The sequence below is a fragment of the Schistosoma haematobium genome, chromosome 1 (assembly GCF_000699445.3).
Source record: "Schistosoma haematobium chromosome 1, whole genome shotgun sequence".
Taxonomy (NCBI): domain Eukaryota; kingdom Metazoa; phylum Platyhelminthes; class Trematoda; order Strigeidida; family Schistosomatidae; genus Schistosoma; species Schistosoma haematobium.
In genome coordinates this window covers 59,452,029-59,524,117 of record NC_067196.1, presented here as the reverse complement: position 1 = coordinate 59,524,117, position 72,089 = coordinate 59,452,029, and the positions used below count along the sequence as shown (strand labels likewise).

The 72,089-nt window shown below is 30.9% G+C and overlaps 1 protein-coding gene across 1 annotated transcript; it reads right to left on the bottom strand.

Moving 5' to 3' along the window:
- Nucleotides 1-29,826: 29,826 nt before the first annotated feature.
- MS3_00010178 (uncharacterized protein) lies at nt 29,827-58,509 on the bottom strand (the record flags this gene model as incomplete). The annotated part of the gene is made up of 8 exons (XM_051218536.1): nt 29,827-31,673; nt 33,405-33,497; nt 35,966-36,122; nt 38,542-39,011; nt 39,533-39,947; nt 51,155-51,272; nt 57,463-58,180; nt 58,473-58,509. The coding sequence occupies 8 exons, from the start codon at nt 58,507-58,509 to the stop codon at nt 30,475-30,477; spliced, it is 3,207 nt and encodes a 1,068-aa protein (XP_051074660.1). The 3' UTR covers nt 29,827-30,474.
- Between the last annotated feature and the right edge of the window lie 13,580 nt (nt 58,510-72,089).

The window sequence follows — 72,089 nt, the reverse complement described above, 5'->3', positions numbered from 1 at the left end:
CAAGTACTTTTTAGCATGATGTATAATCTAAAATACCTATATTCGAAATATTTAGATCTTATTATTCTTCATAATATTTAATTAAATCAGAGACCAACTACGGTCAACTTAATGGCGTTCAGTAAATTTTCAGTAAAATAGCGTCATTTTTTAACCTATTTCAGATAAGTCATTCAAGTTATTCAGAGATTATTGTACCTTTGAATAAGTCAGTCACTATGTAAGGCGATTTGACCAGTCATAAACTATCTACTGATGTTGATGTCACTATATTTAATCAAATAAATTTAAAATCCATTAGATATACCTCTAGACTATATATACGTTTTGTTTAGTTCCATGTATTATTCAAAATAATCTTATTCATTGTTTCCATTTGTTAAAGAAACTTTGCATCACTGAGGTTATTGATAAATTCAACTCTAACATCATAGATTCAATGTAAAATGTTTATAAAGCATAAATAATTACAAATAGATTTTTGTTATATCCCAGTGAGTAGAAAAAAAGTATTTCTGACGTCTCGTGACTTAATGTAAGCCACTTCTTCATAAGTGGATAAATATATGTAGTGTCGGTGGCCATGTTAAGCTCACATAGCTTATTCTGGCTTCCGGACAAGCCAATTTATTCATTCTACTTGAGTCACATTTTGTATGTGCACTTCTTAATCTATTTATCACATGTTTGTAACTTATTTTAGTCGGACTATATATATCGATTAACGCTTGATTAAATTGAATTGGCTCACATGCCTTGACCACTGGGTGTCATTTCGCTTCGTTCTCTCCTGTTCTATTCGTCCCTCTGATTGTCTGTTCAGATCAGAAATTGTACAAAATGTACGTATTCAAAAATCCATTCTCGTATTTGACTTATTTAATTCCGTTATTCACTAACACGATTTAAGTCAATGATTATATACGAGGATTGACGATATGTATATTTCAATAACAATCATTCACACGATCCAAATGAAGTTGGATATGAGGTCACTATAGTAGTGAGTCGACAACATCGTTCGATCTAATTGACGCTAAAATAACAGGCCACTATATATCAGGTACGCCATCTATTCTGCAATATGTAATTAGCTTCATATTCATTATTTGACTTCATTTACTAATCCAGTAAAACATAATGAAAAGTTGTTCCCTTAAACTAAATTTACATTTCAAACAATGTAACTAATCAAAATTTGAAACTCAAGTTGTTTGCATAAAAAAAAATAATTTATTAAATTCCTCTTTTTATAATGTTCTTCTATTTATTGACTTTTATTTTGAAGTTTTATTGTTATTTTTGTCAGTAATTATAAAAGTTAATTTGTACTCATATTTCTTGATAATCAATCATATCACATTTCTTCTAATTTGACCTGACGACAATGACAGTTAATCTGTCCTCCTTAAAGTGCAGAAATGTAAACTATTCAAAAATTATCATTATAAATTTTTCATATTTTATAAATCACTTTATTTCAGTGGATAATTATTTATTTGAAAATTATGTATTCAAGTTTCATATGATAATTCATTAAGTAGTGACCAGTGGAATTCAACCGGGTCAGTTGTTAGATAATAACTCACTGATGACAATCGTGGGTGTGTCGCTCAATTTCGTGAATTAGTTGAAGTTAGACATTAACACCGTTGGATGTCAGTCAGCTCAGTTTTCTAGTGGTTAAGCGCTTGCGCGCGTGACTGATAGGTCCCCACGAGGCCGAGATCGTGAATGCACACTGCTGAAAAGTCCCATAATAGGAGGAGACGGCCGTCCAGTGCTTCTAGGTTTTCCATAGTGGTCTAGCTTCAATCAACTCATGATCTCAACTATTGTCAATAAATTTTAATGAACAAATTTATTCATTGACGTACAATTTACTAAACACATATATATATATATATATATATATATCATTCTATGAATTAGTCATTGCATTATTCATGAGGGCGTTTTCATTATTAACACATTTCATGAAATAAAAACAAAGAATCAAAATATACATGCATTGAAGGCACTTAATGTCTTCCTGAAGTATAATACAAATTTCACAGAAATGAAAATATACATATTTTAGGAAAAAAATAGTTTGACTTTTTTATCATTCTTGCGAAAGATTGTGATTTATGTAATGAAGTAGTTTTCAAATGTTGTTAGGACATAATCTAATTAATTATACTTCTTATAGATGTCAATGCCAAGGTCGGACTTGATAGTTTCAAATAAATTGAGCATATATATATATAGAATTGTAGACTCGTTGAAAATGATTTGATATTTCTAAGAGTAATCTATTGAAATTCATTTCAGAATTCATTAGCTTGAGCTAATAACCACAGGTTATATAAGTGAGTTTTTAAGATTTATTTGACTATAGAAAAAAACTACCGTATATCTGAAAAATTGTAATTTCTTCTGATTTTTCCGGAATTTTCGTCTTCATAATTAAGTTCAGTCGTGACTTTGATATTATCTAGAATTAACAAAGTACACTCCAGAATGTTGTTGAAAAAATCCGAGGCTTTCTTCTGAGTTCCTTGAGTCATTTGACATATACAATCTAATATTTCATTTTAATTTACGTATTTATAATGATATTTTTTTAACAAAAGATGATATTATCCGGAAAATGGATCATTTTCTCTCCAAGGAACCCAACTGCGAACCAACACAGCCAATATTGTTCAGCTAGACTTCATTGGTTTATATTTTAAAATAAAGTCTGTTCTATGATAACATGGTTCTCATTTGATTTCATCTCCAATAAATACATATCTAACTCGCTAACATAATTTAAATGTACAACGACAATTTACACTAATAATACTTTAATTTTTTTCACTGTTGTTACTTCATATCTAAGTCTTCTTATCACTTTGATTTAAATGTATAAAACCGTGAATCCAGACGCATTATTTATCTTGGAATTATTACGTTGATTTTGCCTAATAATAGGATTGGAATTGGTGACGGTTTCGATTCCCCTGTACGCTTTTAGACTTCAAAGTAGTATACAACGTCTATTTTTATTGCTACCTTAATCAGTACGAATCAAACTTGGGTGTATCATGTTTTAAGTTGAAAATTTAGTTTCAGTTTTTTAATGTCTTAAAATTCCTATCGATAGTTTATGTATGACGGTATCGATAAAAGTACTTTTGACGAAAACAATATTATCATTTAATGACCATACATTTAACAAATATAGATGTTAGCTAAGAGAGAACTCACATGAAATAAGAAAATTTTATGATTACTGTTTATCTACTTGGTTATAGCTTGAAGGAAAGATTTACACAACTACTAATTAATGGTGTTAAACTAACAAATTTGAGTAAACGTTTAGAGCAGATTAAAAGACAGAGCTTCACTTGAAGTAAATGATATCCTGATGAGTAACTGTAATTACGACTATTGTTAAACTATATTTCTTGTAGTTATCATAAACTAATAAATGATTTGTTGCTTTTATTATGTATAGATGATTTATAAGTATTACCTAGTGATAAAAATATCTCTTTAGGTGATAACATTTATTTAACAGAAAAGGGGTTTTTGTGGATATTATAGTAATTTAATGGTTGAATTCATGAGTCGATTGAAACTAGACCACCACAAACAATCTGGAAGCATTGGATGGCCGTTTAATACTAGTATCGGACTCCTCAGCAGTGTGCATTCACGACCCCGCTCATCTAAATTCAAACCCAGAATCTATCGGTTCACGCACGAACACTTAACCACTAGCCCACTGAGCCGGCATCCAATGGTGTTAATGCCTAACTTCAACTGATCAACGAACTCGCACCACCGTCCACCATTGTCTTCAGTGAGCTACTATCTCACAATAGAATCTCGCGGGGCGGGATCATGGGTGCGCACTGCTGGGGAGTCTCATACTAGGATGAAATGGCCGTCCAGTACTTCTAGCTTTTCCATGAATTCAACCATTAAAGAATTTATCTATCTTTCAAAAAATTGACATAAGCCAAATTGCGATACTTTCATTACAAAAAGCTATTATCAATTTTTTAAACAGTACAACCGTTGGAAAGCATCAAATAATGTTGAAATCCAATATTTAATGGAAGATTACAACTCAATGTATCTTTGCTACTGTGATGGATCCATGTCAACAAAGATCTCAAATTATACATTGCTAACGTCACCCAGACTACTATCACATAATGTCAACTTCGACCCATAAACTGGAATTTAGCTATCACTTTTAACCTACATTAATGGCAGCCAGTGATGTGCGTCTCGGAATGTGTATCCCACATCAATCACATACAATTCAAAAAGTTATTAACCAACCCACCATCGTTATTCTGCATTATACGCCGAATCATGAAATTATTGGTTTAGTGACCCCACTATACGTTAACATAACTTAAAAGACTTTCTTACTAGAATACTATCAAACTGCTAATGACTTTTAACCTCAACAAAATTTTTTGCACCTATGAGGTGAATTTCTATGAATTATAATAACCCAACAACAGGCAAAAATGCAGCTTGTATTTACTCTGGACGGTGTCATTTGATAAAAGTCAAACTACTATTTTGTATGTTACTAAATGTACCTTAAACAAATAAACTTAAAATAAAGGAACTGGTCACTGTGCTCAATTACTCTACCTTTTACTATTTAACCAAATTATGATGTACTGTAGTTGGATAAAAAGACAACTCACAAATTCCTATATTAACGCCTAAGGAGTCAAAAACACATATTTTTAAAGAATATTTATTAGAATAACCGTCATATACACTACACAAGTTGATGTGTTAGGATTCAGTTGGAAGATTAGTCCTTCTAAAGTCAAATGGAGAGTGAAAAATTTAAAGTCCTGGTAATCTATGTACCGTAGCCTGTTCCGAAAAAAATCCATGTCAACTCTATTTCTCATGCGTATGGCCAGGATTACGAATCCTAGTAAAAGCATTTCAGATGTTTGAATAATGTGACCTATAGCTAAATGTCAAGCCAATCATACCCACAGATAATTAAAATAATTATATTTTACACTATATGAATAGTCTGTGTTGTTTTTTCATGGACACAAATTATACAAATAAATAGTACCTTCCTATATTGAATAATAACTTCGTTACTTAGCGTAATCTTAAAGATAAGAACTATCCTCTGATTATAATGATTCAACAATGATCTATTCTAATGATTAAAAATTTTATTCTCAATCTCCTGGAAAAATTATTGTTAAATGATCAGACGATGGTCCCATTTTCCTCTAAAATAATTATCAGGCGATTTAAGTTTTAATTTATTACTGTTATATAATAGTCATTTTAATCACGATCACATCTCTCAATTAGGGTATTACTGTTTTTTTTTATATCTATGAATATCTATTAATCAAGTTTGTATTAATAACAGAAATTAAACCTCAATAATATCTGACCAGGAATACTAGTTTCATATATATATATACCAGGAATAAAATTTGGGAAAAGCTTATCTAGCTTCCGATTCAGAAATATAAAATTCAAGCCTACGCATAGCCATTATAATGTTCATATAACTAACTGGTAAAGTATCAATAATAAAGATAAATTTTTAGCATAATGAAACTAATTTATCCTCTAATTACAGTCATTTATCACTGTATAAATAACAACAAATGAATGTATGAACATTAGACTGTCATTCGAATATAATAATATTTCTAAAAAGTGGATCAAATACTTACATATGTACATATATAAAAGTAATAATACATTGTGAAGTTTTGTAATAATAATAGCAATTATTATCATCATTATATCATGTTCACGTTGTAGATTGCTTAAAGTAGATTTCAGTCATAAAAATTGCAATTTTTCATCATGTATGTAATAATTGAAATCAATGAATTAAATGTATTCATAATTTCCTGAGAGAAATTGAAATATTCAACATTTATCAGGCTTATGCGTTCTCATTTTTCTAGAGTACTGTTTGGCTTCTTCTGATTTGGGATGAAAATTACTGATATTGTAATGTAAGCATTGTACTACTAAAAAGTAATGACGTAGATTCAAATTATATATACTAGAAGTAGTGTCCGAAAACAGTACTCATCATTCTCCATTTATTAAATCTTAGAAGTATTATGGATTGTGACAGACTAAGTGTTATGGCTCATCCTGAAAAACCCTAGAAATTTGAACATATTTGCTGCTCGGCATTATGTTTTCCATAATTTTTGGTTATTTATCTTCAATAATATAGCATGTAATATAATGAAACTATCAAAAAATGATATAAAATAATGAGAAATATTTAAGTTAGTATTATATATTGAAAGGATTTTAATGATCAATGAAAGTAAAGAAAATCAATAGTAGGTAAACACTCATGGACTATCTAAGTATTCAAGGGTTTTAATGGACCATCAACAAGAGAATTTAAAAACGTTAAGTACGTTAGTGTTGATTTTGGAAATGAAAAGTCAGATTTTGAAGAAGTAGTTCCTCTAATTGAATCACCTGTGCACAAATGAAAAGTGATATATCTGTATAAAGAAGTAGTAACGTCATATTCAGTTCGTGCTCATCTTTCAAATACTTCAAATCTGACCTAAATATTCATTAGTTCATTCAACAATATTGTGAAAGTCAGGAAATAACAACAATCATTGGTAGAATTGAATACATCACCCATATACGATCCATATGATATAATCTTTCATTCCAATAGACCCACCTATCTGATGATAAACCTCTGTTCGTATATTCATTGTCAGAAATTGATTGCTCATTGTCCTGATTAAAACCACAACTTTCTATGTTCTCTAGTTTCAGAATGTAGGTTAATGTTAATCACTAATATTAGATTATGTTTTTGGTACATAGTGATTAGAGTGACGTTAGATACCATGATGTTTTATGTTTTCTCAAAAAATAGAATAGTACCAAATCCTTTAGAAGAATTTTAAGGAGGATAGAATGTTTAACTTAGTAAAAAATTTCTATGCTTTTTACATTTGGAACTAATATCAAATATTTCATAGTATTTAATCATTCTTTAGTTTACTTTAAAAATGTTATTTAAACATCATATCTGTACAAAGCACCTGGTTACATAGATATGAATACAAAACCAATTATTTGTATATATATATTTTTAAAAAATAATGCAATAGTAGACTTTTGTGGGGCCCCTAATTTTGTCGTCATTTAGATCGAACAATGTTGTCGAAAGGGCTCTCCACTTTAGTGGCCCGAATTCTGACTACAAGTAGATCATATGAATGTTTTATCGAAATACATATATCACCTATTCTCGTATATAATCATCGACTAAAATCGCGTTAGGCAATAACGGATTTAGATAAGTCAAATAGCGAGAATGGACTTTTGAATACATATATTTTGTATATAAAGCGAATCGAATAGAGAGAAGAGAAAGGACGGAGAGTGGAGATGGCTGATAAGCCAACTCCCATTCAACCAAGCGTTAATCAATATACTTATAGTTACACAAAAGTAAGTTACAAACATGTGATGACCAATGGAATAAGAAATGTACACACACCTACGCGCTTATATAAAAGCAGTCAAGATTGATAAGCGAATAAATAACAAGGTCAGAATGTGACTCAAGTAGAATGAATAGAATGGGCTGTCCGAAACTTAGAATAAAGTATATGGGCTTAACAATAATAACCGACACTACTAGACAATCAATTAGTTCATATTGTTCATCTTCGAATGAACTGTGAAATCATTTATGTAGAACAATTTCTTTTCTTTTTTCGAAAATAAAAAAAAATTTCTGAAAATAATATTTAAATTTTCATGACATAAAAGTTTATCAGTTAAACAAGAAAAATGATTCACAATTGATTGATCACTGGGTGGTGATCATTGTCATGCTTGTCTAGTCCTTATTAGTGCAGATCGAATCCTACCGATCATGTTGCAATGTGGCCACCAGTCTAGGTGACTCGACACTGCGGGCACTATGTATTGAGATTTAGATGGTGGTTGGAGGTAGTCAAGAGGAAACCCTGACTGTTGACTACCTCCAACCACCATCTAAATCTCAAGAAAAATGATTATTTATTTCAATTTTAAGATGAATTTAGAAAAAAATATTAAATTTTATATTGAGCAAAATTTGTATTTATTTTTTTTTGTTTTTTATAAAATTAAAGTTTATTTCTTTACTTAGTAAAACTCTTGTTATTAACAGTTACATTAATAAAAACAAGATGGATAGTGGTTAGCAATGGAATCTCGGACGCGTGTTTCGTCCCATTTGGGATTTGTCAGTTGAATGTACCACTGCTAACCATTATTTATCATTGCTTAGGAAGTTTGTAACTTAAGGCTATATTGAGACAATCCGCACAGGATGCCAACATAAGATTGATCAATTGCAGTCCTAAATAACAATGGGAAGATACAAGTGAAACAACATCAAATGAAGTTACATTATTGATTATTACTCTAAATAAAAATACTTACATCATTAATAATGAATGAATGGATGGGTAGAAATAATAACAATGACGATGATATTTAATAATATTTTTTGTTTGTCGATAACTTTATCAAATGTTCATTAAGAGATAACTTATTGAAATGTTAAAAGTTCCATAAAATATTGACATTATTTCAATTATATCATTAAAATGAATCAGCTGATTAACTACCGAATAGAAAATTCAGTAAGACTATAATTTATGGACGACCTTTGATCAACGTCAGACTGATCTTGAAAGTATCCTCCTAATAACTGGAACCAAATGAGGGTTATAAACCAGTGTGAGGAATTAAAATTATGATTTACAGTTGATGATTAAGGTTAGAAATTATATTTACGGTTTTTATCACGAACTGACATCAGCTATGATGCCAAAACTCGATTTATCCGAATACATGAGTGAATTTTGCGCTAAAATCCTAGACCTGTTATCTCATACATGACTGGTTCGTTTATAAATTATAGTCTCGCTGAAAATTCCTTTAAATACTATAAAATTTTATTTGATTAAAATTTTAGTCATAATTAAAATGTCAATATAGAATATGTTCAATTTGAGAAGTATACAATTAGATTTGGATGAAAAGTTATGAGAAATTGGTCACCAAGTATAGTGAAGAAAGTTAATTGTAAATTTCACTTAAAATAATCTAAATGTTTTAAATTTCACTCATTTCAATATTTTGCTTAATAGTATATTGTTAATTTTATCAGGACCATTTTGAAATAAGGAATTTTGAATTTCTAGAGGTAATTTAAGTGTCGTTTCATTTTAGTTTATAACAAGTAATGTAGTGAATGAGAACACAGGTGAGGACAACCGAATTATAATTAGCACAAAATTACAGAGTTACTTGGTAAAATAGAAAAACCATACTATAATACTTAATTTGCAAAATGTTCAATAATTGTCTCGGAATTCATTGTTCTTGCATTTCCATACTAAATGCTTTCTATTCCCGCTCTTTCTATCTTTCTTGATCTTCCCCATCTTCTGCTGCCAGACATTGCATTCCTGACTCGCGTCATATACTACTTATATTAATATAAGTAGCACGCACCACAGTAATTGAACTCACTTGTTTAAATTCACTTTACAAGTAACTTCTTATTAATTACACTATCCTAGATGTCTTTTCTATGTTGACATGTTTGTTGAAATTGGTACAAATTAATGAATCATTATGTGCCGTGAATGTTTTAAGAAAAAAGGAATTAGCTAAAGTGTCATGAGTATAACCAAGTATTTTAAAGGTATACATATTGTGACTGAATATCATCTTCGCTATAAACTGATTGATTGATAAAAAAGTTTCCTTTTTCAGTGAATGCACAGACAGAGGACCTACCAAGATTTATAACTATAATACTTAAAATGAACCTTTTTCTACACTTGTTTTAACAATAATAGAATATGTAACGAAATCCTAGAAGTGATTCAACTTTTGTTCAAGTTATTTCAAAAATTCTTCATCTATCAAATGAGTACGATCAAATAGATTTCTGTTCTTAAATGTTGGTTTTTAAAAGAATATTTTTCATTATCACATTGTAACGTCTAATAAAATTAAGAATGATAAAATATCTATCCGTGGAAACTAAAGTAAATTAACAATACTTAGCATGGATAAATATTTTATGGTTTAATCCACTTTAAATAATAAACAAATGAAATAAACAAAATTAACTTTAAAAAAAAATTAAAATATGGAAAGAAGGAAGGGAGGAAGGAAGGGAAGAAAGAGAACTCAAAATGTCTTTTTTAATTTTATTGGTTTTTTTTGCCTGAGAAAGAAATTAGTTCTTTCCTTATCATTTTGTAATAAAATCAATAAACCATATGAGAATTATTGGTAGGATTAGTAACATTTATATTTTAAAAAAGTACTTAATTTAGTTAGATGTCCTTGAGAAATGAAAAACTCTATTGAATAATATAAACAGTTAAATAATAAACAAACAAAATTATTGAAAACATGCAAGAACTCGCCTAAAACTAAAACTAAATTATAATTTGTTAGAAGTTAAGACATGAAAAAAATTAATGTACAGTTATATAACATCTTGTGTATATTTTCTCTATGTGGTTAGTTTAATAAACATACGGTAACTTTGGAGATAAAGCTGATTGATTATATTTCAGTACAAATAAATCACATAATATCTGATGAAATCAATTATTCACTGAACCATAACCAAATTGTAATAAAAGGTTAAGTAATAATTAAATTTCAAACGTAAGCTTATTATAACTTTTTTATATTCGAATTACAAATCCAAATATATTTGTGCATATACTTGAAACTTTACTAGAAAAGAAAAATTCTTGTAAATTCATTGATGACAACCAATAATTACGTCTAAACATACCGATTATTTTATTTGGTTTACCCTATATACTTTATTATTGCTAGCTTACATTAAAAATTCAGTTGAATAAGTGGACTAAAACTTCATACCAAGAGAAAACGAAAACGCTTCAAAAATACAAAGATATTAGATAAAAACACTAAAACCATTTCAGAACCAAAGAGTTTTTTTTCAAGAAGTCGATCTTGGATCAACAAACAGAAATTTAATTTGGCTTTCAATGAGAAAACACACAACCTAAAACGATATATTTAAAATAATACAATTTTTATGGTAAACATCGCATCGTATGAAATATGCTGCTGAAGTGTCTTGAACAGAATTTCCCATAAAGTAAAAATATCGATGAATTGTTGACACGGTAATAAAATCTCTTTCATTCATAAGTAAAAAATTGAAAAAATTTAAATAAATGTCCTTTCACAGTAGTTACTAGTATTCTTTAATTTACTTTGTATGTAAATTGATTACGAGTTCACTAATAACATCTCACCTCTAGTTTAATTCAATTCATTATACTAATGATAACATTGTGTATATATGCTACTGAGATATAATATTCTATTTCCTGTCATGGAACAATTTAATTTTTTCTGACAAGAATTTCCTAATGCTTTTTTTGCGAAATTAAATACGTGTCAATCACAAGCATGAAAATCTATGAATAATTTTATTCGACATTTATTAACACAAAAAAAAACTGACCCAAAATTGAATTCTCAGTTCATACCTCAAACAAACATTATTTATTGAAGTGTAGTTTTATAAGGTTGATAAATAATCATTATTATTGGAAATAAACATTGACTAACTGACATGTAATGATGTCTAAAATTGGTGTACTAAATCAAAAGGATTATGACAATATTCAGTTTGTTAGCTAATGAATTGTTCTTGAAATAAAAATAACCTATTTCCAAGTAGTTTTCAGCATTAAGTGACAAGTCACATCTCCCACAGTTACCAATTAATGAATACCAATTATTTATTATTAATAGTAACTACTGTTTCTATGATTTAAAACTAATTCATCTGTAAACAACATTTAAAAGCGTTATTTATTTCAGAAAAATATCTTAAATCAATATATTAATCAGTGGGCATTATTTGAAGCTTAAATCAGTCGCTCACCAAAGTCGATCTGTAAATTCGTTTATTCTATCTTGTCTGAAATTCTAAATGTGTACTCAATATGAGTTGAGAACTGGAAACCAAAATCTATTCAAACGCATCCTAGTTTTCAATGAATCTCTAATTGTTCCTTTTTCTGCGAAAGTCTTTAAAGCTTTCCATCGGAACATACGTTTGATTATTAGTTACTCACTTCAAGACAAAACTCAACTAATTTATTTATTCAGAAATAATGATTGATACTGTCCTACTATTAAATTGAATTATCTTAACTAGTTTCATTATTTTCACAAGTTCCTGTTATATTAATCCTGGCCAACTTGTAGAATACACACATATCAAAAATACTGATAACCTTATTAAATATTTCGCTAGTTCGTTTTTTAGTATCGGAAGGGGTTTTGTGGAGATTGTATTAATTTCAATAGTTGAGATCATGAGTCAATTGAAGCTAGACCACTATGGAAAGCCTGTAGAGAAAATGTTAAATAATAATGGAATTATGTTTTCATGATCAAATCAACTCAGTATGATATTTTTAAAAGAACAAATAAACTTTTATTCAACCAATGAGAAAAAGGTTGTCTGAGTGAACAAAACAAAAATTCTACGGCTGATTAATTTCTTATTGAAAAAAACTACTTTGAAAATACAAAATTTCATTAAAATGATAAAAATGTGTTTTTCTTAGTGAATATTTATATCGTTTGAAGATTTTCGAGAGTCGGGGTCATGGATGCGCACTGCTGAGGAGTCCCACAATAGAACGAAACGGCCGTCCAGTGATTCCAGATTTTTCATGCAATTGGTTCCCTTTATGAATTTAAATAGAGCAAGAACAAACATTGATGCAGAATAGTATGAATTCATATTATTTCGAGGTTTCTCGTCAGCTGCTTACAAACCAAAATTGTGATAGAATTTTTACATGGAGATAGTGTGAAACAATTGACATAAATGAGTGTAAATAACGTGATTACAATAATAACTATATATATATGCTAGAAACAGGTCAGAAGTCAAAAGAGGGGGGTTAATCCAGGGTGGGTGGTGTAATAATTTAGTGAAGTTCATAAATTGTGTGATAATTGTAGAGATTAATGGAATTAAATAATGATAAGGTAGATTGCGTAATAATAATTAAATAGGGTTTGGAAAGTTAAGATGATTTAAGAGGATCAGGTGACGGAAATGTGTGAATAAAATTTATTTTAAGAATCAGGTAATAGGGGGGAGTATAAATTATCTTAGAATAAGTAAATGAATAAAATAGCCAAAACACAAAACAAACAGAAACAAAAAGATTACCAGGGTAGTGATAAGTTTATTAAAGTCTCTTTTTGGATGCATAAGTCTGGTTTCAGTTTCTTAATTGCAATGGCTTCAGCAAAGCGGAGAGTGGTAGTAGTTCTTTGTCTATTGATTATTTTAAACGCGCGCATAATATCGACGGTATGCCCGGTGTCAAGTAGATGCCGAGCTATTGCACTGTTAAAAGCTTTAGTCCCTCTCAGCGTCAAGTTCTTCGGAATATGCTCAGAAATGCGAACCTGTACTCTTCTCTCAGTTCTTCCAATGTATGTGCTACGGCACGTACATGTGAATTGGTAAATGCAGTTGGAGCAACTGAGGGGAGAGGACTTGTCGATTTTCGTTTGTTTCAGTGAGCAATATGTTTTCCATAACGTAGTCAGTTTGGCTGCCGGGTAGGTCACTTTTAAAGCGGAATTAATTCTATGATTGATAATTCCGGCGACTTCATCTCCTTTGAAGCGTAAGGATAGGAAGCAGGTTTTCTTTTCAACTGTATCATGCTTAACCGGAGGGTTTGTATTAGCATATCTCCATGTAAAAATTCTATCACAATTTTGGTTTGTAAGCAGCTGACGAGAAACCTCGAAATAATATGAATTCATACTATTCTGCATCAATGTTTGTTCTTGCTCTATTTAGATTCCAGATTTTACTGAAGATTTTCAGCGATTATTTAATTTAAAACTTAAAGTTACTTCTAATTCATCAAGTATGTTGAATATTGGTCAAATAATTCTCAATAGAACTGTTTCTTTTAAATATTACATTAATGTAATATGATTCCAGAATTTATACTATATTATAATCAGAAATATAGTAATCCTATGAATAAAATTGATAACAATGATAACAGGTGAATCTAATAGTATAGTTTTAAGACAGATTGAAAAGAGCCATCGAGAAAACCTATTATGTTACTCAATTGGTTTTGATTGACAAGTTCAAGATCATGATTCCAAATAGACCTAGACGATGCCCAAATGATTACGTCACATCCCATTCTATTTACCAATTTACATGTTTGTGTGGACACATACATAGGGAAGAGTAATCGAATAATGCAATCAAGGGTCTCTGAACAAGTGCCTAGAGGGCTTCAAAACCAATTAATGTCAAATGATCCGACCAACGCGGAAGGTGTAAAACCATGTTCATCGATAGCGAAACATATGATTGAAACGGGGCACAAAATTGACATTATTACGGCTTTTAAAACGTTGTATGGTAATTGTCAAAGACAAATTCTCAAGTTTATTAAAGTCTTGCCTATTCGTAAATTTAAATCCCCCTTATGTGTACAAAAACAATTTGTCGTAACCTTGAATTTACCCTGGTAATCCCTATGTCATTCTATGGCCTAAGATAACGCGAAAATTTCTTATTGTCTTTATCCGATGCAAAATTGTTTATCTCCCTTTTGTTACTTTTTACTTGAACTTTCATTTAATTGACCTTCATTAATTTTTATATGAAATGCCCTGATAAGTATATGTATATAAATATTTTTCAGAGCAACTCCATCTTCTCATTGTTCTACCAAGATAAGATTAATATTTGAAAAAAAAGATTTGTGTTCTATTCTGTCTTTACTCTTGTCAATTTCTAATATTCTCATTCAAATGTGTAATTAATTTTCTGCTGAGGAGTCCCATACTAGGACGAAACGGCCGTCCAGTGCTTCCAGGTTCTCCATGGTGGTCTAGCTTCAATCGACTTGTGACTTCAACCAGTGAAATAAATTAGGATTTATTATTTTCTTGTAGTTTAATGAAGAAAAACAAAAAAATGCTTTTATGAAATAAAATCGAACGTGGCTAATTTTGTATACAAAATGTGATTATTTATCAATAAAATTGAACATTGACTTTAAAAAATGACGTTATAAATGAAAGAATTAAAGAACTATGCAACTTATAAGAGTTTCAAAAGTTTTTTATCCCAGTCACAAGTTAGTTTTATTATCTTTTCCATTTACATGTTGGGATAAAAGAAAAATTCATTTAATATAACCAAGAATTCAATGTTTACCAAAAGAGTATAGAAAAACTGTATGTTAAAATAAATTAACAGTAATTAGATTCATAAGTCAATTGAAGGTAAACCACTATAGAAAACTTGGAAGCACTGAACGGCCAATTTATCCTCGTATGGGACTCCTAAACAGTGCATATCTATGATTCAGCTCTGCGAGATTCGAACACAGGACCTATCAGGGTAGTTTCAATTGACTCATAGATTCAATCATTAAATGACTACAATCTCCACAAAACCTCTCTGATTAAAATTAACATTAATAAATGACTCATTAATAATATATCAAAATCAATCGGTATTTCATTCTAAAAATTTCAGTAATCTTTGAGCTTTGTACATTAGAAAATTACCATTTAAAATAAAAAACTGTTTCTGTTATCAAAACATGTATTTCATTTTATTTTCAGACTCAAGTATAATTAAGCATTACAAGCTGTGACCTGTGTGCCCTGTTAATGTATAACGTGATGATGTCGCCAATTAGAGAACAGTGAATTATCGACCGGACCAATGACGCATAAAAACCCGTACGAGTAGTCTAGAGTCCTTATCGGTTCTAATTCCCGCCTAGCTCAGCCAGTTAAGTCCAGAACACCAATCTCAGCCTCCACAATATGAATCATTTATTTCAAACATACTGAGTTTCTATACCAACCAAACAGACCACATCGTACCATAAAATAGGAAACAACATTTGTACAAGATTTATCCAAATGCGGCTGTGAATAAGGAAGATAGTAATTGATAAGCAGGGCATAACTTAAGAATGGTAAATCGTATAATAACAGTCCATAGGTCAAAATAAAGCTTATGATAAGAGAAACACGAATATGAATAATTTAGTTATTTAACCATTATGCAATAAAAATATACGCATAGTATTGGTTCATAAATGGATCCCGAAAGTTACCATACATTATTCAAATCGAGATAATAACATTGAGTAAAATGTTTGTATTTTGTATATTAGTTATTTTAATGAATTAATTTAACTAATTTCACTTATTCAATTATTGTCTATTCATTGGCAATCAATTACTAATGAATAAATATATATTATTCAAGTATTTTTGTATGTTTTAACTATTACAACCAATATCTGATTGGTTAATGTAAATCAGTTATCTTTATTTATTATGACTATTATCAATGAATGATAATAATATAGGAGAGGTGAATTCGTAACTATTGGATTTTATATATTATAGTAGGAGAACAAACAAGATGTCTAAAGTGAATCTTGAATAAATGATTAACAATTTTGTCTTGATTAAATGAATGTGACATGTTTTTTCGAAATATTTCTGTGATTTATGTTTGTTATAGGTAATTGAATTACAAATATTTTCCATAGAATTGAGTACATTTATACCTTTTTTTAGTGAGGGTGTTAGGTATCAGTAGTTTTTTACACATTACATAAGATGGTTTTTTTTATTAATAACTAGGGTTTTTTTGGATTTTTTAAAATCAGTGAAATTTTATTCTATCATGAATTGAATAGAAAAAATAGTGTTCGAACGACAGTAAGTTTTCCATTTTAATATAACAGCTATTTTTATTACGTAATCGAAATATGTAATGAAAAGTTAAATATACAAGAAATTTTCGAGTCTTTTAATAGTTCTCATCCATCACTTAAGCTTGAAGTGAAAGAAGAATGCAAATTAAAACTTAATATTTTATTCATTAAAAGATATGATGGTTCAATACAAATGTCTACGTATAAAAAGTCTATGTAGAATAGACCATTGGTACAATTTTGATTTCAACTTTGTTAAGTAAATATATGATATAACCACTTAGCATATCAAAGATTCTTTCTTTCAACAACCGGACGTATATTTGACTGTAAAATTCATATCTTATGATGAGGTCAAAGTGTACATCCTTTTTTTTTTACAGTAAATGGACTCGCATTCAAATTATCAAATCACATTATAAATGTTTGAATCAATTAAAGTATAATAAGTAATTTGATATTATATCTAAAAGTAATATTACTGATTTATCCAATGAAGTAGAACATATAGGTTTTTCTAGTTATGGATAACATTTTGAATCACTTAGGAACTTGAAATATAACATTTTGGTGAATAATTCATTTTCTTTTGTGTTTTAAAATTCAAATCAGTTAGGTTCATTCATAAATATCTCTTAAAATAATGCCCTGGTACGGTCGAGAGTGGGGAGAGCCAGCTCTCCCTCTCGAAATGCTCTCACATGGCCACGTGCATACAACCACTACCAGGGAAGACCTACTCACTGACTTCTCACGGCGTGGGTGTTGTTTATTAAATGAAGAAGACGAAATGCGAATGTCCGGTGCTTTAACAGGTTTGGTGGATATGGAGGATCCACCTAGGGGAGTTGGAACACCATGATTCCAAACCATTGGTGCACATGGGCTTCAGTATCCTGAAGGAACAAATGGCATATGAACCTATTGTTGGTCACCGGCTTCCATGGGACTGTATCTCCTGACGTTGCCCCACTGCCTTGTGGATTAGACTTTTAGTTTGAAGGCTCCGGGTGCGGTCCCTTAGGAAAACCACTTGCTTCGGTTTGGGCACTTGGGCGGTATCACAGTCTCCACACAAATTGAATGATGTATGCGGCGTATATCTTTTTGGTGCCTCCATGTATCAGTGTTTATGTGTTTAAATAAATAAATATTTTAAAGCTTATTCACGATTGCATACATGCTTATTTAGTTTTACATAAACATTCACTTAGTAACCATCGTACTATTAACTTAACTTGCAGTTCATATCAGTCAGTCAGTGACAACGTAGGACCAGGCACATATATGCATCTGTCCAAGTTGCCATACCTCATTAGCACAACGAGACGAACAACGGATTCGTAGAAGCAGTTAACTCAATGGTGTAATATATAAAGGAAAGATTTTATGTAGGCATATAGTACTAGAAGAAAGAATTAGTTCGTAGAAAGAAAAGTATAAAGCAATTTTAACCGTACAGTTTAAGGAAAGACAAAGAGTGTATACACCTACGCCATTGTGATCTATTCTGAGCTATATCACCAAGAATATCCAACCATTGATTACGATAATCACGCGGACCACAACCAAGTAGTCTGCATCTACTTTAGAATTATAATAAACCATAGTGAAGTCAGTTATTTCTTATCAATATTCTAGTTGTGAACAAGACACAAGTGGGGACAATCGAATGTATTTAACACAAAACTACAGGACTTGTTAATAAAATCTAACAATCATAAAGTAAATGTTTAATCTACAAAATGTCCATCGATTGTCTCAAAATGACTCAGACTTCATCGTTCTTGCATTTTCATACTAATTGAACTTTGTTTTCATTTTTTTCTGTTCGATCCTCTTATCTCTTTGCTGCCAGACCTTCTGTTCACGACTAACATCATATACTACTTATGTCAATATAAGTAGCACACACCACACTCGTCCCCCCTTTAAAGCAGTCGCCCTTGCGGTGGTTCATGCCCGCCATGCCACATTCTTCGTCTCTACAGTCTGTGCTACGCTCTCCGTCAAAATGTTGAGTCTGCGGCGCGCTGACCTTCATAGCTCCGTCGACCTGCTGGGGCAACAACATCCGACATCCACTCGGCGCCTGGGACGCTTAACACCCATGCTCCACCGGCCTGCTGAGTTATCTACATCCGATGCCCGCCCAGCAGCTGAACGTCCCACCGCTCCGTCGACAGCACCCGCTACAGCCAACACCTCCCGGCCAGAACACTCCACTCGACGCCACATCTCTGCACCAGACTGCTCCAACTAGCACCCCAGCTCCAGGCCCGCAACGGCGTTCTCAGAAAAGCACCCTTCTCCTCCTGGTTGGCAGCGACACTAAATGTAGTGAACAAGAACACCAGTGGGGACAAAATAATTAATAACAGTTCCATTGAATAAATTATTAAATGAATAAATTAATTTTTAACTATAAATAAACATGAATTTTTGCTAATTCATAAAAATCTATCATTGTAATACTTTTACACAGTTAATGGTTCTTTTAACTGGCTTATTGTCTGAATATTTTCTTTAAAAATAAAAATAAATATATAAAAATTCATATTATCTAAGTGTTGGCAATATTGATTCATTTCTGCACGTATAACTAAAGAAAAGAAACTAATAAAGATCGAATGATTCTATAAGATCGATCCGTTTTATAGTGTTGTTGCTGTTGCTAGCCTATTACATTTCTTTCATTATTTTTTTAATCACTACCTACAATTTATTAACAGAAAACGATTTACAACTTATTATTGGTTTTCTAATCGTTTGAATGACATTTGTTATTTTTTAGAAAAGTAAAATGAAAATGTGAATAAAGAAGAGAAAATATTTAGTATGAATACATTCAATATATACTGATTACATTTAACCCCTCGGCGAAGAAAATGTCATTTATTATTTAACGGTTAAAATTCGAGAGCTTTTGTCTGTCTGAATAATTAATATTTGTTGTTTTGGCAACTTGTTAACTATAAGAGGCTATCAGTAGTACTTTAGTTTATTCAGAAAATAAATAACATGAAGGAGAAGCATAATACTCCGTAGACGTCCAACTTCGAGATCAACAGGCTCGATTCCGTAAGGATCGATCAGGTATTGACCAAATCGCAACACTACGGATCAGTGTGGAACAAACAATTAAATGGAATTTACCACTCTACATCAACTTTATTGAATACGAGAAAGCATGTGATAGAGTGGACAGGACAACACTAAGGAGGTTTCTTCAGCACTACGGAATTCCTATGATGGATCAAACTGCAAAATCGTGCATGGAGGACAACTGACAGACTCGTTCGAAGTAAAGACCGGTGTCAGGCAAGGTTGCTTACTCTCACCCTTTCTCTTCCTCCTGGTGATCGACTGAATCATGAAGACGACAACATCTGGGGAGAATCATGGGATACAGTGGACAGCTAGGATGCAGCTGGACGATCTGGACTTCACAGATGATCTGGCCCCTCTGTCGCACGCTCAACAACAAATGCAGGAGAAGACAACCAGAGTAGCATCAGCCTCAGTAGCAGTAGGTCTCAACATACACAAAGGGAAAATCAAGATTCTCCGATACAACACAGAATGCACCAATCCAATCACACTCGACGGATAAGACTTGGAAGATGCGAAAACCTTTACATATCTGGGCAGCATCATTGATGAGCACGGTGAATCTGGTTTAGATGTGAAAGCGCGGATCGGCAAAGCAAGAGCAGCATATTTACAGCTGCAGAACATCTGGAACTCAAAACAACTGTCAACCAATACCAAAGTCAGAATTTTCAATACAACTGTCAAAACAGTTCTACTGTATGGCGCGGAAACCTGGAGAACTGCGAAAGCCATTATCCAGAAGATACAAGTGTTTATTAACAGTTGCCTACGCAAAATACTTCAGATTCGTTGGCCAGACACTATCAGCAACAACCTACTATGGGAGAGAGCAAACCAGATTCCAGCGGAGGATGAAGTAGTCGGGAAGAAGCTCTGGTAGTGGATAGGATGCACATTGAAGAAATTACCGAACTGCGTCACAAGGCAAGCCCTCACTTGTAATCGTCAAGGCCAAAGGAGGAGAGGAAGATCAAAGAACACATTACGCCGGAAAATGGAGATAGACATGAGAAGATGAACACCAATTGAATAGAACTAGAAAGCAAGGTCCATGACAGAGTGTGTTGGAGAACGCTGGTCGGTGGCCTATGCTTCATTGGGAGTAACAGGCGTAAGTAAGTACAAAGCATAATCTGGTCCATAATCGAATTTTAAATCGGGTGTTTATGTGAGTGCTCCATTCAAACTAGATTGAAATATGACAAGGGTTAGAGATAGAAGTGAAGATCCAAAGTCATGCAAAATCATTAGCATTTTTCTTAGTTGTAACAATAGATCCCATCTGGAAGAGTTTTCGAAAATCCTGAAATAGATCCATAGTGAATAAAATACGATCAGCGAGTGGCAAAGTTTAAGTGAATCGAGCCGTCACTAACATCTGCTCTCTGCAAATAACATTTTCTGTTTTGGTAAATATACGATCGTCATTATGCTGGTCCATTGACTTCTGTGATACAAAGTTTATAGCCTAATACTTGTTGATTTTGAATAAATTCACATTTTCTAAATATGAAATACGTCGACAGTAAGCTAAACAAGATGTGCTCAATTCACATGATATTCAAGTTTTATTTGAGGAGATATTGTGGGTAAGGAAGTAATCCTCTTTTCTAAAGCGTTCCCTTTAGGATATGCTATTTATGAGAGAGGCTGTGTACTTAAAAATAAAAATGGATTGCATTCACTATAAATTGATCCGAATCCAGGTGCTACATTAAAATACTACTTACAGTATTATAAAAACCATTAAATTGATCTGTCAGTGTGAATTAAAGACTTGAACATTTTTCCCCTTTTCTGAAAATTAGACCCTAAAAAAAATAATAAAATTCCAGTAAAAACGGTATGACAACTGTTGTTTAGTATATGTATTTATTACACTTATTTATAAATTTCAATTAACTTCAGTCTGATTGACTAATCCATCTAAATGACAGTCTGAATTATTGTCGACAACAAACAAGTATATCCATCAATTAGTATGATAAAATACACTGATTTATCTGGAACTATTTATGATGAAATATACTGACTACAAGCATCCCGAAATCTCTTTTTGTATGCATATTATTACTGCTTATGTAGTATGGTAAATTCTTTTTCCTTCGAAGCAGGAGAAAACATCATGTCCTTTAAAAGCAGTTTGGAGGAAAGCTTTAAACGACGTTAATGGGTATATCGATCTCAGCGTTATGAGTAATTGACGATAATTGCTTCTAGGTTATTTACTGTTTTTCCCCCCATTTTCATCTTAAACTTAGGTTGTATATATTTAGAGTCAATGTTCATTCCTACTAGTATCATTTCGTTGTTTACACATAGATTTGAACATTTTGTCACGTTTAATTCAATAAGCATAGTTGCAAACACATTTAGATATAGTCATATTCGACTGCGGAAGTCGTAAAGTAAGGGGAAAAGTGTAATTATTTTATTTATCAAGTAATGTGTAACATACTAAATATTTAATTATTCACATACCAGATTATGTATACGTACGGACAATAAACATTTTTATCCTTACGGTGTTTTGTTTGTTTGTTTTAGTAAAATAAGAATAAATGATGCAAGGTAAGGCAGAACTGTTTATTAATATATGTACCTGTATATAGTAGCATATATGAAGTGTGACATTCACACTATATTTCTTTGTTCTGATAATTACTGTTTTCATTTAAACCCTATATACTGATTCGATCAATAACTTCTAAATAACTATTATTATTTTTCATTATCTCAAGTGTATTATTAAGTGGGATATAAGGTATATGTGCTGAGAACAAGTTGTCCATTGAAGTCATTGTTAACATAGTCAAATTATATTAAATACTCTTGTGGAGATTTTTTTATTTTACAGATAGTCAGCAATATCAACTAATCAGAGAACACTAAACGATTATTTGTTTTAAGGTTATAAACTTGTATTAGCGCATACACATGACCCTCCCATATATTTTGAACTAAAGAACTTCAAAGAACAATGGCTAATGATCCGTAATCCTTCGAATTACATTTTCAGTTTCAGTAAATTCACAAAAAGTGGACTACCTTCAATTATTTCAGCTAGTGAGTTATTTTTTCACTGTGCAGAATTTTAACTTGACAAGTAATTACTTTTTACGAGATCTTTGAGAAATCTCTCTAGAAGCTCATCTCTGGTAAGATTACAATTAATTTTCGAGTAAATGGTTTATAGAGATGCGTTAAATGAAAATACATCGCGAATCGGGTCAAAAACAGTTGCATAATACCACTTAGTTCTTAACGATTCTTCTGCTGATATTATTGCCTGTTAAGTCAACTAAAGAAAAGAATTTTCTATGAAAAGATGTTAAGTTCTCGGCAATAATAGATAAAAACAATAGCAAATATCATGTTTTGTAAATCTTCATTCTGTTTGCCGATCCTAATAAAGATGTCATAATTTACTGTTCTTTATCCACCTTAAGGGTTTTAATTTACTACTTTATATTATCCCTTCATCTGACGTTATTTTATTTCTATATCAATTATCTTGACCACTAAATTCTTAATCACACTCTCAAAAGTCCTTCGTAAAATATCATAAATTTCAGAACGTTGACGGATTTTCATCCTTTTTATCTAGATTAATATAAGGGATAACTACGCCTGGAGCCCCTCTGGAGCTAATTCCGCTCCCAATCACGGGTGAAGAAGGAGGGTTGGGCATGGGGTTAGCGTCCCCATCCCGTAGAAAAATAACTCGCTAAAAAACGCTTATCAGAAAAAATGACTCAAACCATTTAAACTCTGCCCTGAAAGTTAGGTCTTCATTTAGAAGAGTTATGACGCCTCATGTTGAAAGCTGAGATCCTTCGGAAGTCAGGAGGCTGATGCCCCTTCTGACAACCAGAGCATCTATTAATTTGGGTACATGGAATGTTCATACAGTGTGGGAGAGCGAGAGAGTCATCCATTCCGATGGGAGACCTAAATCCCAAGATTGGAATGGAAAACACTGGATATGAAGACATCATGGGACGACATGAACTAGGAGGAAGAAGCAAAAATGGTGAGAGATTTGCAAACCTATGTGCCTTCATTAAACTGGTCGTAGACGGCACCATATTCCCATATAAACGCAAACACAAAGCCATATGGACTTGACCGGATCACACTTGGCAGAACCAAATCGACCATATCTGCATCAACAAAACGTTCAGGAGGGCTATAGAGGACGTTCGAACCAAGAGAGGAGCTGATATAGCATCAGATCATCACTTGCTGGTCTCCAAGATGAAATTGAAACTCAAGAAGCACTGAACAACAGAGTGGAAAGCATCATAAAAGTTTAATACCGCCTTACTTCGGGATACTGAAAAACTCAACAAATTCAATATAGACCTCAATAATAGGTTCCAGGATTTAAAGATCAAATCAATGGAGAACAACTGCAAAGGGATGAAGGAGGCAATCACTCCAACATCTCATGAGGTTCTGGGTCACAAGAAGCACCACCACAAGGAATGGATCACTGTTGGTACAGTGGCTAAGATTCAAGAAAGGAGGAACAAGAAGGCAGCAATCAATACCAAACGAACAAGAGCAGAAAAAGCCAAGGCACAAGCTGAATACGCAGAAGTAAACAAACAAGTGAAGAGGAGCATCAGAACCGACAAACGTGAATATGTGGAAGATCTAGCAATGACGGTGGAAAAGGCTGCAAGAGAAGGAAACATGAGACAATTGTATGACAGGACAAAGAAAATCTCTGGAAATCGCCGCAAACCAGAACGACCAGTGAAAAGCAAGGAAGGCGAGGTAATCACCAACATTAAAGAGCAACAAAACAGGTGGATAGAACACTTCAAAGAACTCTTGAATCGATCAGCCCCACTGAACCCACCCAACATCGAAGCAGCACTCATGGATCTCCAAATACATGTTAGCCCACCAACAGTTGACAAGATCACCATGGTCATCAGACAAATCAAGAGCGACAAAGCAGCGGGACTGGACAACATTCCAGCAGAGGTACTGAAAGCAGATGTAGCAGTAAATGCAAGGATACTCCACATTCTATTCAGCAAGATTTGCAATGAAGAACAAGTACCAAAAGACTGGAAAGAAGGACTTCTGATCAAAATACAAAAGAAAGGCGATCTCAGCAAGTGTGATAACTACAGAGGCATCACACTATTGTCAGTAACAGGAAAGGTTATCAACAGGGTGTTGTTAAACAAAATGAAAGACTCTGTAGGAGCTAAACTTTGAGATCAACAGACTTGATTCGCAAGGATCGATCAGGTACCGACCAAATTGCAACACTACGGATCAGTGTGGAACAAACAATTAAATGGAATTTACCACTCTACATCAACTTTATTGAATACGAGAAAGCATGTGATAGAGTGGACAGGACAACACTAAGGAGGTTTCTTCAACACTACGGAGTGCCTGAGAATATAGTCAATATCACACAGAATTTCTATGATGGATCAAACTGCAAAATCTTGCATGGAGGACAGCTGACATACTCATTCGAGGTAAAGACCGGTGTCAGGCAAGGTTGCTTACTCCAACATGGAGAACTCCAACAATATCACACTTGATTGTGAAACTCTGGAAGAGGTGAAAAGTTTCATTTATTTGGCTAGTATCATCGATGAAGGTGGAGGATGTGATGCAGATGTAAAGGCAAGGTTTGGCCAACCAAAGACAGCATTCCAACAAGGGAAGAACATATGAAACTCAAAATAACTATTTGCAAACCAACATCAAAGTCACAATCTCCAATTTAAACAAGACAGGTCTACTGTACAGAGCTGAAACTTGGAGCGCTACTACAACCATCCTTAAAAATGTACAAGTATTTATAAATAGTCATCTACACATAATACTTCAGATCCGTTGGTCGTATACGCTTAGCAACGACCTACTGTGGTAGAGAACAATATAGTTTCCATGTGAAGAAGAAAATAAGACAAGACGTAGGAGGTAAACAGGAAATACATTATGGAAATCATCAAACTGAATCACCAGTCATGCGTTAGCTTGAATTCAGGAATGGAACTGAAAATTTTAAATATCAAGGAACACACTGTATTGGAAATTAGAAACAGGTATCAAAAGAATGAGTATCAATTAGAAACAACTGGAAAGGATTATTCAAGACAGAGTTTTTTGAAGAATGCTTTAAAGTCATTTAGTAATAAAGTTATAAGTTTAAATATAGCTGAAGTGAAATAACATTTTTTTATTCCCAACTTTATTTCACACTGAGAATTTTATCGTATGGATTATGATACATGGATTATGAATATTGACAATTAATGTTTATGATATTTTCATTTAAATACCGATTTTGTTTAAAAATATGGTGTAGTAAATGTTAGATAGCTGGAAAAAAAGATTTCCATTCAAAGAATCAAATATTTCCACTATGAATTCTGAATTCACTAGTGACCTAGTTAATAGACAAGATGGTGTCTTCAAATGATTTGTTGTTGTTGTTTTTTTGTTTTTTTTAGTATATAAAGCAAAAATCTATAGATGAATGAAAACATCGACAGAACAATTCACCTCTTTCAAAATTCTATTTCTAACATGTTGATAGTACAAAAAACGAAATTATGATTTGTTTATTTTCATGCAACAGTTTAATTAAGACTTGTTAATATTAGTGCTAGAATTTCTTTCGATTTCATGATGTATAAAATTGAACATTTTGAACATGTTATGAGCAAATTAAAGTATATACATTTTTATCTCTGTGTGAATGGCTAAGTTATAGAATGTTATAGTGTTATATCCGAGTGATGATTAAATCACGAGTAACTTCTGAGACATATTAACTGACTAATATTATCTATATATTCTTACGGTATAATTATCCAATAATTAGATTATGTATATTTATATTCCTCTTATTATAAGCTTCATTTTGACCTATAATTTATTATTGTACGATTTACCGTTCTTAAGCTATGTTCAATTTATTTACTACTATCTCCCACGTTCACAGCCACTTTTTGGCTTTATTGTGTACAAATGTTATTTCCTATTTTATGGTCCGTTGCGGTCTGTTTGATTGATATATAAACCCAGTATGTCTGAAATAAAAGATTCGATTCGATTCATATTGCAGAAGCTGATATTGTGTTCTGGACTCAAGCGGACGGGCTAGGCGGACATAGGACCAATAAGGACGCTCGCTAGACTGCTCATACCGGTTGAACGTCATTGGTTTTGTCATAGTGCGAAGATCTGTATAAGTCGCATTTTGATTGGTGGATAAATCACGTGACAAAAGCCGGACATAAAATCATAACATATAGTAGCTTAGATCTATTTATAAACAGTTATAAAGTAAACAAATACGTAATCCGACGGAATATCTTTGTTGACTTAATACACGTTAAACAGTCTGAAGTTGATCCCTTGGGATCAAAGACATCCGTGCTTTAAGAAATATTTATTATAAGCTGAGTTTGCTATCATGGATACAAGCTGATGATAAGTTCACTTTACAGCAGATAAAAATAAACGTCCATATAATCGACGAAACATGATTAGCATAGTTTAGATTGAAAGCGTGTTGATATTTTACAATTGCAAACAATCAGTTTCCTGTGGAATGTAATGAGGGAAATTGAATGAAACTCAAAAGTCCAAAAACTAATGATAACTTTTGACCCTTTCTAACATTTTTAATTACCGTTGCAATTGTGAAGGCGTCATCTTTAAATAATACCGGAATATCAAATCATTCATTAGAAACACCTTTACGTTTATCACCGAATACAGTCCTTTCGCTTATTAACTTATGAATCAATAACTACAGAAAAAGTAGGATGACTGATAACAACATCTTAATCAACAACCGTGAATTTGTAGAGTTAGCACTCATGAAATGGACTATTAAAAGTTAGTATTATTTGGTCAGAGACGATCTGTAAAGAATTTGCAAGCGAATAATATCAGTTGTCAGTCACTAATAATAATCATCTATACAAGTAATGACATAATGACTTCGGTTTGTCAAGTTTTTTGAACCTAGTCATTCTATAATAAATAAACCTAAATAACAGAAATCAACAAAATTCTTTTATAGTGTATTTTCAGATTATTTCTATCAACTTTTATAATCAAGTTCAATCCATGAAATTGAAATATAAAATATCAAAACATGCCTGATTATTAATTTTGTCGCATATAATGTGGTTCTATGGTTGGTATTTTCTAGAAGAATGACTTTTCGTTATATACATGATATTGCATACGATGAAAATACTTATTGTTATAAGTTACTAACACTAAAATCCAGTTATTTGTATATAAAAATATACAAAAATTTCGAAGGCATATGATTGGAATTTCTCAGCTTTAGGTTATTTTTACCTTCAGGCAGTGCTGAAATTGTTGTTTTCTAACGATATTTCACGCACAAACTATATGCCTACAATAATATTCATGTTATATTCTTTTACCATGACAATCATATGCTTTTGTTGTCATCCAATTTCATATAAAAAGCAGTTATGCAGTTTCATCTTACATAATCATTTTAATCTATAAACTAAATCAATTAGTATTGCTCGTTTCTCATTAAAAGAATAAATATCCGTAGACTCAAATAAACTAAAAAATAATTATTATTTTCCATAAGTTCGAACTGAATTGTTTTGCTTAGGAACAAACGACTAGAGCAAAGTTCACATGAAAAATCTTATAAGAAAATTCTTTTTTCTGTAGTTATATTTATAAATGTAACATCTTTCCTATGAGATTCTCAGTAGTAAAGATCTTGTAATAAAGGCATTCACAAGTTTAAATCTTTTTCATTATGATAGAATACAAGTCATTAATCTTGTATCGAACAGCTAAACAACTTACATCAAAAGACATTTGTGCCGACAAAAGTTAAGTTTGATTATTTTCAAGAGTTTGTCATTACAGTATACTCATAATTAAATATACCAGAGTAGGTATAATTATACGCATCACCTTAAATGTTAAAGTATTTATGAATGAATTTTTTTATCTTACGAAATCTCGATGAAAACCCATAGATAAAAATGAAACATTCTTGAGGATAAAAAAACCTAACTAAACTAGAGTCTTGTAAATTAATAAATAATGATAACTGAACAAGCGGTTTAGTTGAATGATGATGATTCTACACGGGTGAAAGGAAAGCAGTTAGGAGTTTTACACTCAAACACCCAATCGATTGTAACCATTCTACAGATCCACAATTCGATTTTAATGTTGTTTATATGATTCGTTCAAATCTACCCAGATTTCTTCGTATCCAACTCTTAAAAACAGCAGAAGCTCTTACCAACCAGGGGCTTAAACCACAACTATGCGTACAAAAGAAGTGCTTCTTATCCTTATCGTTACCTTGGCCTTAATTATTATGATTATCCTATTATTATTATTATTATTATTATTATTACTGCATTCCGCCTTTACTTATGTCTTATATTCTCATTATTTTATTCGTAAATACTATTCATATCACCTTATTTATTTTTTACACCTCTTTTATGACAAAAACATTTTAATCATCTTATTATATTCACTAAATCTATTGTTATTATTCGTATTACGTAATCTAGTATTATAATCTTCTTATTACATGATTAATTGTGTTCACATTTCCTCACGGAATTAGTACTTTTAGAAAAAACAAGAAAATTTCATATATATATACGATTGTACAGCTTGATAATAAATTCGTTGAAAAGAGATTCCTTCACTGAACTTCGTGTTTTAATTTTAATGTTTATATGGGAATTATCTGTTGATTTTCATTGTGTTGTGGAATTTTTTTAAACTTACAAGATAAAAAAACAAACAAGAATACCCATAGATATGATTCAGTTTAAACTATTTTATTTAACTTAATATACTCAACTAATTCATATGTAATGATAAACAATAGACATTCAATAGATTGAATTTACAATTTTACATATTTTTGCAAAAATAAGTTTAAATTCAAAATCCATAACAGAAATATATTTTCTCAGTTTTTATCCATGGAACTAAAATGATTTACTTTTATTTTATTGATCAACAATATCACTTTTAATAAGTTTTTTTCTTCTTTGTATCATAACTTTTCACAACAACACATTATGAATTAATATAGGAGTGGAGGGATAGTTATTTGAAAGAGAAAGCAACTTTTAGAGTAATACAATCAAATAGACAATTTACGAATGCAAAAACATGTAACTATACAATTAATGAAAGTTGAAAAGTTTATCATGGAACATACTTTAGTTTTTACAACAACAAAAAAAAAGAATACTGTGAACAATAGAAAGTTGTTATGTAATTTTTCTCTTAAAAATGATAATATTCTGATAAACGTATAGATCTTTAAAGAGGAAGAATGTATTTGTGAAATCTCAGCGAAAAAATTTGAATTAAATCCAACGTTTCATCTGGCAATCTGGTCCAAGTTTTTTCAAGGAAAATATATATATAGATCTTTGTATTTATAAATTAATTTCATTATTTAACTTGAATATAAAAATCCACAACATATTAACATAGATTGTCGAAATATAATACAAATGGAATAACTTAATTGTTTTATAAATATCCAATACCACCAATTAGTTGTAACTTTGGTAAATTGTACTAGATTACAAATTTCATTAACTGTTTTATTTTCATGAATAAAATTAGTTTGACTATTAACAATAGTACTAGTGTTTTGAACTAACATTTCATAAGTAACATCATGAGGACTAATAATACTGTTAGTAGTAATTTTGTTAGTCATATTATGACTATTTAAATAGTTAATAGAACAATTCAAAGTAGAATTATCCTCTAAACTCAACAATTGTGGATTGAAAAATTTCATTAATAATAAACAAATTTCATTGGTAATTAAATTAACTATTAAATTAGTAAAAAATGTAGGTTTAGTAATTCGATGTAAAAAGCATTTTACCATAATTAATGGAATGCATATTATCTCAATACAATTTTCTATTACTTCTATGCATAGTGTAAAAAGAATGAAGTATTTCAAAAATAATTCTTGATGAGATACATAACGATACTGATTAATCATATAAGATTGATGTATAGCATGAGTTGACAATGAATTATGTACAATGGATGTATTTGGAAAAGAAGAGTTAATATCAAAATCTTTGGCATATACGTTTGTGAATTTTAATAAAATTTCAATAATTTGCATTAAATTAAAACATATTGAACCAGTTAATTGAAAGAGAAGTGGAAAATAAAGTAAATTTGATTTTAGCCAATTGAGATGATTTGAAAATTTACGAGAATAAATATAACCTGGATTTGAATGTTTATCATAAGTTGAAGAATAAACTAATAAAATGTTTTGTGAGATTGTAAATACTAAAATTAGAAAATAACTAAGATAACACATAAGTATTCGTGGAAATTCATTCAGCCTATAAGTAAACAAATGTATGATACAAATGATTACTGAAAAAAAACTGAGCAACCAACAGATATAAGATTTCCTTTCACAACGACAATAAAAGTTGTTACTATAATTTGATACTGATCGCGAAATTCGAGAAATTGTTGAATTTTTATGATGGATAGGAGATGATGAATTGCTTTCTTTAGCCCAATGGACAAGACGTTTTTTCCTAGGTATATTTTCAGAATTTTGAAGATTTTTTATTAGTTTTCGGACGTTCCAACTGATCCAGATCAAAACTGTTTCATCGAAATAGTTCATGAGCAAATTCAAGAAAGTAAAAAGCATTATTTTTTATTAATAATTGCAAAATATACGGCGAGACTATATTTCATGGACGAACTAATCAGGTGTAAGATATCATGTCTCGGATTTTCACTCACCCATTTGGCTAAATAGAGTTTTGGCATTATAGATGATGCCAGTTTGTGATGAAAACCCTTAATTAAACCATAATCATCAACTGTAAATCATAATTCGAATTCCTCACACTGGTTTATAACCCTCATTTGGTCCTAGTTATTAGGTCACCTTAGGTCACTTTAGCGTCGCTCAAAAGTCGTCTATAAACTATAGTCTCACCAAATATACATCTTCTCCAGTCAACAAATTTTCTCTCTTTATATAAAATGAAGAAATTCATTTTAGACTAATTTCAAAACAGTAAAAGTACTCGTAACATGAACATTTTTTTGACAAGCAACACTACCCATCCCGTGTTTATTTTGCTTTTTTTCGCTCAGTCAAAAATGTTACTATTAGATTGAAACTCATTTTATCTAGTGACGTTGAAAAGATAATCATTTAGTTATTCTGAAACCAATTACCTTTCTAGTAAAATGATTCTTTAGAAGAGGATTTCTGTTATTTTGTTTTTTAGAAATATAAATGAAAAATTGTTTCACAAAATTGTTCAAAATATTTCATTTTATCAACAACAATTATCTTTAAAGGAGAATATGAAAATGGTGTGAGAATTAAAATTTCATGAATAACCTTATTTCCGAATATAGGAAAAAGTAAAGATAGGATGTAAAATAAACTCATTTTCAAAATTTCTTTTTAATTCAACTCCTGTAGTGTGAGAAGGTCATTCAACCTATTGATATATAACTGGTTGGGACAACTATGTTTATTATTTATCCAATGGGATATAATTTTGAACATTCTTTTAACTAAAACCAAAATTAATATATTATTCAACCAACAAATAACCTTGAGATCCACCATTTTTATTCAACAGAGATTTATCATTGTTTAGTTGGTGTAAATATGATTTAACAGTAATCATAATTCTAATTTTTTAGGTACTATCAGATAACCTGAAGATTTATGGCATTGGCAGATCAGTTTTTCATGCACTGGTCACTACATAGAAAATGCATCACAATTTTTTTACAGAAAATATACTGATCATTTTGTTTAAAAAATTAAAAAGGTTGTTGAACATGAGTATTATATGGCAGCAAGTCTGAAACATCACTATTTGAAACGTAACTTTTACTTGTTCTAGTGGAACAAAATTAATGTTTCACCATTATTAATGTTATATCTAGAGGTTGAATTCTTAATATACCGCGTACAACTAGAGCACTCGAATACCAGAACCTTCCAAGTTGCAAATGAGAAGACAGAAGACAAGTGAAAGGAATGCTATTTCAGTGTCAAATATAGCACAAAACTGTCAGATATTTATAGTTTTTTTAGTAAAAAGAAATCATAATTATAGTCATCCAATCCGCATACAGGGGGTTTTAGCATTTGCCCAACGGGGAAGCGACACGTAGAGATTCCGGAATATTCTTCAAAAAGATGATTGGATGGAATATCTTCGGCTTTTTCTGAGCTTCTTAGAGCTTCCTTGAGTTCACTCGTGGGCCGTCCTCAAAAATTACTTCAAAGATACTAAATTGTAATAAAACTCATTTAAATAACGTTTTTTCTAGATGCATAGTAAAGTTTGGACTTACCTACAACTAGAAGATGTGAGCAAGCAACACAATTTAGAAGATAGGCTGCTGGACTTTGTATAACCTTCAAAACTAACAGTCTATTAAAGTTACCTGAAAGTAGACAACAGTTTAATTCCACATACATAATAATAACACTTTAATATATGTATATACAAAAATAACGAAAAGTTCAACATTTCAGCACTACAAATTCTATTTTGTCAAAACTGCTTATTTAGTAATTCAGATACTTAAACTTTGTTAGTAAGCAAGCTAGAATAAACACTTTTGTCTATTGTTTTTGTTTTCAAATGAATCGTCAACTATTAAATTCAAAATAAATTACAAATTCGAAAACAATTTGGAAAATAGATTTCTCGCATTCATATCTTATACCTTTCAAGTCACATGTAGATGGCTAATTAAAGATTCTGACCATAAAAGCTACATGAAAATTATTGTTCACATTAGTGATCACAAATAAAACAAACGCAAGATGTATCATCAGCATCATAAATTTTTCGTGCATATTTAGAAGTAACTTTAAACAAACGAAGGCAAACACTCTTTTGCTGTCCAAGGAACATTAATGTGTGTAAGATATTATTTTATCATAAATATTGATTACATATTTTTTTCAGAAATGGTAAACACAAAATTTGTAGAATATCCTTTTTTGTATGCTCAGCAATGTAGTCACATATTTTTATGAGACCATTTAATAAACGGTGAAGCCTCAAGGAAAAAGATATGTCAAAATATCCTTTCTGCGATATTACCACGTAGTTATGCTACGAAACTATTACTCATGGTCTAATTAGCTTTAAATCCACAGTAATCATGTTTTATTGATATCGTGAACCGGTCCTTGTTAAACCACACTTGAGAACCTAAAACTTTTGGACGGCCGTTTTGTCCTAGTATGGGACTCTCCTTCAGTGCGTACACACGACCCTGCACACAGGACTCGAACCTAGGACCTTCGATCTCTCCAGCCCAATGGCCTAAAGTTTAGGCGTTTTCGAAAAAACAAATTAGTCAGTTCATGATCTCCATAAAAACCCAAGGATTTTCACAAACCTGAACTGATATTAATAATGCTCTTTAACATTTTTTCAACATTCAGTTGACTGCATTAATCGATGAAATGCTGTCCTATTTATTAGGTGCTGGTGTGTGTGTGGAAATTAATATCGTAATGAAGTAATTTTGTTTATATTTGACTTCTGTCTGGAGAATTTAGAAACCACTGAAACATAAACAGTTTGGACTTAGCTTCCATTTTGTATCGAAATGTACATTTGATGATATAACCGGATGAATTGGTTTGTCATATTTATCCCTAATGTTCAACATCGTAACTGAACTATCGTCCATTTAATACCTTTTTCTACAATAAAGATAACTCTTATCATTTAAGATTTTATCCTTAAAGTGTAATATAAAATGATAAGTCAAGTGGCCTAGACGAATAAAATAATTTGTTGCTTTTGCTATATATATCACGTGTAGGACCATATAGATTTCAGATGCAAGGCAATTTTTCAGCTGAAAGTGACGCTAATCATTCCATTTGTTTGCAGGTCAACACACATGGGTCAGTAATATTCCAAATAGTTTATAAGCTCTTAGTTAGCTTTCATTTGAACAACTCATCTTTTTCAAGAAAATTTATAATATTGATAAATTAAGTTGCACTCCATTATTATTAAATGGGAAACATATGGCAATTGGTTCTTGTTCTTAATTAGCTGATTTACTAAAATGCAAGAACTGTATAGGTTTTAGCGACTTAAAAATATAAGTCTACAGAACTTAAGAAAGATAATTAGTTTTGAAACGTTGCAGGTAGGTCGATAACGAAATTATTTATTACAATTAATTAGAATTTAAACTTGAGTAAATTGGATTGGACCATGAGGGATATAATTCATTCTTTAGGATATACAACCAATGCTCTTTTCTTTAAATGCGGATTCCCAATAGAAATGAAGATATTAATTGGCGGTTACCTTTTAAAGTCGAGACATATAAATCGTTTTATTCAGAAGTTTCAAACAAAATATACCCACATCTATTCTGGCCCCTATAATTTGAATCAGACTCACTACTTAAGTCTTCAAGTAATAGATCATATATTAGACTACAGAGATAGTAAAACCTCGGTCACTAAAGACTATAATCTTGTTTCGTCAACTTGTAAGACTGATTCATTAAGGTCCTATAAATGTCAAAATGTCATACTAAGATGTTTCTATGCTGTCTTTAACAAAATATTGATTGTTTCAATGGATAACTAAAGAAAAATTCAGGACCTAAAAATTGTTTATAACTTTGTTCCTTAACCATTCAGCATAGAATGCAACCCAAATATTTGGCTAACAGCAGATAATGTCAAATTCTAGAAAACACTCTAAACACTTAACTAAAAGTTGAACAGTCTAGTAATAAAGATATATGGTTTGATTTCAAAATGAATATTTAATGGAGTCGAAACAACAATTTCGTAGTTTACTAAATGTTTGTTTGATATTTCAAAGCAGTTAAAATTAATGGAATCATAGACTAACACGATATACCTTTAATTTCATATGTTTTGTTTAACTTATATTCATGATAGTAGCTGAGGTAATTTTCCGTTCCTATATATGCCATGCGGAACCAACTGGTTAGATTGGCAGCTATTACGTGTACAAACAGCAATCCATTGTACATTCTCAACATTTTTGGAAAAATCTAGAATTAAAAACAGTAGACGGAATGAAATAAGAACACACAACATGAGATAAAAAACCCTTCATTTGACTTTTCATGTAAAAAGTAAATTACACCGCTTAAACACACTTTCTGTTGGATTTTATAGTGCTAGATTATACGGAATACACCCATCAAGACATAAAATAAGAAAAATTGATTCAGCGAAGAGTTCTCTTTTCGATAAATTCACTTCCAAAGCTGTACAATCGCAAAAGAGATTAGTACAACCTCTTTTTCTGCTATGGTCTTGATGTCTTATAATCTTTTTTTCTCCATACTCTTCTTCCTTAATAGCTATCTGCTTCTACATCCATCTTCTACCACTAACTGGTTTATTTCTGTTTCTATGATCCGCCTGATCTCAACTTCAAAATTTTGTTTTATCATGCTGAACCATCATTTCCCAATGATAATTTCACTATCTAACTTTTGATGAATATTTAAGCCATTAACAAACTATTATTAGTTTCCTCGTTTAAAAATCTTTTTAATACATTTGTTTATTTTACCTCACTGTTATCATATCTAACAGAAGTTTATCATTATTATTATTGTGGTTATTATCATTCTGTAAAAATAAGTATATATGTTTTCGATTGTACAGCTTTGAAAATAAATTCGCCGAAAAGAGAACTCTTCGCTGAACCAATCTTTCTTATTTGATGCCTAGATTAAACTGTCTGAAACAAACAACAAAATAATACAAAAATGAGCCAAATATATATTGTGTAAGCTAAGCGTATGTGTTTTAACCACATATTAGCCCTTGAAGTGGAAATAACGTATTTACATTATTTGGCTTTGACAGGTCTTTTCTCGTTAAAAAGCTCGTTGATTTACCTCAGAGATATTTTTTGGTGAGTAGTATACATTATTGACACTATATGTGGAGGAAACAAACAGACATAGTGAGGAGTACTTCGAACCATATTGAGACATTATAAACAATTAGCTGACTTCTATTGAAATGATATTTTGAGTGAGAGGAAAAACCAATCTCCCAAACTCCTACTGAATCCTATTTTCAGAGTGATGATCCTCTGATTACTTACCATATAGTCCCTCAATTATCATAACATAAATAAGTTTGTCTGTAAAACCTGTATAACATTTAAGTCCATTCCTTTTTATTGGAATATTTGGCATTCCATAAAAGTTCACATGTTTCAGGTATGCTTTTAATTATTCATCTAAGGAAACTGGAGAGGTACTTTACGGCTGTGAATAATTTTTTATGTAACATCTATTAAAATCATGTAACCATACAGATTGTAGTAAAATTGTGTTGATCAGCGTCAACAACATTTTTTGACAATCACTTCAGTTTAACTACTTTTAGTATCATTACTATTACTAATTATTTTGCGCGCTTAGTTCCCTTTATGAATTTATTTAAACAACCATAAATTTAGATAATATAAATAAAAGACGGAGTTTATCAGAACAGTGATATATTAGTGCAATAAATTTCAACTGATCAGATCACTCATTTACTGATTAGGACATTTACATATGTAAATTAAGAGGTCAAACTAGACAAATTGGAAGACAAGAAGAAAGAATAAGCATTATGGAAAACGATATGAATCACACGACTTTGGATAATATTTCTGTATTATTAGGGTACTTCCAAGATGTTTTCACCAATTATTGAACTTAGAAGGATATCTACGTTACCTCGACATCTCGGTTAAAAGTCTTAGTCATTAGTATTGAAAATATGTACATTGGGAAGACTAAATGTAATAAGTTCGTGATGGTGGCTGAGTAAATATTTAAATGGCCCAAATACTAAGTGAATTTTAATGATTTAAGGGTACATGATAAACGAAATATCTTCCGCCGTTACTTGGCATTCAGCTGAGACAGAAACTGGGCTTGATTTCAAAGCAGTCTTTTGGGCGCTATATGGAAATACCCAGGGAAAAACATATAAGTTCGTTATATGAACATTCATACTCCAGCGTATTCAGAAACAGCTATTTCTCACCTTGAATCCACTTTGATAATACAGAATTATTATCCAAAGTCGTGTGATTCATATCGTTTTCCATAATACTTATTCTTTCTTCTTGTCTTCCAATTTGTCTAGTTTGACGTCTTAATTTGCATATGTAAATGTCCTAATCAGTAAATGAGTGATCTGATTATTCGAAATTTATTGCACTAATATATCACAGTTCTCATAAACTTTGCCTTTATTGAATTATTTCAGTTGTTATTATAAGGCACAATTTTAGTGTAGTTACGGTTCTTCAGAATCCCTGAGAATCAGTTTGTAAACTAATTTAAATAACGGTGTTCGTTTCAATTAATATCTTAAACAACTGTCCCATTAAGTCACATATTTGGAACAGCATAACACTAAATAATTTTATTCATTGTTTGTATGACTTACCTTTTTTAGTTGAATCATCATTGGTATTTGTATGACAAGTAAAAGAACCCATAATACATTATTAATTAATCTTAACCAATTTATGTAAGTGATCTGATGAAAATCATGGTTTTTATATGAATTATCAGCTGTTACATTTGTCTTATTATTTGATACTGTGTAATTAAAAAAAATAACATAACTATAATTCAGATTATTAATGTACGAGTTACTTGTAGGCATTATTGAACTATTAGTTATTAAGGGATGCTGAAGAGAGATATTGTTATCTGCGAAAATAGTAGTCTTTCTTTCTAATAGATATTTTTCCTCATCCACATGGTGATGATCAACATTCTCATTGATAAAATGGCTTTTATTATTTTCTCTTAAATTCGCATGATTTGAAGAGTACCAGATACCCCAATCGGTACTAGTGGATGATTTAATTAATCTGTCTCCATAATACAAGATGCTTATTAGGCTCCCAACTAAAATGAATCAAATGTAAAATGAAATATTTAAAAAGCACCAGAGAATATTAAAACAAATATGTCATTTGTATAGATTTGCGTCAACTGATATCAAAGAAAATACTTTAAAATCGTTACAAAATATTCAGTGGATACACTGATTACACAAGTACTGTTTGACCTCCTGTGCGAAATTTATCGTATTCTAAAGAAAGATGGAAAGTTCGACGATCCATAAGTGTCTAGGTGCTTTGTGCTTGAACACTATTCTTTATTCAACTTTCAATATGCTCTTGTTTATATCATGTTAATATATGGTAACGAACGCCTCACCATACGTGATTCAGAACTGCGAATCCTACCATTTATATGGTTTTCTAATTGAGTGATGATATAAAGATAGTTTCGTTAACAAAAATTCATAATTTAAAAAGTTATAGCAATAACCATAAAATCGAGTAACTTACCACAAAAGAATCCTAGAAAAATATATTCACATTGTAAAATTATCCTGGAATGGGTTTGAACATTTTTCATACCTTTTAAATATGTAGTTAATCTTTTCGTTTGATTAGCGTTATGAAACTGTGACCTTAAGTCTTTTGCAATACCGATGGTCACAAGCTGATGATACGGCATACTATCAGGCCGAGAAATTAAAATTTGTCTTTTAGGAGATGGCAGTTTCTTACTTTGATGTTTGATATCTACTTGGCTGTTGTCATTGTCCACAATCTGATTTTTTCGCTTATGATAAGCCTTAAAACGGTTCTGTCTCCGAGTGAATAACTGGTCGGTTACACGACTTCGACGATAAGGAAAGTAATGTAAATGTTGAAGTTTATTATCCATCAAACAGCAGCCACAAAAGGAACGGCAAGCGTTGAAATACATCGTAAAATAGAAACCCAAAAAATGTAAAAGTTGTCCAATTAATAAAAAGTTGAGGAAGACCTAAATGGTATTAAAAATAAACAAACAAAATATATACATAAAATACTTTACGTTCCCAAAAACTTGGTCAGATCCCTTTTTAATAGTGCACTTCACTAATCTGTTCAAAACCTGACTGATAAGAAGGTTGGTAGGTCTTTTATCAAGACTTTATCATCTTTTAAGGAAAACAGTGACTGAGCATACAACCACTAAATACGATACTGAGACCATAAGGTGTAAAATGATAGGGCAACTAAAGACTCTGACTTCCAAAGGACTGTTGGAAATATCTAGAACAGTAATGCTGAAAATGGAATAGATGTAGTATCATAATTATGACGTACAAGTAAAGGTGGGAGATTTGTGTACCCGATATTTCGTAAAACCCAAATTTTATGACCTTAACTGGCCTATATGTTGAACGAGGTATTATTTTTATAAAATAATATTGTACACAATGAATAATGTTTTCTGGTCAAAAAATACTGACAATGATTTTTAAGCTTCCAGTTTTTTAAATTGATATAACTAATGCAACAATGCAGTGCTTTATGAAAAGCATTACTCTTAAAAATATTTTAATTAACTGAAGTAAATTACATTTATTTAATTTTGTAGTGAAAATTAAACCAATCAATCTGAAATATTCATAGAAACCAGTCTATACGAAATAATAATTTGAATGTTAGAAAAAAAAGTAAATCTTCTATAATCTTCTTTGATATACTATTGTTCACTATTTAGTCCACGGTAAATTTGAAATTTGATCAAAATTATCACTAATTTCATTCATATTTCTATTGTGGTTTTATTGTACTTTATTTCATCACAATAGTAGACAATCATTCTCTGGACTATATGCAACTGTTTTGTTAACTGTTATAAATGGAATAAGGAGAGAATTATATTGGTAAAATGTTATCTCACGTGAACATCATTTAAAATATAAAACCTTAGTTTCATCCAAACATTATATGTCTTTATTTAACACAAACGATGTTTAACAAGGTTTGGTGGAATAAATCTTTCGATTTTAAACAGTTAATCTACTGGTTTTTATTCACTGTAAGTAATCAGCAAATCATTTATAGCAGATGGAAGTATTCTTTTTTTAAAAAAAATGCATACGATATGAAAGTCGTGAAATTAATCGCCCTTCTCCAATAAATATCTAAAGATGTTTGCAATGAATAGAATTAAATTTAAGTTATCTGTCATAATTTTTTTTGTATTATGTTTCTGATAACATCAGTTCGCAGAATCCATTGACATGTTGTTTTCTATAAGTCAACCCATTCTTCAGTGTAGTATAAGACTAAAGCATCTGAACATAGTTTAAGAAATGTTTATGTAAATAGCGTATCAAAATTACAATTAATTTTATGTAGGATTACAAAAATATATAGTTGCAACAAATATAACTCACTTCTAAAATAATTGATTCTGAATTCTTTCCATTGAACTGTATACACACTAATAGAAACCCCACAGTGGTCAACAAAATCCCATATATTATTTTTATGATTTTGCTGACATATTTACTGTTATTGGAACAACAAGAATATATAAACAAATTATCGGTAGTTTGATCTCAATATTTTATATAGATAATATTTCTTGCAACATAAAAGACCTCTCGCTAATAACTGGCAAAAAATTAAGCGGTAAGTAAAGAATTCAATAATGTTTCTAAGTGACATGAAGTGTTATTTATCCATGCTGGAGCACATAAAGTAGACGTTTAATAAATGAAGCGAAATAAATGGGAATGTTTCATTAGCCAAATCTGTTTAACGTTTTAGTAAGTGGGTCAGTTAATAGATTTGACAGCTCCGAATATTATTATGACTGAAATTATGATAATGAATTTCCTAAAAACATAGTGCTCCAATGAAATTTCTTTCGTTTTAGTATAACAAACATTATGTTTTGCAAAACTGTACTAAACAGCTGTTATCATTATTTATCAGCTATCATAAAAGTAAGGAACGCAACAGTATGCTTAGTTGATTAGGCTGAAGAAGAATAAACTTCGATCATGAACAATCTGTTCTCCTGATAATAGGATATCATGAGCGATGTGAAGTCACTTAATAATGGGATCAAACCTTGGTTGAAGCTTGACTTGATGAACAAATAATTCCATCATGTTTCTTGAGAAAAATTATGATTCTAGGACTTCTTTATTTGCATATTTTACCTTTCTTGTTAAAGCGTACATATATATATACTGCTTAATAATTATACTAAAATTCTAAAAGAAGTTAAACAATGTAACATTTCAAAATGACACAATAATAGAAAATCATGGAGTTCATTTTCCTACTTGGACGTCAGCTTAGTGGTCTAGAAGTTAAAAACATGTGAAATCAAAGATCCTGAGTTCGATTCCCGCGTGAGGTGTTGTAGGCCCGAACTGCTAAAAAGTCCCATACAAGGACGAAATGGGCGTCCAGAGCTTCTCGAATTTCAAAGGTGGTCTAACATTGATCGGTTCAAGATTTTAGTGGAATTCAACAATCTCCACAACCCTATACTTACAATAATTACGCTAACATTTTTATTTGTAGATGGATTTGGTGGTCAAAGATATTCATTGCTAATTTATCACTGTGTTCAAGAGTAACAAACAAGGTACATTACTGATGAGAAAGTAAAATATCAAGTGGAAACATTGTGATTTAGAAAATGAAACGTTAAAGTATGACAAAGTTTTCAATACTTTCCGTCTGTATATCAGATTTTAGTGGTTGTTTTCATAAATTTCAAACCATCCCGCTAAACTGGCATCAGAAGCTTACGCTTATTACTCGAGACTCAGGTTTACTGACGAAAAAAATTGTTTTAACTAAACTGCTTTTGGAATTATACCGTGTTATGTCTTCACTTGTTCTCAGAAAAAAGTTGGTCATGTGTATAGAGAACTACAGTTTTAAAGCAAACGATAAACTTAGATTTAAGCAACAAGAATTTTTAAAAAGTGTTCATAGTGAAAAGACGACCAACTATTTATTTATCGACGAGATTGACTTTATATCAGCAACAATGATATTGATAACTAAAGATTATTGCATTCTGTTCATTATCACCAATGGGTTGGGATTTTATGGTTACAAAGTAATTTATCCTCTTAGAGAAATGAAATTTTTGGATTTGATGCCAACTGAACTCATGGAAGCTGACTAGCGGAAAGTCTCATTCTAAATAGAAATATCTGTTTAATTTTCTGTTAACCTCCCACTCGTGTCACGTTTTGGTCAAAGCTGTTTTGGAAAACTACATAACTCATCACGAAAACGTGCATTTTACAGTTGGCATCATAAACTGATCATAAATAAACAACTACTAGACATCTGATTCGTCCTAGTATGTGATTCTTTAGCAGTTCTCACCAACAAACCCATCGATGGTCGATACCAGAACTTTTAGGTTCCTCAGCTAACACAACGTTCTGACCATTAAGGCGACATTCAATGATTTGTATGTCTAAATGCGATCAGTCCACAGTATTTCAAAACAATCTCCTAATATCATTAAGACAACTGTTTCATACTTAACATTGTTAAACTCGATTGGCCGAAAGTTCTAACTAGAACTCTATGAGTTATTTATCAAAACTAATAAGGAGATAAGTTATTTAAATCTTTTTATGATAGGCTAAGTTAAAACATTTTTGTCCTACATTAAAATTCGTTGTAACGAACAGCCAAGTAACCGATATTAAATTTGCTAAATTCCTTGAGCATTTAAATGACCTTGGGATGTTATTACATGACAACGTGTGTAAATGACAGCTAACATTTCTGTTTATTGAAAAAAACGCTGTAAATTATTCTAAGATATTTCAAACTTTTCTGTTCTCTCTCATCACAATGTACGGTGTCTTTTTTTAAAAAAGAGTAATTTTCGACATCGTTTTTATTATATCATAAATAAATAACCTGTTTATATCTTATCTAGAGTTAACTTTAGTCGTAATGTTATACTTAATATTTTTAGAAAATATGATAACACTATTAATAACAACAACATCGATGATAATGATTCATAGCTTTTTTTCTGCCCTGAATAAATAACATAACAATAAAAAAATTTTCCTTAGAAATTTAATTCATTGTAATAAGTAAAATTAACTAAAATAAATTCCAATAGTTGAAATCATGAATCAATTGAAGCTAGACAACCATGGAAAACCTGGAAGCACTGGACGACCGTTTAGTCCTATTGTAGGATTCTTCAGCGATGCGCATCCACGATCCTGCCTCGCGAGTTTCGAACCCAGGACCTATCAGTCTTGCGCTCATGCGCTTAACCACTAGACCACTGAGCCAGTCGACATTCAACGGTGTTAATGTTTAGCTTCAATTGACTCATGATCTCAACTACTGAAATCTCCAGAAAACCCCTTCTGATACTAAAATAAATTTGTTTATAAATTGATTTATTTTTTTCTACGTTTGAAAAAAAGTTAATAAGTGTTAAAATTTAAAGAAATCAACAAAGCATGTGAATAAAATTATTTTATCAAGATATTTGTTTTTATTTATCTCATAGATAACCAATTATTTTCTTTGAGAAATAACTATTTATATTTTTAATTTGAAAAAATATTTTAATAAATTTATAATAAATAATACATAAACTTTTTTATACATGTTTATGAAAACCTAGTTATGAGACAATGTCACTCGCGCGCGAGACTGATAGGTCCTGGGTTCGAATCTCGCAGGGGGCATGATTGTGGATACGCACTGCTGAGGAGTCCTGCAACAGAACAAAACGGTCGTCCAGTACTTCCAGGTTTTCCATGGTTGTCTAGCTTCAATTGACTCATGATTTCAACTATTGAAACTTAGAAATAGGTTCATCTTATACGGTAACTTCTTGATATTATACAGTCAGAAGAAAATATCTAAAAGGCTGTTATACAATTTTAAATTTCCTATCAAGAGATGAGTAGAAAAAAATTATTAAAGTATATTTCTTTCTCTCATTCAGGTATATTTAAATGAAAGTAACTTCATTGACTAACAAAAAACTCATATATTTGTAGTTTTTATTATCAGATAGTTTTCTAGAACATTTCATGTCGCTTTAACATAATGTAAATATCATTTAAATAATCTTCGTCTGCTTATTACATTATCGAAATTTAAATAGTAGTCGTGAAAAGATATTTAAGTTTTTCTAATTATTTGTTTAATATATAAGTCTATTCAAATGGATTATTTTAAATGTTGTTGAAATAATTTTAGACATTTCGATAATGCAATGAGAAGATGAAGCTTATCAGAATTAATTGAAATATTCGCGCAATACATTTCGAACAAACTGATCACACTTCTATACTTGTTAAAACATTTTTATATAAAAATTAAAAGGTCAACTAGACAGGTTAAAGGTAAGCCGTAATAAAGAAAAAATAATATAAAAGTACACGAAAGCAATGTGATTACCACTCTGGATAATAAATCAGTATTACTAGGGCAGGTTAAGTGTAAGGACAAATTGTTTTTGATGGGGGGTTTCAGTTTCCGTATAGCCAAGGCTTCAATAAACCTTAGTATAAGTCCTTGAAGGTTTTTGTATAACACTACAAATGCTGAGTTCAAGTCAGACCTTTTTAATTTTCATATAAAAATGTTTTAACAAGTATAGATGTGTGATCAGCCAACAGATATAAGAAAGTTGTGTCATCCTCAATATATTGTTTTCACTATGATGACTTTATGAATCCCGGAGGAAACAAAACGATAACTAGTATTAAACAGCATTGTGTAGCATAACAGTTATTGGATAGCCAGGATGTGGACCTAATGCTTTGTTATTTAAAACTGTCAGAAAGAATATATTCAAAAAATTGGTAGAATTTCCGGAAATTACTTAGTGACTTATCGTGACACAAGTTTAGCCTTTATTATAGTGCTGTATTGTTTTACATTGTGTGAATGATAGCACTCTTGAACTAACGATATGGTATAATTTAAACAAATTCTTTTCATTGCTATTGAAATTAAGATAACGATCATAGCTCCTTCAAGCTGCTGGTACAGTATGATATGCGATAAGGCTCTTCATTTATGTTTTAAAGCTCTATAAGGTCGATTTGACCAAGCCCATTTTTTAACTCTTGGTAATAAATACCCTAGTCGTAATTTCTGTGATATCAAACTGATGTTTCGTTTTATGCTAAAAATTGTTAAATGTGTGGTTCTCCATCGAAATTTGTCCTGGACTATCTTTTCCAGTTGCTACCGATTGCATTTGATTTTTTAAATTTTGCTTTCGATTCTCTGCACAATGTGTTCCTCGGTCTTTCATTTTCCCTGTTCCCTTCACTACTCGTGATTCAGTTTGATGATTTCCATAATGTATTTCCTGTTCATTTCCTACGTCTTATCTTATTTTCCTCTTCACATGGAGACTATGTTGTCCTCTACAATAGTAGGTCGTTGCTAAGCGTATCCGACCAACGGATCTGAGGTATTATGTGTAGATGACTATTTATAAATACCTGTACATTTTCGATGATGGTTATGGTAGTTCTCCAAGTTTCAGCTCCGTACAATAGAACTATCTCGACGTTCGTATTGAAGACTATGACTTTAATGTTGGTTGACAGATGTTTTGAGTTCCATATGTTCTTCAACTGTAGGAATGCGGCCATTGTTTTGCCAATCCTTGCCTTTACGTCTGCACCAGATCCTCTTTGTTCATCGATGATGCTGACCAGATACGTGAATGTTTCTATCTGTTCCAGGGCCTCTTCGTTAAGTGTAATTGGTTCGGTGTTTTCCGTGTTACGTTTGAGAACCTTGCTTTTTCTCTTGTGTATGCTGAGGCTGCTGCTACACTGGCTGCCATGGTATGGATTTGTTCGTGTGTACAGGGTCGAAGAACTAGGTCATCTGCGAAGTCCAAATCGTCTAGTTGCATCCAAGCTGTCCATTGTATTCCGTGATTTCCCTGAGATGTCGAGGTCTTCATAATCCAGCCAACTACCAGAAGAAATAAAGAGGCGGAGAGTAAGCAGCCTCGTATGACACCGGCCCTCACTTGTAATGCATCTGTGAGCTGTCCTCTATGCACGACTTTGCAATGTAGTCCGTCGTATCAATTCCGTATAATGTTGACTATCTTGTCAGATACACCATAGTGTCAAAGAAAGTTCCATAAGGTTCTTCTATCCATGCTGTCAAACGCTTTCTCATAGTCAAGGAAGTTGGTGCATAGTGACGAATTCCATTCAGTTGGTTGTTCAACGGTGATCCGTAGTGTGGCGATTTGGTCTGTGAACGACCGATCCTTACGGAATCCAGCCTGCTGATCCTAAAGTTGAGCGTCCACTGAGTCTTTCATCCGGTTCAGCAACACTGTTGAAGACGACGTTTCCTGGTACTGACAGTAGTGTAATGCCTCTGTAGTTCTCACACTTGCTCAGATCTCCTTTCTTTGGTATCTTGATGAGCAATCCTTATTCCCAGTCTGTCTGTGGCACTTGTTCCTCCTCCCAGCTCTTCCTGAATAGGACGTGGAGCACTTTTTCAGTTACTTCTGTGTATGACTTCAGTGCTTCAGCTGGTATGTCCTAACGTCTCATATTTTTCTCGCATCTGCAATTTTGTCAATACAAGTAGATTTATGTGGAGGGCGATTTAACCGTTATTGAAAAAATGCAGCAGAAAAAATATACTACTATTATATACTTAAATAGTGAGTGTCAATTATAAAAACTTCTTAATCTGATATTTTGTTGACCGATTTCTTAAGCTTCAAATTGTCCTTAGGCTACTGTTGAAAACTTGAAATTGCATGAATGAATTGTTTAGCATTCGTCAGTGAATTACACGACTAATCTTCAAAATCACAATCTTTGAAAAGACATAAAACAATGGTCCGTGCCATTAAGGAAATTCATATACAAACATAAAAATTTAATAACAGCACATAGAAAACTAATATCTTTTAAGAAGTCGAAACATTATCAATGAACACGAAGCTATTTGAGACACTGTAACTCCGGAAAATGACTACAAAAGTTTCGGACTTAATTCAAACACCCGACAAGCTCATTTATAACTAGTATTATTTTATCTGCTTCTTGTTTTTATCTCCAAACTGATACTAGTATCCTCAAGTCCGTACACATGTACCACGGATAAGTGGTAATTTATACATTACTCAACGTTGGAGTGTCTACTCAGTACAGAACTAGAAAAAGATTTAACTTAGTCGAGTGTCATCCTGCTTACTAGGGTGATAGAATTCTTTTGACACTTAAGATTTCTGGACACCCTACTAGTTGATAATCGGTAACACTAATAATATGATATACTGGAAACTCAGTTCACCATAAACATTCATATAATTTGGGATTTGATAAAAACGTATTTTATCTTGACTCCATTTTTATATTGAATTTCCGCAAGTAATGTATAAGTCAATTCAGTGCCAAATACCAAATTTAATAAATGTTGGCTTCAAATATAATAAACTAGTCTGCATGTATATCTGAGTTCGCAAACATCTTCCACATATTCTTTTTTCATTTCGTTACCATGTCGACTAGTTGTATTTTCAGATAACACCTAGATATCTCGACTTCAGTTTTCTTTTATTCACAGAGAACATCCTGTTTTTAATTGTAAACACTACTATGTAGTAAAGTAATTTCCTTAGTGAGAAATCAGGTTACCACACACTTCGATAGCACAAATAAAGATCGTATAATAAAATCAAAAAATTCAACTAGGAAATCATTACAAACGTAAACGAATCATTTAGGAAATAATAGAATTGGATAATACATCATTCTTTGATATTTTATTCTTTTTTACTTAACGTTCCTTCAACACTGTTTTGCCTAACATTTTAAACGAACTAACAACTATTAATTTTAGTGTACGTTTCTGGATAGTAAACGTAGTGTTCGGACAAGTTTCCAACTAAGTTTATCATTGTAAATTGTTTTTGTCTCAGTTAAATAATTGGTTTTGACCCAATCAACAAAACAGACTGTTTTGAACACAAGTTTCGACCTCCAATATTGAAGACGAATAAAAATAATAAATTCACAAATGGATATGAGATCAATTTACTAACTCAGTGGGAATTCTGAACAAGTACAAATTGTTCACAGAGACCATATACTTAACAATATGCGCTAAATTATTGGATAGAAAAGAAACAAATATCCAGCAGAGAGAGTTATTCTTTCTTGTGAGACGACACAATTGTAAGAAAAATATTTAATTCAAAAACAAAAATGATTCAAAATTATTTTAAACATCATTGATTGTAGGACACCAAGTTCTGTAGACTAACTGAGCAATGAGCTATTACTAGACTGTTGAACTTACTTTCGTTTACTGCATTCGTAAATTTGACCGTATTTATTTATTTAACAGGTTACTTCAACTATTGTTAGTTGTCGCTGTTTGCAGAAACATACATCTATGAAATACACTAATAACAGCCATAATGAGAGAAACAAATTAAATGCAACCCAAAGAAGCAAGAAAATATAAAACATTATAATAAGAATCACTTCTTAAGAGATCGTTTCATTTATTACAAGAGATATTATAAAAAATATAATAGTCTACTTTCTACTATCAATCACTGTATTCTTTTGTGTGTGTAGCTTAAATGACAAAAATGAAAATCAGTCATCGAATTCAATCAACATGGAATTAAATACTCAAACCTTCAAAAAATGTCAGTCGTTTAATCAATCAATCACTCAACCAAAAAGTCAGTCAGTCAGCTAACCAATTAGTTAACCAATCAGTGATTATATATATTATATCATTTTTGTTAACATTCTACAGATTTGTAAACTGAAAAATAAAACTCAAGAATTAAGCTAGACATTTTATTTTGAGAAACTTAAAATAGTTCACATTGTCTATCTTGATACTCAGAGTTTTTTATTTATTTTATATAATAAATTTTTATTTTTTAGTTTTGGGATTGAACTGAAAATGACCTAAAGCACGTTCAATTTGGAAATGATTGTTCAAATTACAATCAAAACACAAAACAAGTTAATGGTTTATTACAATGAAATATTTCAGCAGCTATGATATTGTACATATAAAATGTATTTGAATGAACCTTAATCAAATATTGTAATCATATAATTTAGTAGATATAGTTTTCGCGAATTTCTTAACTAAATATTAGAACTGTATTTGTATTTCATAGAAAATAAGGAATCAGAGAAAAGGTAAGCAAATATTACTTTTAAAAAAGTACCAAAATTATATAAGGATTCTTATTTGTCTTTTGCATTTATACATAACTCCTATCAACAGGAAAGTAAACATAAACTCAAACCATTAAAAAAATATAAATCTGAAAATCAATGAAAAGAGTGGGTTCCTGTAATTAATCAACAGATCGAATTTAGCGGCGAAGTAGGTCTTTGCATTTATAGTCCATAATCATGGTCAAATCCCTAATATCCTCTGGAAGACTTGAGATTATTAAATGTTTAGTAGTAGTTTTAGTGTGACCTGACATACAAAAATCAACGCGTAGAGTGACTTATGAACTTTAAACTTATATATCATTTAACAAATTATATCACTAACTCAAATACTATAAATAAAATTTTTGGCAATGTAATGTCAATCAGAATGTAGTATTTATTCACCAATTTTATATGCAAGTGTAGCATAAATTGCTCTGCTTAATTTATTACAAAATTAAGTGGAATTCAAGTTGAAGAGAGTAATAAAGTGAAAACAACAAAAAACATTAGTTTGCGCAGTTTGAATCTTATACTGAAATATCTTTGCCTGAACAACCATTTGAGTAAATACAGACAGTGAAATCAGTAACTCACAGATTAGTACATGTTAATGGGTAACACAACATTAACGTATATGGTTTTTATCGCGAAGCAAATCTAAGTAAATAAATAATAATACTAATACTAAAAATTAAGCAAAAATTATGTTTGAATGGAAAAATGTAAAAAAAACTGTTGATAAAATTCATTGTGTTTTGAACTCATATTGTTTTGAACAGCTTTCTGCTATCATTGCGTCAAAGGAACTTTACAATAAGAAGAATCCAAACGAAAAATAATTATTTTCAGTGTTGACAAACTGTGAGATAATTAATTATGTTTTCATTTAAGGAAACTCATACTTCGGAAGTCTCTTTCTAACAATTTTCTACCTAATTAAAATTTTGTTACTATACAAGTGCATACATACTTGCTCACATTTAGCCATAATCATTAAAGATTTAGTTTGATTTAATTTTACAGTTTTGATGTAACGAAAGCTAGGTGGCTTTCTGAAAACATTCATTTTATTGTTTAAATGTTTTTCCCTATAAAAATCGAATAAATCATGGCTTGGCCGACAACCTGATCCACAAAATGAGGTTAAGATATTTAGTGTTCAGATATACTATGACGCTTGAGCAACGAATAATATAAAATTTAAAACGTTTGTACTTTTTTAAAACAGAACATCTCAATTGATTTTATTTTTGTTACTCTGACAATGAGATTAAAAAGGACCGTTAAAAATGTATATTGATTAATAACTCCATTTAAAAGCAACTAACTTTTAAATGTTTGTCTTTAATTAACTAAACTGTACAATATTTAAAAGGAATTAATTTGAAAAATTCAGACAAAAAAGTAGATTTGGATACAGAATTACCTAAGAATAATACATCTAAATAGATACTTCATTCAATTCTCAAAAAGGTTTTCACATTTTTAGTTTTATAAACGGCATATTTACCGACATGAATGTCATTATAAGCATGCCTATATTCCAATTCTACTTATCCTTTGGACTTATTAACCAGTTACAGATCATAAGAGATAAAAATTCAAGAAAGTGTGTTTTATTTTCATTTATTTACATTTTCTATAAAGCAAATAAAATAACATAAACTTGGTTTTTAAAAGTATTGAAATCACTAAAACTTCAATGGTAATAATAATGTCTTAGATTAGCAAACAGTATTAGTTTCTCAAGAGACTTTTAATATGGCAGAAAGTACAGTTTTGCCACACACTTCACCAAAAATGTATTTACAAATCTTTGGTTGATTTTTATCACTGAGGTCAAAGGATATTAATTACCAGTTATTATAAATTCACTAATTTTTTAAACACTTAATCTTTATACATGTGCTGACAGATAAGAATGGCAGTATTCTGATAACGGATTTCTAAGTGTTATTTAATATTTTCTAAAATATTTACAATACTGTACTAAATATCTCTTGAAATGAGTTCTGACAAAATAAATACTAACAAGTAGCTGGTTAAATCTTAGTTCTTAACATCATTAGTGTATATCTACGTCAAATCTAGGTTTATAAATTAAAAGCATTTACTTTTACTGTCCCTCGAAAGCGATCTAAATAAACCACCTCCACATATGACAGACAAGGTTGCTTACTCTCACCCTTTCTCTTTCTCCTGGTGATCGACTGGATCATGAAGACGTCAACGTCTAAAGGAAAGTGCAGGATACAATGGACATCTAAGATACAGTTGGATGATCTAGACTTCGCAGACGATCTGGCCCTTCTATCCCAAACGCAACAACAGATGCAGGAGAAGACAAACAGTGTGGCAGCAGCCTCAGCAGCAATAGGTCTCAATATACACAAAGGGAAAAGCAGGATTCTCCGATACAACACAGAATGCACCAATCCAATCACAATTGACGGAGAAGATTTGGAAGATGTAAAAACCTTTACGTATTTGGGCAGCATCATTGATGAACAGGGTGGATCTGATGCAGATGTGAAGGCGTGGATCGGTAAAGCAAGAGCAGCATATTTACAACTGAGGAACATCTGGAACTCAAAGCAACTGTCAACCAACACCAAGGTCAGGATTTTCAATACAAATGTCAAGACAGTTCTACTGTATGGGGCAGAAACCTGGAGAACTACAAAAGCCATCATCCAGAAAATACAGGTGTTTATTAACAATTGTCTACGCAAAATACTTCAGATCCATTGGCCGGACACCATTAGTAACAACGTACTGTGGGAGAGAACAAACCAGATCCCAGCGGAGGAAGAAATCAGGAAGAAGCGCTGGAAGTGGATAGGACACACATTGAGGAAAGCACCCAACTGCGTCACAAGACAAGCCCTCACATGGAATCCTGAAGGTCAAAGGAAAAGAGGAAGACCAAAGAACACATTACGCCGAGAAATGGAGATAGACATGAGAAAAATGAACAAGAATTGGATGGAACTAGAAAAGAAGGCCCAGGACAGAGTGGGTTGGAGAATGCTGGTCAGCGGCCTATGCTTCATTGGGAGTAGCAGGCGTAAGTAAGTAAGTAAGTAACATATGACAGACGGTTAGTCGTTTCTGAATGAGTAGGGGATTTACAATTAGTGAAATTATTCGACTAATGTCTGATTTTTCAAAATCGAGTGTCAATAACTCAAGTGTTAGGTGTTCGATTTAGTGATTATTATCCTTGTTTTGTTTGTGAACCTATAAATGTCGAGATTGAAAAGAAAGTTAGTTTATTAACAACACTCAAGTGGTTGGATTAACACCGAATAACTTGTGTCTTGTTTCTAGTGCATAACAAAGTATCCAAACTTAATTATGAATCCATCAGCCATGAGATTTATAATGCCTTAAAAATAATCACCAAGAGTGACAGACAATGAAGAACCAGTAATTAATTTTAAATGTCAAACTTACAAAATCCAGTCAAAATAATTATAATATCATTCAAATTATTTCTGTCTTTCACCTCCTTGACATGCAACTGGTTAGTGCAGAATCTCTTAAACTCATAACAGAAAACATGAAGTATACAAATTTAAGTTTCACAGAAACAACAAACGTATTTCAGGTAGAGATGGATATGAAATCTGATATACTCTTGGAAATGCATACAATCAACAAGCAGACGATAAAAGATATAAGTTATAATGATAATAGTGAGACATTTGACTACGGAAACAAAGTGTTCAAATTTTTTTCTTTTTGTATGATTACTGAAAGTATATTGTCTTCTTTCATTTCGATTAAATCATGCCATCTCATGATAATTTGACAAACTTCTCAGAGCTAATATGTTTACTAGTCCGCTCTTGACAATCGCTTTCACCTTTGTTTCCGATTCCTTAGGTCTGAATTAATCATAACCACTCTCTTGCTTTTACTTATTTCTTTCAACGACAGAGGAGAATCAAATCAATCCATTTAATAGTAATTGCATGTGAGATATTATTTCCCAACATAGCATTATATATATATATATATATATATATATATATATATATATATATATATATGTTAACGAGCACTGTTTATCTGTGTAACATTGGTTCAGTGTACAATTAAACTTGTCCATATATAAACAAAATAACAACTGAAAATTATAAATCAGCTATAAAGCCTTATTAAGAATCATATGCAGTTTATCTTATACAAACTATGAGTTAAATACTAGACTATTATCAGACAATAAATTATCCTGGTCTCATTTTAGAAATATTCAGATTTCCTTGATTTCATGCTAACATTTTCTTTTTATTTACTTACTACATCATAGAAAATAAATATTACTTTAATTATCGTAAAATTATCTACTTTACGCAAAGCTAAAAATATACAATTACTACTTAACAAGGGAAATATTCAGCAGAAAAATACGGTAAAATAGAAAGAAATTTAAGCGCTTATTAATAATATAACAAGATTACATCTTATCAGTGTAGTTTCTTTATGCAGACTTTTGTTCGTAGTATAAAACTTAGACGACACCTTCGCTGTATGTTTTATGAGACACAATAATAATACACAATATAACTTCATTCCTCATAAATATCTTTCTTTTCTACACGGGGATGGATCACCTATCACTTAATACGACGAGAGAATGATCCAAACCCGTTACCAAATGAATGATACACTTGCCATTTTACGGTACATTTTCAAATGTGACGATCACAATATATTTTGGTAGCAAACTGGTTGTTTCAATACTCCTGCTTTCACCTTGCACTTTATAGGTAATAACACTCAGATTAGTCCACAAACTAATCAGAACTGTTTTCATTAAACTTTACATCTTAGTATTTTACTGGCAGGTTATGTAAGCAAACTCTGAAGTCTATCTTCCGTGACTTACTACAAAAATCCACTATTCGTGATGATACGGGTATTACTTTCATAACATTGCAATTGACGGAAAATAAACTTTACTTTTCAAATAATGCCTATGAATCAAGCAATATCGAGGCAATACACACAGTATGTACATATGTCAACAAGAGACTGATCGACTGCAGTCCTAAACATCAATGGAAAGATTTAAGTAAACAAACCAAGTGAATTTAAATGTTAAACATGTTTGACGCAGTTTAGTTAACTCAAGACCACATCGATTTCTTTTAATCTGGATGAAATTATTTTAATAATTCATTTTATAGCCTATCCAAATTATCACACTTTTTTGTGATGAGGCTATCATACAGCTACACTACCTAATGAACACTTAAAAATAAATTGTAAACAAATGATTGCAAACGATTAAATAACAGGGATTAATTGGACATCATGAAAATGACAGGGTTATTCAAATCCACTAAATGGACCAAATGTCTGACATTTTCGATACTACGATCTAATGTTTATTCGTCATAAATGATTGATCACTGGGTGGTGATCAATGTCATGTGTGTCAAGTCCCTACTTAGTGCAGATCAAATGCTATCGACCATGTTGCAATGTGACCACCAGTCTAGGTGACTCGACACTGCGTGCACTATATATTGAGATCAGATTGTGGTTGGAGGTAGTCGACAAGAAGCCCTGGACCCGGGTTTCGTGCTACTTGGCACTCGTCAGCAAGCTGTACCTAGCTCAGTGGTAACGTCTCTGACTGAAGCTGGGTGACATGGGATCGAATCCGCCAGGGAGCACCAGTCCCCTCAAGATTACAGGTACACCTTGCTGACGAGTGCCAAGTAGCACGAAACCCGGGTCCAGGGTTTGCTGTCAACTACCTCCAACCACCATCTAATCTCAATGTTTATTCGTTTTAGTTAATGAATAACTTTTCTATTTCTTTTCTTTAAAGAAACTGTTTGTGTAAATGTGGTACTTATCGTTTTGGTTACTTGTAGTTTACAATGATATTCTGTCACATTTTTCAGTACTTTCAAATTATCGGCTATTCTGTCACTATTAATCGGAAAAAATATTTTTCTACCTCTTTTTACTCATTTTACTGCGTACGTTTCATTCTAAGATTGGAATAAAACGCATTACATGAAAATATCTGCTCTTTTGTAAAGTGGATGTTACCTGTCTAAGTACTGACTTAGAGTTTAAAGCTGCATTCATTCATAATGTATTTCCTCAAATATATATCCAACTTCAGTTAAAATCAATGAATTCGTAGTTTTCAACAGAACACTGTTACCTTGTTTCTGGATATAAACTGCCTTGGTTAAGAAAAGTATTATGAGCAATACGCCAAAGTTTTATCAACGCTTTTGCTACTCTTATAGCGTATTAATTTTTTAAAAGGAAGAAATGCATTATATTTTAAACTCACTACTCTTGATTTTCATAATTACTTTTCTAAACACATCTTGACAACAACAAACATAATGCAAATTAATCAGCTTTCCGATTCTCGACGTGCTTATCAATCACGATCAAAGAGCTTAATGGGAATACTTTAAGCAGTTAACTATAAGGTTAAGAAAAATTACTGAAGAATAGTATGGGTTGTTAAATCATGAATGGGAAAGGGAGTATCGTTTCGCTAAGATCACAATGCAAATAGATCACCCACAATATTAATTTTCCTTTATCAGATTGCTCGTTTGTTTATAAAATATTATCATTACTCTTAGCGAATACCCTGATCGTTTTGGTGTTTTTATCATCCAATAAAATAGTTCTCAAACGCTCAATTCAGAAAGTGCATGTTTAAGACATAACATTAAACCATTTCCAATAAACTACAAGTGTTTATAATAACTTCGAAAATAAATGTGAAATCAAATGAAAAGGAAACTAATAACAATACTTTTCTCCACGAAATTCTCTTTAATAGCAATGAACTAGGGAATTTAGAATTCAGCGTAAAGACCTCAGCCAGCATGGGTTCTGTGAGTTCAAGGGAAACTTTATTTTATCTGTTTAAATACCACTTGTTATCCTGCTTTAATGAGATGCTTCAAGGAATCATTAGCTTTATCTCAAACAAGTTATATCTTATACATAGACATTTTTCTGATGTCAAATTAAAAACGGTGTAAAATTTTCTATTTAAGATCTTAGATGACCAAGCATTTGACATGTAAAGACAGTACAATATACATCAAAAGTTTTAAATTCGTATTTAAAACCGTTAAACGTAGTATATCTAAGAAACAGCAAAATCAATTGTTTCTCATAAATATTAGAAAATTTGTCTTGTTTTTAGATTTGATGTATAAAATCTCTTAATTGATAATCTTTCTAGGTGAGATATTATCAAAACATACTGGATTAACTTACTTGCGTTGAGACTGATAAGATACACTATCACTGTCGTTTGTCAAATCCTTTTTAATACGATATTTATTTTTACTGACCAAACGACGAATGGCAACGGTGGAGTGCTTGTTTTGAGTTCTTTCTTGATGGACTTCACCTTGTTGATCACCTTCACTATCATCATAATCAGATGAGTCATTTTTAAATGTTCTGTTCATTGTAACAGTAAAAAGCTCATTTTTCAATGAATTAATTGTTGACGAAGATGACGATGATGTCGGTGATGAGGATAAAGTTACGGATGGTGAAGATGTTAGTGATGATGGCGACGTTGACAAGGAGAATGATGATGTAACTTCACTGAATTTATACAGCTGATTTTCATACCTCTGCCACATTTTATGAATATTTTTGTCATAACATAATTTTATTCTGTTGTGATTAGTAGAAATGCTTGGCATGTATACATTCTTACGAATGTTATTTTTGGTTGTGAATAAATGCTCATTAATAATTGTGTAAGGACCAACCTTATATTTTGATTGATTATTATCATTTTTAAGGATATCAATATAGCACGAAGAATTTTTTTGAACAGTTTGTGAAGAAACATTGATTTTCTGTGGTTTTTGTTGTTGCTGATTATAATTAATAATGTTATCTAATGGATATTGTGGAGTTGAAACAACTATGCCAGGCTCTGAAAGACTATAAGTATCTGGACTTGTATTACTAATACCTGCAAGAAAAGATGGCAAAACAGCTCATTTTTATTTTACCCTCAGTCACCAATAATTAAATACTTTCATAATATGACTAAAGTGATATACAAATAGTGGGAGTTTATTTTTTTAAAAACAATTATTTATAATCAGTAAGTTCTAACAAGTTCACCTATGTCATTTTTGTGAATCAAATTTATCTGCATTTGAGAAGTGCAATGTAGTCTGCACTAACTGCACTAGTTAGTAACTTGAGTACCAATCCTCAATATGGGAAAAATTTTATGATTTCTGGCATCAGTAACATACCACTGTCGTCATTATGATCACTACCAGTACATAGCATATCTTGCTACACGTATTTTGATCAACATTTCTTGCTACCCTGAAAGTAGCAACGTAACCTTTTGACTCTCATGAAATAACTATCGAAATTTTGGATGATCTGTAAGCTCATTGAATATAGCTATTCCATTCATTTTTTCTTTACTTTTCTGAATCGACTTGTGTATATAAGGTAGTGGAGTAACTTTCAAAGTATTAAAAGTGATAATGATCACCTTGAAAACTCTCACTAAATAATTCATTAACTTTACCTAAAGTTAGATTTTCAAGGATAGTACTTCTATATTCCTCAATAGTAGAATAGTCTCTTCTTGTTGGATATTACAAATTTCTTGAAAAACTAAGTTATTTCGACGTATTTAAAGTATATTCTAACAGGGTAAAATTTGCGTGTCTGTAACACTGCGACAGTCTGATTCCATGTATCCAATTTCGAAAGTCATTTACCATAAAATATTTCCTCATATTCTAGATCCAGTGTTTTATTTATTATTAAGCTGATCAAAGCAAATGTTACTCTTGGTAAAAAAAACCATACGATATCATCGGTAATTAAACTTATATGACTGGTAAACTTCACAATTGTAGGGTCATGTTTAAAGATACATGGGTACCATACAATCGAGAACATCAGTGTAACTAGAAAAACTGTGAAGGAAATCATAAGAAAAGGATAAGTAACCAAAGTATATATATATATATATATATATATATATATATACATCGACTTCTTTTTTGAAATGCAAGGGGGGACAGAATATTTCCTGTTAATACGAATAAATTCCAATCCAGACACTTGGTATTACATCATAGCTGTCAGACACGCTCATAATAACACATTTAAGTCTCAGTTGTATTTATTGTTATAATTACGAATCATGGTTGTGGTGATTTCCACACTAAACTTAAGTGTCATTCACACTGTAAGCTTAAAAATAACAACCAAGAAAATTACTTTTCGATGAATTGTATAATCCAAAATCCACTTGACTTTAATGATATTGTACAAAAAAACTTCATCGAAAATACTTGAAACCAGCACATTCACTGGAAAAATATGTTGAGCTCGAACCAAACTTGTATTATATTTAAGGATGGAAGCAAGTAATATATAAATCCAGTTATATTCAAAGGGTAATATGTTTTAAAAAGAAAATATAAATATTTTATCCTATACATTCAGAATTTATAGACTAGTCAGTGAATTTTGGTTTACTCATAACTGACCAGATGTTATCAAGAAAAATATATTCTTAATGCAAATTCAGATTATGCTCTCATTTTTAGATAATTGCTTTTTGAACTGAAATGGAGAGAACGTTTTAATGACTAATTATTTTGTATCATTTTTAATGGACGCTTTTTAACTGTTAAAATTATATCAGAAAGAATCGGAAAACAGCTTTTCTTTGCAACTATTCATCATTCGACAACAAGATTTTACTGTAGAGAAGACCTATTTGTTCCAACTAAAAAAAAAACAGGATAACAAACAATCACTTTTTGATATCAGTTTAATTATTCGTCTCTCAGTGACACAACTGCTCGATTTTAACTTTAAAATTATATTTGGTTTGGAATAAGCATCTACTAGAGTATTCGGCCTTTTTTAATACTGAACAAAGATAATAAAATAAATAGCAAGTGTAACAGATGAATAATGAATAATAAATTGGTCAGTAGGTGAAGAAAGTTAATGCGCACTGATTTGGGTTAGAATTATCGATTCTGAGTCAAATTACTTTGGATTTCTGATCATTGATGCTCTGTAAACAAATGTGAATATATACCTAAAACTCGTTAATGTTATAAGTCTATTTTGGTGACATTTGAGAATAACCGCAAACTTAATTTAACGAAATCAACAAAAAGCAACAACGAATTTGATTTCACAATGTGTGAACGCATCATAAATCATAAAACATATGTACGTAAAAGAAAATATCGAATTCAAATAAAATATTGTACTATATTCGATATATAATTTGACTCCATGTCAAAGAATTTCAGCACATTTGTTTGTGTCTTTGACCCAAAAACGTTTTTGAATCCATATACTTTCGATCTACAAGTAACGACATCCATCATTAGATTTTCCTTTAAAAAACACTAGAATTGCCAAGAAGATAAGTTATAATAATGTAGAATTTTGTACTGGCCCAAATGACTTATGGTAGATTTGGATTAATTATAGTTTCTGTTGTTACTTATCGCCACCGCTTAGTTTACTTTGTCATAGATATAGATTTCAGTCGGTTTACTGTATAAAATATGAGCAGTTTGCATTTGAGTAGTGAATCTAATATTTTTATCTAAAAGGAGTTACTAGATTACTGCTATACCAGATGGTATATTCCATCAGTTTGTGTAGCTTACAGGTAACCGCTATGTTAAGACCTTGTTTTTGCTTCATTATTACTTTTAAAGTTCGAATGCTTAACAAAATTGGAAACTTTTCTATCCTATATTATTCAAACTTTCAATTTTTTACCACCTAAAGGTTGTATTGACGGCAAATACGTAATAATCACAGATGGATTTTTACTGTTAACAGGAAATTCTATCATGTAGTATCTTATGTGGAACCTTATTAAGTTGACCTAATCTAAATTCCATTTAGATCGTGATATGACATAGTGGTAAAATTCGCCATACAATACTTTTATTACATGATCCTGAATCTGTGTACCTTCTTTTAACTTCGGATGAACTTTAGGAAATAAATCAATATATTAATTAAAAAAAGTAACCATTTTTAGTTATCTATTTGTACACAATTAAGATGTAATCTGATAATAAAACACGTACCAGATAGAAGGAAAATATAAGTGTAATAAACTCATGCTTTGTTTACTTATCCTAAATAAACAACAGTGATTAGAAATATTATTCGACTGAGTTACAGACTAATCTGATTCTAACACTCATATCTTTTTTCATTTTTGTTCAAGTGTTCTGCTCATGATATTTCACAGTTTAATGTGTCTTCTGAAGATAATATATACTGTAGTAACAATATGATTGCATTTCAGAAGTAAATGATTTACACTGATCTTTAGACAACATTATGTCGAAGTCGTATATTTTTATTTAAATATACACTTTTACTGCTTACGGAGCCAAATTATTTAGTGACTCATATTCATATGACTGGTAACAAGATTAGTGTCCTAATTGGCCGTTCGACAATTTTATCTTTGCTACGAAAACAATTTTTGCTTTTTGTATGTATTGCCAATTAACTTTTTTATATGTCCTCCTTAACCAACAGGTAAATAAACAGTCGTTTTACAAAAAAACGATAAAACTGATATGGTACGTACATATTTTTTTATTTAAAAAACTGAGATTAAATTTTCAGACTATATTTATTTAGTATACAACAGACATTCTAATTTAGAGGAAATCCCACTTTACTTTTCTGGTATAAACTTGGATAATGATCGTTTTGTTCTGTTATTAATGTTGCAGTTGTGAGACTTACTTGTTTGACCAGCTGTTAGCTGAAAGTTTCCAACTTAAGTATCAAATGTATAAGGTATGGGTCAACCCTATGGATGATTCTTTCTTATTCATGTAATGCTACAAAATTCTGTACAGCCTTTGACTTGATAGCTTCAATATAATTCAACTGTCATGCAAAAATCATTGAATTTGGCTTTGAGTAGCACATTTCACATGAGTAAAAGTTCCTAATATTACAGGAACTGGTTTCAAATCTGGAATATATTAGTTAACTTTTTGTGCATTAACTACAAAGCTACCGCTACTTTCTACTTAATGAACTCATAAAGTGTTCATTCTTTGCTATACTTTGATTTAAAATTCGTAAATTTTTATTATTTTCTGGTATAATTGATAAAACCTTGGATATGAAGCAAAACAGAACGAGCAATTGTGATCAAGGTAGCATATCAACATCATGGGAACAGTTATTGGAAACACTAGTAACTGGATAGTAACAATTCATCAGATACTTGATGTCAACATTTTTCAGATCGTTTTTAAAGCATTTATATACAAGAAACTCATTTCCGGTCCAGAAAAATATAAAAGGACACAAACGTCAAAATAAAAGAAATCGGATTGTGGACAAAAACATACACCAAAATCCACATAAGAATTGAATGCAGTAATTCATTTACACTACACATTCAATATCACAGAACACAAAATATCACGATTTGCTTGCTATCCTCACCAAATTATTTAGTCAAATTAAATAGGCGAGAAGTTAATTGGAAATAAATCACTTCCTTATCAGTTTTCTTTTGCTTTTTATTATTTTATGTCGTTACTCGAACGATATAGAAAGATGACAAAGCCAAACAAAAGTTTCACAATAATAATCTTGAATGCTAAGGCAAATATAGTAATGTGTTGTAATTCGCAGTTAAGATATTTTCTGTAAAAAGGATAATTATAAAATCCCTGAAACTTGAACATACCATGAAATAGAAACATTTTGATTGTCTGTACAGCCATTTCTCTTCCAACATAATAAAAGTACGAATTCTAATTTTCTATCCCTTAATAATTAGAACTTTCGTCTTTGGCAGAGCTATTTGCAAAGGAGCACAACCTCGAAAAGGTATTATTTTTTTAATAAATAAATCCTTAGGTCAAAACTTACGATTACATGAACAAAATAAACTTTATGTAACTATTTATTGGTAATGTTTTCCGCTTCAAGAAAACTTTATGTCCAGCATTCTCAGAGAACTATGCAACAAAAGTCAAACCGGAGAAAAAAGTATATTTTACTAGATTGAGACAAACATCTTAATTTAAATAAGTTATTCTCTCAGCGTTTGTAAGTGCAACTCATACCAGTTTCATGTTTAGGGGCGCAGTTTATGCTGAAACAAATTTGATCTAAATAGTAAGTAACAGTATAAAGAAACATTGCATCCAATGGTGATAGTTTCTAAAATCAACCAATCCGGCTCAGTGGTCCAGTTGGTTAAGCGTTCGCGCGCGAGACCGAAGGCCTGGGTTCAAATCTTGCGAGCGGGATCGTGGATGCGCACTGCTGAGGAGTCCCACAATGGGACGAAACGGCCGTCCAGTGCTTCCAGGTTTTCAATTGTGGTGGTCTAACATCAATCGGTTCATGATCTCAATCAAAAATGAAATTTTTTTCAACTTAATTCAATAACCCATGAAAACATGACTTGTTAAAGTATTCTGTAAAGATCTGTATATTTTGAATTATTCAATCGACTAAGTTCTTAAAAAAGCAATCATCATGAATTAAAGAGCATTGAGCTAAACGTTATTACTTTAAACATAGCAAGAATAAGATGATTAACAGAATTATGTGCATTATTATTTGACTTGAAATCTGTTGTATTTCATCTTAAATAATAAATGTTTCTTCATAAACAATTATAGTTCTAAATAATTCTATTTTTTTATATTGTTCAGTCTAAATGAACAGATGAATAACTCGAATAAAGGATATACTCAAAAATGCAAAAAAAATGATAATAAGACATAAATTGTTCATCCTTTTTTCAACCAAAAAAATAGATAGTAGAAAAAAATAAACTTTATAAATAATATAAATAGAAAATTACTGAATCTGTCATAACATACAAGTGTATATCTACATTTAATACTGATAAATACACAAGAAACCTATTCATTCATTTATATATCTGTCTGTTTTGTTCATTATATTTATTTATCTATCAATCAAATATGTTTATGTCATAATACTCAGTAATATAAAAATAGTTCTTTTTATCGACTCAAAATAAGATGAAAAACAGAGGGAAACAAAGAATAGTAGAAGTTGGTTATTAACAAAATTACTTGACATGAAAACAACTTATGTTTGTTAGGATAACATTATCAGTAAACTATTTGCATATAATATTCATATGAATGAATCATTATCAAGAATGTACGAGTTGTATTTAGATTCATAAAAGAAAAAAAAATGTTATCATCATCACCAAATTTAATTGCACTACATATCACTAGTCAATAGAGTATTGTTTGTAGTTCCTAGATGTACGTCAAATACCAGATGTTTGATAATAAAAACGAGATAGTCAGTAAGTTTTTGAGTTTATTACTCTCGATTCTGTTAGAAAAAATATTGCGTACGCAGAACCTTTTTATGGGTCCAAATGCAGTCCATTTAGAGGAAGAGTAGATTGAATGACTGGAAAAATATAGGTTTCATCTAGAAATTTGGCTTAAATTTTAACACAAAAACAAGAAGCTTCATTAAAATGTAATGAAGTTCATGGAACTCAATGTGTAAACATGAAAGACAGTAACTTCAGCCAAGCATATATCCATTATCCCAATGAAAATGACTTACCCGAAATCTTCTTTGATAGCTCAAACGAACAGAAGTATTAGAAATGGATTTAGTCAATTTCTTTCAATTGTTTTGTCGTGCGTTTTTCTTTAACCCATATCTAAAGTTTAACTTGTTTATGGAATTTTTCATTTTTTCACAATTTGATCACTAATTTTTATTTCATTTTCGGAAATAATAAACATAACGTCTACTAACAATATATCATATCTCAGTATTGATATAATCATATCCATCTTCATAATTATGTGTAAACATGTCCATGTTACAAATACATTTTTTCACAGATTCTACTCCAAATAATTAGTTACCTGAAATAAACTAAAATCTGCCACAGTCTAATTGTTAATTTATTTTTTGGTGAAGTAGCTCACTAAGAAACAATAAAAGAACGATAATAAGAAATAGGGACACAAAACGGGATTATTAATAACAGGATTTTATTCTTTTTATAAATAAAACAAAGTTAACATTTAAAAAATTTTGGCACCATAATTTTTTCGCAATATAGATAACCCTATTAAAAAGGTTACACTTCCGCATGAAGATCAAAAATATTATTACTGGTACAATGATTCGATTTTACTATTTCTAGGCAAAGATATCTTCACTAACTATAAATGTACACATATGCAGTAGTTGATCAGTTTGTCTCACAATTTTATTTATTTGAAAATTCAAATATTGAGCATTGTTATGTATAAACCACTATAATAATAGAGTTTTCACAGATAACAATTCATGAACGAGAACATGCAAAAACCACACAATCGTATACCAAGAGCAATATAATGCCCTTATAAAGGAAAAGTAACTAAAAGTACGAAAAACACTAGCAGAACGACCAGATGAAAACTGTAAACTTTTTACGTGCACTAATAATCCATTTGAGCTCTAGTTTATAATTTGACGTTTTTAAATACCTCTTTAAGTGAAGAAAAAAGCTGGGGGTGTGTTTGTTATAAGTAGAAATTTCTAAGTTATTATCGACATTTTTCAAGTGTAAGTTCATTCATCTTTGTCCTATTTCTAAGTTTAAAAAATACGAAAAACAGTAGGAGTAATGCTATTTCACTTAAGAGGAAGAAAGAAAATAAACTATACGATCAAAACGAAATCTTATTCACCTTCAAAGTTGGGAGTTTTAACTTCTATTTTCTCGCATTATTTTTACGTGACTGTTTTCATTCACTTTAGACAAGAGTAACAAAAGTACTATCTATATTGCTCTATTTTTATATACTATACCCTATATCATCATGATATAGTACGACTTTGAATACTAAACACGTATTTTTCTTCCATGGGTGGTCTTGAGATCTGGATTAGTTTTTTCTTTAAGGTGTTTCTTCTGTGTCGTTTGCATGATATCTCGACGGCGGTTGTCACGATTTCCAAATGTTCTGATGTGAGCGTCCTTTGTAGCTTCATCTTTTGGTCTTCTGCAACTAAACACGTATTTTTGACTTTACCCATTGTTTTATGATCTTTTGTTTTTGTCTCACCTTAAATAACCTAGATCAGTTCAGGAGTTCAATGAAATCCAACGATCTCTGCTATCCTTTGCTTATCATAATCATATGCTCACTAGTGACTAGCTTCGAGTGGAGATTTCCGCAATTCTAGTGAGAAGCCGTGACTAATGGAGCCAAACCATGTCGGTTGTGAGGCAATTACTAGTCGAATACAATAGGAGATAATCGCGTATTTTCGCACGCGATACCGTCGATTCTGGGTTCGATTCTCGCGTTCATGGTCGTGGAGTTCAACAACTTACATATACTAGTTTTAAAAGAATTCTTGTTCCAAATCATCGAACACTATTGTCATTAAAATAATAGTCTGAAGAACTGACATTTTTTGGTGAGATAGAGGTGGTATATGCCATTTTTACATTATTGCTTATCTGAGAACATTAAATATTGGGATTAGATTGTAACTTTTAAGTCACTGGTTGTAACTTCAACATTATTATCAATAAACTATTGATATATATATATATATATATATATATATATATATATATATATATATATAGGAATGTTAGCGTAAACCTCTACTAGTGTATTCACATTTCGCTTTTATTCATTACAAAATAACAAAAGTTTTATTCCCTGTGCACTCATTGGACGTGCAATTATCAAATGGCCAATTGTCTCCGTAATTATTTTACATAAATGATAAATAATTGCAAAAGTCTCTTCCATAAATGCCATTTGGATTGCATTCAGTATTTCAGAATATTCTTCAAATTAAGTTTAGTGATAAATATATTGCTTGATTGGAAAATAAACATAATTGAGGCACTGATAGAAAATTTTCCACGACATTCAAATCTTAAACTCAAGTAGCAATTAAAGGATATCAGTAAACTATGATATGTCATTCTCTACACACGGAATGACTAACGTTGACTATCCTCCAGGGTTCAGTTAATTTATCTTCTATCAATAAAATGCTTGGAGATTGTAGCATACTTTTTAGTATGACTAGTATTTTGACTAATATTCCTTTTAGTATATTGATTTAAGTTGGAGCATGATATGGTCAACAAAACATAGGATGACTATCAAAAACGTTTGGCATCTTCAATATCCTATACCGTCCTAATTTTAACCTTATGTTTCTTTTTTAGTGCAAAGCTAGATTTGAGTAACAGTTAGATATATTTAGCATATTTAAACTAACAGTCCGTTATTTCACGTTGTAAACGCTTGCGTGTATATCTTAAAGTTAAAGTACTTTCACCAACTAGACTAACAGAATCATCAATTATAACCAGAATACTGATTCTGTTGCAGAACTTCAGTACTATACTATCTCACTGATGACCGTGCATTTAATCTTAAAACAAATGAAAATCAATCGTTGAAGATAGTTTTTATGAATTCAACACTATTTTGTGTTTTCATTTAATACATAGCAAATAGATCAATTTATTGTAATATCTAGTCGAGGTAAAATAGAGTTAATTCAAATTAAACGCGTTATCACTCAGTATTATTTATCTGGTTCAATAAAAAATAACATTATAAATCATATATTGGCTGTATTTGTGTATGCATAAATTACAACAATTTTATATGTTGTAGACTATAAACAAATAACATATATCTTCTTTAACGGTGATAAATAACTAAATTTGGATTAATTTGTGTATTTGGAGAAGTAATTTAAAATTCTAAATTAATTATGGCTTTTTTTTTTTTATATTTCGGATTAAGGTGAAAATTTTGGTTTCAGTTAAAACTGAATTACATTCAAGTTCAGATACATATCTCTTCTAATTGTTATTGATACATCGAAAAATTATATGAACATTTTTACGTTTATTTGATTTTCATTCTTACTTTGAAGCTTAAAAAAATATCATTGTAAGTTTCACGAATAATGCATACGCGTAAATTTATTTTGCTGAACATTTAAAATAATTGTGCTTACAGACTTTTATGAGTAGACGACAGTTAAGCTCTAATGTTATTTGTGGTATGACCATTTACTTAAATTCTAAGCAGTATCCTATATAAATTTTCACAGGAGCTTTAGAAAACGTTTCATATTCTTAAACAACACAACATTTCTAATAAACAACCAACACGCTTTTACATATTTCACATTAAGATGTGAAACTTCGGACTCAACAAGAATTCTGAAAAAAAGACATTCAATTAGTAATACACCAAAATATCCAAGCTTGATAAATTATGATTTAATAACCAAAACTAAGACAATCTGTTAGTTGGGAAGAACGTTACAAATAACATAAGTTATTTCAAAAAATTGACTAAACGAGAATGAAATATATAAACTGGGAATGATGTAACATCCAGTATTTGCATCAAGATCTTATACAACTAAGACATATCTATTTTATTGTTGTCAATTTTTAATCAACCTCTTTGAGCCATATATTTCTATTAGGGTACCAACATTAGACGATAGTAGTTTAAACAAATCAAGACAAAAGTTGATGAAATTATAACTTGATGAGTATGTAGTTAAGTTACTTGATAATTGTAATTTATTGTATTCAGAATACTAATTATCAGTTTCCTGAAATGCATTTATTCTTATACTAGTAAATATTTAGTGAGAAAAAATTATGACATAACATAAAGACTGACGAACTTGCTATATACCAAGATTTAATTATTAAGTCGAGTTGAATATATAAAATAGAAACAGAAATCGTAAGTCTACAAAAGTACTACTATTTTCTCATTAGGGTAGTTTTTTATACACCCACCTCAATAGTAATGTCATATATGGATGTTACAGCCGGAGTTAATGAATTATAAGATATACTCGTTATGATGGTATGAGTATATACTTGGTTGCACAAAGATATGGTGTATACAAGGCTTGTTGATCTTATTATTATCATTTGTTGCCTATTCTTTTTATATCTCTCGTACTTTTTTCATTTTTATACTTTCATCTGTCTTACATCATATTTCTAATAATTACATACACACATGAACAAACAGTGACAAGCACATATTCACTTGAGACTACAAGTTATTTCGTCTAAGTTTTCTTTGGTATATTATTTTCGATTTAAAAAATACACGAGTTTATTTCTAGACAAATGTAATATAATCATCGCTGTCCGTATTGGCGTAATAAAACAAAGAATGCTGACAAAATATGATGAATACAAGAAAAAAAAGGAAGAAATGTAAGCCAAAACTTCTGTTTACAAAACAGTAGTATTAGTAGTAGGACATCAGCAAACTGGTTGCCAGACATTACATACAATAGTATGAAAAAGTTGAAAAAATAACATGACAGATTATTATTATTGTTATTATTATTATTATCATTGCTATTTAAAACAGACTGGAACACATCCATAAAGGGATGGAAAACGTAGGCTAATGAATGCTTATCTCATTTTCCATTTATAAGTATGTTGTATAAAATATCACAAGACAAGAATTACCTTCAGTCATACATTGAGGAACTTATAGGCAAAAAGAAGGGTAGTTTTGTCAAACTTCAATATCCATAAATTCATTGACTTACAATGTCATAATCATGATCAGAACAATGAGTAAACAATTCAGTATACCTTTTTATTTTTCTGACAAAAAAACTATTTGGAGAAGTAAACTTTAATAAATATGGAAGTTTTCATCAATGGTTAGTATGAATCAGTTTATTGATGATTTTACTAAAAAATGAAGAAGGGACAAAAGAATTTGATAAAATATGGCACTAATTCAAATTTGTCGATGGCCAAAAATGACTGCAGGTCGATAATCAGAAGCCACATAGTTTACTTTTCTGTTACTATACCTCTCAAATTGCAGCTATAAAAACAAAACATTTTAATTTTAAAACTAAGCCTTTCTGTTCAAAGAATTACATCATCCTTTTAATATAAACGTGATTCCTATGCTATGTCGTTAAGGCTGATTACACGATAAAACCTGAAATTACGTTTTAAGCTTCTTACTTTCATCCTCAACAAAATCTACAGACTTTAAAATACGAGTAACACATCGGAGACCGAACAGATAATGTCTTCCTTCAAAATGAAACCCATATTTCATTGGTTGTCATTAAGTTGCTCAATATTTGACTTACCATCTTCAAGCCGCAGGTATATCCTTACTGTATTGAGATTGTGGATTTCTTAGACTGAAGATTCAAAGAAATTGCAGTGAATAATTAAACAAGTAGCTGCTTTCAGATAGTAAAGCCTTATTTTGAAATTATAGACTCGTAGACATTTTTGATGATATCGTTACTTTAAATTGAGCTAACCACTATTTGATCTATCACTGAAATTAAAAAAAGGTTCCTCACTTATGACTATTACTTTCACTAAAACACATGGAATAGTACATATACAGTTTTCAACTGAAGCTTTATTTTTCAGAGATTTGTCGAAGATCTTAAAAAGTGTACTTGAAAACTGGAGTCATTAGTTGGGATAGATTCTGTATTACAAAATACTTTTTAGTTAGGTAGTATACAACTGTTTATGTGGTGAACCGTTGGTTACTGAAAGATTTAAGTATTATTAAGTTATTAAGTTTGTCATGACCTGATAAAATCCTACACTACAGGAACGTAAAATACTGCTTTACAAGAATTCCCTAATAAAATAAATAAATAGAACATAAAGGATGGTTTCAAACCAAGCGTGAGAAACAGTAAAACACTGTATTTAGAAGACAGTAATTAGTCGGTAGTTTTTACTTTTTCATAAACCATTTATTACTTACAAAGACGAAAACTTATTTTCAACATCAAGTTCACTAGAAAAAAGGAAACACTAAGACGATTCAATATTAGACAGCTTCTGATCCCAATTATCTCAATGAAGTTTTGAAGAAGATACCAATCATAATTTAAGTAGATTTTATCATGAAGCCCAATAAATTATTTTGTTATTCGAAGTAAGTGACAAGTAAAATATTCTAGAAACTTAATGAACTTATTCCTCAGTATTTTATCAATGAATTCCTTATTCACTAGTCATTTATTAGTAATGAGAAGTTAAAAACTAAGATTAAGTGTTTTTACGGTATTTCTTGCTTTTTATCCAAAACTTTGACTTACTGGTTTTCATAAAGATAAAAAATAAATAGCATTTTGATTTGAAATAAATGAAAAAAAATATTTTTGCTCGCTATGTATAGCGTAAAACCGTCTACCATAGTTCAACCAAGTAAATAATTATGACATCTGTTTTATGTACTGTTTATCACATGTTTATTAAAACATATCAGGGGCACATGATCGTGAAAGGCTTAGACACGATATATATTTATAGTATCTCATTATGTTCGTTAATAAAATTGCCGTAACCTTTGGAATCTGCAAACGACTTTTATACAAAACTAATTTGTTTCTAACAATTATTGCTTGAAATTTTTAGTTCTATATTTTTAAAAAGTAAACGGTTCTTAGAGAAAACACTAAATTTGTCTTTAATGTTTTGTAGTATTTGACAAACTAATTCACAATAACCTATACGTAATATTTTTTTTGTTTACTGGATAAAATTCTCGAACATACAAGTGAAAAACACAACTTTTCTACTGAATATACTGGAGTTAACTACCAGGTTATTTTATGTGACAAATAATTATATACAATATCGAAACCGTAAAGTTAAATTATGCACTCAAACGTCAGTTACTGTTTTTCATGAGTATTCGATACTCAGCCCTTATGGAATTCAATGAATGGATAAACGAACGTAATCTGCAACATAATACGTCTCTTAAGTAATA